The sequence below is a fragment of the Lithobates pipiens genome, unplaced genomic scaffold (assembly GCF_037356315.1).
Source record: "Lithobates pipiens isolate NorthernLeopardFrog02 unplaced genomic scaffold, aLitPip1_a1.2 Scaffold_19, whole genome shotgun sequence".
In the NCBI taxonomy this organism is placed as follows: domain Eukaryota; kingdom Metazoa; phylum Chordata; class Amphibia; order Anura; family Ranidae; genus Lithobates; species Lithobates pipiens.
Window position 1 is genome coordinate 386,867,282 of NW_027507764.1, and position 72,089 is coordinate 386,939,370.

Genomic DNA, 72,089 nt, shown 5'->3' on the forward strand with positions numbered 1-72,089 from the left:
AAGTTTTCCTATGTGTTCTACAACAACGTCTGTGGCAGAGACATTATCTTGTACATTCTACAACAACGTCTGTGGCAGAGACTTGTTCCTGAGTAAACACCTTGTTGGCTACTAGGCCTTGTGAGAGAGGGACTGTCCAACTTGAGTGATCATCCAGTTGCGAATGGCTATTCTCTGGATGCAGTCAAAGTAAGCACGTTCTTCAACATTTTGACTTTGATCCCAATTTAAGAGACTGTTCATTGTCCACGTTTTGCAAATAAATTCCATTCAAGTGGATATGTTGTCGGTCTCTCAAGTTACTTGGCCATTTACCACGGGACATCCCTAGATGTGCAACGAGGAAAACAGAAGGTAACGGTAAGCCCAAATCTAACCAGCAGCTCCTTCCGAGTTAGTGCTACACCACAATATGGGGGGGGTGCTTCAGGGCAGGGCCCCTCTGCCCCCCCCCCATCCCAAAGCACCTTTTCCCCATGTTGATGAGGGTCTGTGGGCAGGGGGCTTATCAGAATCTGGAAGTCCCCTTTAACAAGGGAGCCCCCAGTTCCCGCCCCCTCAATGTGAATGAGTATAGGATACACTGTACCCCTACTTATTCACCAAAAGAAAAAAGGTGTAGTGTAAAAAATGACAGTATGCAGTTTTTGACAATTCCTTTATTTAAAAAAATAAAAACAATGTCCCCCGATGTAAAGCCAACATCAATCACGATGAACTCCGCTGCCCCACAAATAAAAGCCTCCTGCCCGCAGACCCCCGCAACCACTAGCCAGGGTTGTGGGGAAGAGGCCCTTGTCCCCCATCAACAGAGCCCCCTCTGCCCCAAAGTACCCCCCTTAAGTTGAGGGCATGTTGCCTGGTATGGTTCAGGTATGGAGCAGTAAAACCCTGTGGTTGAGACACACTTTTACCCTCTTCAGCTGAAGAGGCAGCGGTCAGGGGTGTGCACATGCCATGATGCTTTGTGGCTATGGTAGAAAGTTCACTCAGTACAGCATTCAGACCCATCCAGCCACAACCTACAATAAACTTTGACAGGCCACAGGCATTGGGCTGGATGCCGCACCTAGCCCTCCTTGGCGCACTAAACGGCCGGGAGGGACGCACTGCAGCTGAACAACTCATGTGCAAGGGGCCTACCCAGTGTTGCCAACATGGAAAATTTACTGACAGAGCACATTTTTTACTGTGACAACCTGAAAAATGGCAGAACTCATATTAAACAATCAATATTTAACCACTTCCCTTCCGGGCTATAGCACAATGAAGGCCAGGCCTTGGTTCAGTTATGTTGACTGGGTGTCATATGACGTCCAGCAGGATAACCGCTGCCGTGCGCCCGTGGGGGCACACATTGCGGCACTGCTACACTGATCTCGATAAAGAGCCTCCGACGGAGGCTCTTTACCACATGATCAGCTGTGATCACAGTGTAAACAGGAAGATCCGTTGATCAGCTTTTCCTCACTCGAGTCTGACAGACATGAGTAGAGGAGAGCCGATCTGTGGCTCTCCTGACAGGGGGGGGCAGTGCTGATTGTTTATCAGTGCAGCGCCCCCTCAGATCCTACCCAGGACCACCAGTATACCGCCCAGGACCACCAGGGTGGCCATCCACACTGGACCACCAGGTTTGCTCCCCTACACCACCAGGGAAATGCAGATCTGTGCCCAGGCAGCTGCTTATCATTGCCCACTCACAATGTCTACCACTGCCAGTGCCACCAGGGATGCCTATCAGTGCCGCATATCAGTGCCCATTAGTGCCACATATCAATGCCCATCAGTACCCAGCAATGCCGCCTATCAGTGCCCAACAAAGCCACCTATCAGTGCCACCCATAAGTACCCCCCATCTTTGTAGCCTTTCAGTGCCCATCAGTGTCACGTATCAGTGCCCACCAGTGCCACCCGTCCATTGCAGCATTCATACAGTATGTATATCATGCTCCCCTGCAATGAGGAGATGATGTGCTACAATCTCTAGCAACTAATCAGTGAGCCGTAATCTGGTCTGTAACCTTTAGCAACCAGTCAGTAAGCAGTAATGATATGCTGTAACTGCTGGCAACCAATCATAATTTCTGCCTGATCTGATACAGTAAACTGATTTTAAGTCTAGCTGCTAGTTATTGTATGTCTCAGAGCAGGTGGAGAGTGAAATTGCATGGGGGGCCCAAGAAACTGTTTGCCCAGGGTATAATCAATATTAAAGATGGCCCTGCCCATCAGTGCTGCATATCAGTGCCGCCCATCAGTGCCACCCATCAGTGCCGTATATCAGTGCCCATCGTTGGTGCCTGTCAGTGCCCGCTCATTGGGGCCACCTCATCGGTGCCGCCTTATCAGTGCCCGTCAGTACCGCCTTATCAGTGCCCATCAGTGAAGGAGAAAACTTACTTATTTACAAAATTTTATAACAGAAACAAAAGCAAGACTTTTTTTTTTTCAAAATTTTTGGTCTTTTTTTATTTGTTTGGCAAAAAATAAACCGCAGAGGTGATAAAATACCACCAAAAGAAAGCTGTATTTGTGGGAACAAAATGATAATAATTCTGTTTGGGTACAGTGTAGCATGACCGAGCAATTGTCATTGAAATAAAGCTGAAAATTGGCTTGGGCAGGAAGGGGGGGGGGAGTGCCTGGTTTTGAATTGGCTAAACAGTATAACCACAATATGGAAACACTGAAAATACCCATAACAAGTAATTTGCCTGTTTTACACCTAAAAAGTCAACACAGCACGACAAATTATCAGCCCCTGATCTTTACAGCGAATTTCTAAAAATCATTGATGAAATGTGTCACAGTGACGTCCCTTCCCTTTGTTTATTGTCAGAGGGACAGGAATTGAGGTGACATTTCCCATGTGAATGTACAATGTACATTCAGTGGCCATTTTATTGCTTGGTAATGTCCAAATTTCCAATCAGGCAATCACATGGCATTAACTCAATTTAGGCATCTAGAAGTGGTGAAGACAAATTGCTAAAGTGCAAATTCAGCATCAGAATGGGGAAGAAAGGAGTTTTAAGTGACTTTGAACGTGGCATGTTTGTTGGTGCCAGACAAGCTGCTCTGAGTATTATAAAAACTGCTGATCTACTAGGATTTTCACACACAGCCACCTCTAGGGTTTACAGAGAAAGGTCTGAAAAAGAGAAAATCCAGTTGTGTGGACAAAAATGCCTTGTTGATGTCAGAAGTCAGAGCAGAATGGGCAGACTGATTCCAGATGATAGAAAGGTAACAGTAACTGAAATAGCCACTCATTACAACCAAGGTATGCAGAATACCATCTCTGAATGCACAACACATCGAACCTTGAAGCAGATGGGCTACAGCAGCAATAGACTACACCAGGTGCCACTCTTGTCCGCTAAGAACAGGAAACTGAGGCTACAATTTGCACAGACTCAACAAAATTGCACAATAGAAGATTGGAAAAAACATTGCCTGGTCTGATGAGTCCCGATTTCAACTGCAACATTCAGTGGGTAGGGTCAGAATTTGGTGTAAACAACATGAAAGCATGGATTCATCCTGCCTTGTATCAATGGTTCAGGCTGGTGGTGGTGTAATGGCGGAGGATATTTTCTTTGGGCTTCTTAGTACCAATTGAGCATCATTTAAACACCACGGCCTACATGAGTATTGTTGCTGACCATGTCCTTCCCTTTTTGACTACAATGCACCCATCTTCCGATGGCTACACCGTGGAAGAAAACATGTCTTTGCAGAGCACACAGCCATATCTCTTGTGCTAATAAGCACCCATTTCAGTCTTAATGATATAATGCTTCTTACCTAAAAACCCACTGATCCAAGTAATCAGACATGACCATCCTTCGTACGACCTCATCTCAGCATGGCTGCCCTTTTTGAGCCGTGCGTCTGCTGTTATTTACACATAAACAGGAAGCCACGCCCTTGAGGGTTTGCCTCCAACAGCTAACCCCCTCCTACACAGTTTGTGACCTCACAGGAAATGAACAACACAGGATGTGAATGACCATATAAGGACATGACCAAATAAAGACATGACACAGAGTAAATTAACTTATACAATAACCAATGAACGATGACTGCAATTCCACTGATAGCAATCCTTATTATGCATTGTTCCAGAGAACAATGCATACCTGGATTATGCTATCCTTCCTTGTAGATGGAAGGCTATTAGCAGGTGCACACTGCGAATCTTGACATGTGCTGATCAGACACAGCAGAGACAATGAGCGTACATCCGCCCATAACCGATCCTTGCAGAGCAAACATTTTCCCCTCAGATGATCGTCTGTGCAATGCACAGGGGCCCTTTCTCTGGCGGACATACCCCCACTCTGCAAACACCTCTCTGCAATCTCAGGAAGTTTTCCACTATCTAACGGATCTCAACCAGCGTCAGTCTGCCCCACGTGCTAACCCTGAGAGACTCTTATGACAATACATTAAAATACATCTTATGAAATTTCCACAACAACTTTCAGCAGGATAATGCACAATGTCACAAAGCTCAAATCATCTTACCACTGCTTTCTTGAACATGACAATGAGGTCACTGTGCTCCAATGGCCTCCACAGTCACCATATGTCAATCCAATAGAGCACCTTTGGGATGTGGTGGAACGGTGAAGTCAGGGATCCAAGTAGAGCAACAGCAAGCAGGATAAGGAGCCTGAAGGGATGTCAGCAATCCAGTCTTTAAACAGAACCGCAGGAGATGGTTTCTTGTGATGTGACCAAGGCGAAGGTAGAGGTGAAGTGAGCTGGACAGCTTTAAGTAGGCAGGTCAGATGAACATGATCAGGAACAGCTGGGTAACTGTGGAGAGAGATGAGAGCTGGCAATACGTCGACAGCTGAGCAGCCAGCCCAGAGAAGGAAGGGCTAAGCCAGCCCTGACAGCTGCGACCCGCCAATCATTCGAGAGATCAGCAGAACTGTGGTCTGCCTGTGTAAACAAGGCCGATTGCCGTTCTTTGAGAAGGGAAGACAGAGATCTTGTATTTCTGCTAAGCAGGAACACGGATCTCTTTTTTCACCCCCCCCGCACACAGAACACACTCCCAGGGAACACAGTTAAACGTTTGATCGCCCCTGATGTTAACCCCTTCCCTTGTCACTGGTCCCTGAAAAGTGTCACTTAGTGTCAGGTTTGTCCGCCGCAATGTCACAGACCCGCTAAAAATTGCTGATCGCCGCAAACCAATCAATATACGCTTATTGGAATTTTTTTTTAACAAAAAAATTTCGCAGATAAGATATTGGCCTAAACTGATAAAAAGATTCGATTTTTTTTTATTTCATTGGATGTGTTTTATAGAAGAAAGTAGAAAGTATTGTTTTTTGTTTGTTTTTTTTCTAAATTGTTTTTTTTATTTTATTTAAAATAAAATACCACCAAAAGAAAGCTCTATTTGTGGGGGAAAAAGGGACATCAATTTTGTTTGGGTACAGCATCGCACGACTGTGCAATTGTTAGTTAAAGCGATACAGAAATGGCTCATTAAGGGGCTGAAGTGGCTAAATACATTTTGGTTGTATTGGGGCTTTACATATAAGAAAGCCTTGCTCTCCATCCAGCACTATGATAGAGGTTTACCTCCTCAACACTGACAACAGCTCAGCATAGCAGCCTGCAATGAGCAGGGGGCGGGGCGAGCAGTCTCTAATGACAAGAGGGCGGACGAGCAGCCTGTACGTCTATAGGGCGGGGCGAGCACCCTGCACGTCTATAGGGATGCGGGGATGCTGCTGTCATATACCTCCAGTGCTGGCAGACAGAAGAGTACAGAGCAGAGCGCTGGAGGAATCGGTAGCAGTGTCTCAGATACATCATGGCTGACAAGGAGCAGAAAGTCCAGTACTACACCCTAGAAGAGATCCAGAAACACAATCATAGTAAGAGCACCTGGATCATCATCCACCACAAAGTGTACGATGTCACCAAGTTCCTGGAGGAGGTGAGCGGCCCTGCCTGGGCTCTGATTGTTCCTAGGGTGGAGGTATCCCTTTAGATCCAGTGACAGGTCACCCAGGTGTCCCCCTGCACTATGTATGTGGGGGGGATCTTGTCTGGATGACCCTGGAGAGAGCTGTGATCACACATGACAGCATGCCTGTGTATTGTTTACACCTGTCATCTCTATGTTTACTGTCTGCCAGGATCTGACAACAATGTCACTGTGCCTGCAGATCTTTTAACAATAACACACAGCTCACAATCTATGCTGCATCGTATCTTTTTTTGTATTTTTTTTTTTTTCTGTAGTAGAGCAGTACAAAGAGCGGTGATTAAAGCCACACACTAATCCGCTGTTACCTGGCTTGGCTTCATCCTAATGACCCAACCACCTTTAGAAACTTGTTTGACAAGTGAGTATTGTAGAAGTAAAATGAGGTGTGTTGCAGAATCAGCTTAGAATTTGTACAGCCCGTCACCGCTTGTAGGCTTCCTAAAGCAACCCCCCCCCCCCCCCCCTTAAAAAACCTGACTAAATGAATGCCATCTCTTTAACCACTTCAGATTTGGCTGCTCAATGACCAGGCCGTTTTTTGCGATTAGGCACTGCATCGCTTTAAATGACAGTTGTGCAGTCATGCGACATTGTACCCAAACAAAATTGACGTGTTCTTTTTTTTTTCCCCCACAGATAGAGCTTTCTATTGGTGGTATTTGATCGCCTCTGCGGATTTTATTTTTTGCGCTATCAACAAAAGAAGAGTGACAATTTTGAAAATAAAACACAATGGGGGTTATTTACGAAAAAGGCAAATCCGCTGTGCACTTGGAAGTAAAGTCACTGTAGATTCGAGGGGGATATGCAAGGAAAATAAAAAAACAGCATTTTAGCTTTCACATGATTGGATGATAAAATCAGCAGAGCTTCCCCTCATTTCAGATCTACCCCTCAGATCTACAGCGACTGCACTTCCAAGTGAACTTGCAGTGCAAAGTGGATTTGCCTTTCGTAAATAACCCCCATATTCTTTTACTTTTAGCTATAATAAATACAGTATAACCTTCTTCTTCTTTTTTTTTTTTTTTTTTTTTTTTAGGCTGAAACCCCCCTGGCTTATACTAAAGTGAGGGTGCCATCTACAGCCGAACCTTTTGATTACTAAAACAGCGGGTGTCAGGAACACTGATACAATGCTGGGAAACTGTATCTGTCTATCACGGACGAGGAGGAGGCGGGGCTTTGTTACAATGGACGGCCCTCGAACAGACTGCATGACACAGCGGGAGACACCCACTGTTTTAGTAATCAGAGGTATGGCTGCAGATGGGCACAGTGAGGCTGCAGATGGGCATTGTTTACCCAGTAGCTGCTGCATTTTCCCACCCTAGGCTTATACTCGAGCCAATACGTTTTCCCATTTTTTTTTTTTTTTTTTTTTTTTTTTTTTTTTTTGTGGTAATATTAGGTGCCTTGGCTTATATTCAGGTCCTCCTATACTTGTGTTCTTCGACATATTTTTGGTAAAAAAAAAAAAAAAAAAAAAAAATTGCGTATATTGATTAGTTTGTGCAAAAGTTATAGCATCTACAAAATAGGGGATAGATTTATGGCATTATTTTTATTTTATTTTTTTACTAGTAATGACAGAGATCTCTGATGGTTTTTTTATTTTATTTTTTTAAATCGGGACTGGGATATTGCGACAGACATATAGTGACACATTTTTGGGACCATTATACAGCGATCAGTGCTATAAAAAATGCACTGATTACTGTATAAATGTTACTGGCAGGGAAGGGGTTAACGCTGGGGGCGATCAAAGGGGTTAAATGTGTTCCCTATGTGTGTTCTAACTGTAGGGGTGGATGGGACTGTCTAGGAGGGGAGAGAAAGATCGGTGTCCAACACACAATCTGTCTCTACTCACCTGGAAAAACCCACAGATCCTGGGTTCTCGCTCTGTCACGAGTGGTCGCGGGAACCAGGCAGTCATCGTGCCCACCGGGCACTTGCATTAACTCTGGGCACATGCTGCGTGCCCTAAGTGGCCAAAAGGCGAGGTGACTTGAGGTAATGTCATTTTGCGCCCCCCCCCCCGGCCGCGCCATTCTGTCGCTGTAAAATTGCAGTGGCTGATCAGCAAAAGGTTAATACAACTAATAAAGTTAGTCGCATTTAAAATGGCCAAACGGTGCATGAAGTAGGTCAGTAAAGCTGACCATACATTAGTAGGACTAAAGCCTCGTACACACGATCAGATTTTCGGATGACTGTTCGTCCTTTTTTATTTTATTTATTTATTTATTTTGCATGCTAGTCTTGTGTCAAAAGTGAAGAGGTTACTCGCCATATGAAAATTTTCATACAGCAGACTTCAACTTCACAAGCAATGTGATGTTTTGTATGTATTCTTTCATTTCGGGCAAGCGTAGTCTTCCTGTTGTTTTTTTATTTATTTTATTATTTTTTGTTTTGTTTTTTCCCCGGACGAAAACTGTACTACTGAAACGAAAACCGGACATTGAGTTCACGTACAGCAAAAATGTTATAGGCTGCACATCCAGCTTTTGTCGGACCAAAATTCAGAATCGGCTATTGAAAAGCACCGTACTAACAATCTGAAAATCGACAATTTTACTTCCGATTTTCGTATCGTGTGTGTGTGTGTGTGTGTGTGTGTGTATACACGGGCTTTTAGGCTATGTGCCAATGCACACATAGGCGTTGACACGTGTTTAGAGGTAGAAAGAAAAGCCATCACTTAAAAATAGCTGACGCACCTAAACATGTCTAATCGCTGGGCACATTTAGGGCTTGAACTTTTGCTACTTTCAGTGGCAATGCGTTTGCCTTTGTATGTGTGTATGAAAAATAACAGGGTCAATGTGCATAACTATTCACCCCCTAAAGTCAATACTTTGTAGAGCCACCTTTTGTGGATATCACAGCTCCAAGTCGCTTTGGCTAAGCCTCTATGAGCTTACCACATCTTACCACTGGGATTTTTGCCCATTCCTCTTTGTAAAACTGCTCCAGCTCCTTCAAGTTGGATGGCTTGCGCTTGTGAACAGCAATCTTTTTTAAGTCTGACCACAGATTTTTTTTTTTATTGTATTGAGGTTTGGGCTTTGACTAGGCCATTCCACCACATTTACATGTTTCCCCTTAAACCACTCAAGTGTTGCTTTAGCAGTGTTTGGGGTCATTGTCCTGCTGGAAGGTGAACCTCCATCCTAGCCTCATATCACACACCGAGTGGTACAGGTTTCGCTCAAGAATGTTCCTGTATTTAGTGCCATCCATCTTTCCCGCAACTCTGACCAGTTTCCCAGTCCCGACTGCTGAAAAACCATCTCCACAGCACGATGCTGCCACCACCATGTTTCACTGTTGGGATGGTGTTCTTTGGGTGATGTGTTGGGTTTGCTCCTGATATAGCGTTTTTTTTGATGGCCAAAAAGTTCAATTTTAGTCTCATCAAACCAGAGCACCTTCCTCCATACATTTTGGGAGTCTCCCACATGCCTTTTCGCAAACTCAAAACTCGCCATTTTGTTTTTTTGCTGAAAGTAAGGGCTTTCTTCTGGCCACTCTGCCATAAAGCCCAACTCTATGGAGCGTATGGCTTATTGTCGTCATATCTACAGATCCTCTGGAACTCTGCAGCTCCTCCAGGGTTACCTTAAGTCTCTGTGCTGCCTCTCTGATTAATGCCCTCCTTGTCTGGTCCGTTAATTTTGGTTTGCGGCCATCTCTTGGTATGTTTGCTGTTGTGCCATGTTCTTTCCATTTGGTTATGATAGATTTGATGATGCTTCTAGGGATCATCAAAGATTTGGATATTGTGTTATAACCTAACCCTGACTTGCACTTCAAAAACATTGTCCCTAAGGCCGCGTACACACGGGCGGACTGTTCGCCCAACTTTGTTCGTCAAACAATCCGACAAACAGTCCGCTCAAAATTTGCATGAACGGACTTGACCACACACGATAAACGAACAGTCCGCTGAAAGCGTGCGCGATGACGTGAACGGCACGTACGACGGGACGAGAAATACGACGTCCAATACACTGCAATGCAACCTTCGCCGTGTAAATCCTTTCTGAGCATGCGCGAAACTTAGTTTGTCGAACAAGCCTACACACGAGCGGACTGTCCGCTGAAACTGTCCGCTGAAGCCCACACACGAGCGGACTGTCCGCTGAAACACTGTTCAGCGGACAAAGTTGGGCGAACAGTCCGCCCGTGTGTACGCGGCCTTACTTGTATGGAGAGTTCCTTGGTCTTCATGGCAGTGTTTGGTTAGTGGTGCCTCTTGCTTAGGTATTGCAGCCTCTGGGGACTTTCAAGAAAAGTGTGTGTGTGTGTGTGTGTGTGTATGTAATGACAGATCATGTGACACTTAGATTGCACACAGGTAGACATTATTTTACTAATTATGTGACTTAAGGCATAAGGGTGATAATAAAGTCCCAATGTAGCAAACACACTTAGCCCCTGTACACACGGTCGGAGATTTCCACAACCAAATCCATTGGATTTTGTCCGTCGGATCTTGTCGAAACTGTTGCATGCACACGGTCAGACAAAGTTGTCGAAAAATCCGTTCTTTCAGAACGTGATGACGTAATTTCGTTACGATGGGACTACATTCAGGCTAGTAGCCAATAGCTTTGATGTAGGAATTTGATCTGAGCATGCGTGGCACTTGGTCCGATCAAAATTCTCTACACATGATCGGAGTATGTCCTATCGGCCCAGTTGGTCGGGAAATATTTCTAACATGTTGGAAAATTAGGTCCAACGGATATTCTGACGGAATCGGTCCGATGCATACCACACACAGTCGGATTATCCGACGACGTGGTCCGATAGGACACATTCCGACGGATTCTCCGACCGTGTGTACAAGGGCTTAGTGTTTTGAATAAAGACATCTTCTATATGGATAATAAGAATTCCTTCCCAAAGGCATGGGGAAAACGCCCTATTGTGCTGTACCAAAGATCTGCTTACCAGATAGAAATGACTTCATTAATTAAAAGGAAATCATATGCGCTTATGCAGGATTGTGCCTGCTCACACACATGTGGAGAATTTGGCAGTTTGCAGGAACACCCCTCCTCCCCGAATGGTCAGACATGGGATATGCAAGAAATAATAAACGCTTCCATAGCGTAACCAAGTTTATTAAAAACAAAGATAAAAAGCCAAATGGCCCCTTACATTAGTTGGTGCCCACCCGGCATTGGAGCTGCTCACGTCTCAACGCGGTTCGTTAAGCGTGTCGGCTCTGAACCACCTCCGTGGTCAGCGTGCGCTCCAGCTAGAGAACCGTGACAAGCAGGGATGCCGGATGGGAGGCAAAAATCACGTGACCAAGGTGACACGCCGACGTACGTTTCGTTATTAACGCCTTCAGCCGACACGCTTAACGAACAGCGTTGAGACGCGAGCAGCCCCAGTGCCGGGTGGGCACCAAGCACCAACTGTAAGGGGCCATTTGGCTTTTTATCTTTGTTTTTAATAAACTTGGTTACGCTATGGAAGCATTTTATTATTTCTTGCATATCCCATGTCTGACCATCCGGGGAGGAGGGTTGTTCCTGCAAACTGCCAAATTCTTCACATGTGAGCAGACACAATCCTGCATAAGCTCATATGATTTCCTTTTAATTAATGAAGTCATTTCTATCTGGTAAGCAGATCTTCGGTACAGCACAATAGGGTGTCGTTTTTTTTCCCGTGCCTTGGTGAAGGAATTCTTATTATCCGTATAGAAGATGTCTTTATTCACAACACGAAGTGTGGTTGCTACATTGGGACTCTATTATCACCCTTATGCCTATGAGTGTGATTTATTTATTTTTTTTATTTATTTTTTTTATTTATTTTTTTTTCTCACTATTTTAGTGGATTTACTAGCACTTTTTTGTGTCTTGTGTGCAAATGTGTTTTTTGTTTTTGTTTTGTTTTTTTACATTATTTTACTTACTTATGTGCACTTTAGCTGCTATCGGCAGAAATGCTTATCATTGTGTACTGATATTAATCGCATGTAGCGCTCCCTCTATCTGTTACCAATTCTTGTTGTTCACATTGTGCAATCAGGGGAGCAGCTTATATTTTTATTTTTTATATATATATATATATATATATATATATATATATATATATATATATATATATATATATACACACAGTGCCTTGCGAAAGTATTCGGCCCCCTTGAACTTTTCAACCTTTTGCCATATTTCAGGCTTCAAACATAAAGATATAACATTTTAATTTTTTGTGAAGAATCACCAACAAGTGGGACACAATTGTGAAGTGGAACGAAATTTATTGGATATTTTAAACTTTTTTAGCAAATAAAAAACTGAAAAGTGGTGCGTGCAAAATTATTCGGCCCCTTTACTTTCAGTGCAGCAAACTCACTCCAGAAGTTCAGCGAGGATCTCTGAATGATCCAATGTTGTCCTAAATGACTGATAGTGATAAATAGAATCCACCTGTGTGTAATCAAGTCTCTGTATAAATGCACCTGCTCTGTGATAGTCTCAGGGTTCTGTTGAAAGCGCAGAGAGCATCATGAAGACCAAAGAACACACCAGACAGGTCCGTAATACTGTTGTGGAGAAGTTTAAATCCGGATTTGGATACAAAAAGATTTCCCAAGCTTTAAACATCCCAAGGAGCACTGTTCAAGCGATCATTTTGAAATGGAAGGAGTATCAGACCACTGCAAATCTACCAAGACCTGGCCGTCCCTCTAAACTTTCAGCTCAGACAAGGAGAAGACTGATCAGAGATGTAGCCAAGAGGCCCATGATCACTCTGGATGAACTGCAGAGAACTACAGCTGAGGTGGGAGAGTCTGTCCATAGGACAACAATCAGTCGTACACTGCACAAATCTGGCCTTTATGGAAGAGTGGCAAGAGAAAAGCCATTTCTCAAAGATATCCATAAAAAGTCTCGTCTAAAGTTTGCCACAAGCCACCTGGGAGACACACCAAATGTGGAAGAAGGTGCTCTGGTCAGATGAAACCAAAATCAAACTTTTTGCCCACAATGCAAAACGATATGTTTGGCGTAAAAGCAACACAGCTCATCACCCTCAACACACCATCCCCACTGTCAAACATGGTGGTGGCAGCATCATGGTTTGGGCCTGCTTTTCTTCAGCAGGGACAGGGAAGATGGTTAAATTGAGGGGAACATGGATTCAGCCAAATACAGGACCATTCTGGATGAAAACCTGTTGGAGTCTGCAAAAGACCTGAAACTGGGACGGAGATTTATCTTCCAACAAGACAATGATCCCAAACATACAGCAAAATCTACAAAGGAATGGTTCACAAATAAACGTATCCAGGTATTAGAATGGCCAAGTCAAAGTCCAGACCTGAATCCAATCGAGAATCTGTGGAAAGAGCTGAAAACTGCTGTTCACAAACGCTCTCCATCCAACCTCACTGAGCTCGAGCTGTTTTGCAAGGAAGAATGGGCAAGAATTTCAGTCTCTCGATGTGCAAAACTGACAGAGACATACCCCAAGCGACTTGCAGCTATAATCGCAGCAAAAGGTGGCTCTACAAAGTATTAACGCAAGGGGGCCGAATAATTTTGCACGCCCCACTTTTTATTTTTTTATTAGTTAAAAAAGTTTCAAAAATCCAATAGATTTTGCTCTACTTCACAATTGTGTCCCACTTGTTGGTGATTCTTCACAAAAAATTAAAATTTTATATCTTTATGTTTGAAGCCTAAAAAGTGGCAAAAGGTTGAAAAGTTCAAGGGGGCCGAATACTTTCGCAAGGCACTGTGTGTGTGTGTGTGTGTGTGTGTGTGCGTGTGTGTGTGTGTATGTGTATGTGTGTATGTGTGTATGTGTGTATGTGTGTATATATATATATATATATATATATATATATATATATATATATATATATATATATATATATATATATATAATTTTTTTTTTTTTATTGTCACATTGTACACAATTATATATTTGGCGCAGAGTTTTTTTTTTTTTTACTTTTCTATCTTCATAGGAAACCATGTTAAATGGTCTGTGGTGTGTTCCTGCAAAACTGAAAACGCACCAAAAAATGCATAGGTGTGAACAAGGCCTTAATACCTCTTTAAATATGTTGCAAGAATTTATAATCCTTTTCCCAGCAGGCCAATGCCTTTTTAGCTGCCTGCTTTTATTAAAGTCTAACTGGAGATTTTGAAGATTATTGCTCCCACATGGACTAGTGACCAGTCAGTCACCTGAGAATGGTGACTTTCCTGTTTGTTACGTTTAGACTTATCTATAGTGACTCATATTCTGAGACTGCTGACTCACTGACTGTATGGTTGCATATTATTGCGTGCGTGTGTATGTAAAGACCATATCACAAATTCTTTATTGTATTGTTCCCATTGAAAACTTTCTAATAAAAAAAATTACATACAAAAATTTGAACTACAGCTTTTTAAGTGGTTATAAAGCTTGGTGTATTGTGTTGTGTTTATTTTACAAAATAAAAACAAACAAAAAAACAAAAAACATGTTTTACTTATTGGCTCTATGCAATGGTATTGCACAGAGTGACCCCAAACCCCCTCTTCTGGAGTCCCCCCCCCCCACTAGCACTCTCAGCTCCTTCTTAAAGCAAGCCGCTAGCTATGGGGGGCAGATATGTGGGCTCAGTCTAGAGCGGGGGTGCCCAACCCTTTGAAGAGCGAGGGCCACTTAAGCAGATTGGTAACCAGTTGTAGGCTACAATGAGTGGAGCGGACATGGACACAGCCCCCTCCTACTCTATGGGGCCTCCGATCCACCCATAGGTAGGCAGGTGTAAATGGACACAAGTCCGTTTTTTACATTTGCCACTCCATAGAGGTTAATCGAGGATCCGATCGATTGTGTGTAAGGGGCTTAAGGCTGCTTTCACACTGATGCGCTCCACTTTACCCACACTGAGGGTGCAGCACAGTGCACCTGCGGCTTTCCTGCGGGTTGGCTGCACTTTGCCATAGACTCCTATTTTATCATGCAGGTGTGGTGGTGCACTTTCTGAAAGCATACCAAACCCGCAGGTAATAACAAAAGTATATGGCTCAGTGCAGGTAACCCACAGATGCAGTGCACCTACAGATTAGTTTGTAAGCAGCCCAGTAACCACTGCAGAACAGATGTGCCTAAATATACACTTCATGCACAAATTGTAAAGTTAACTTTATTACTTAAATGTAATAAGTCTTCCATTCAGGCATCACCGACTGTTGCTGTCCCAGGCAGAGTGCATTTGGTATCACTTTGCCTGTGACAGGAGCTAGCGCTATACAGGATGCAATGGCTTGTGTAGCTCTGCTCCACAGCCACTTGCTTCCTCTACTGCCATATTCATTCACAACATTGATGCTTTGGGATAGAGGGTCAGCAACCAACGAGTTGGGGTTGCCTACCCACCATCCCAGAGCAGGAGGTCATGGGCCACATCAGAGGGCTCCGTGAGCCACATGCTGGGCACCCCTGGTCTAGAGCTAGGCTGTGTGCATCCATAGACAGACACACACACTGCCCCCTGCTCTCTGCTCACAGGAATTGATGGACAGCAGCAGGAGCCATTGGTCCCCACTGCTGCCTCTGTCCTGTGACTGCAGGGAGAGAGGAGAGTCACACAGGCAGGCACAGCATGGGATTGAGTGAGGACTCTGGGTTAGTGTTGGGGGGGGGGGGGGGCCTCTATTTAAAATAAATAAAATAAATAATAATTATGGGTTTAGAACCACTGTAAATGTACATGATGATTCCAGTATATTGCTATATAATCCTGCAGTTGCCTACAATTCAAGATAATCCATTTACATTTGTTAGCCACTAAAAGATATAAATCTGTCATTTTATGCTGTATCTACTGCACTAATTGCTCATCTCGGTAAAGTCTAAAATAATTCCTTGGATCAGTTAACAGCAGAATAGGCTTTACCATTATTTTGGTGCCATGAGCAGGGGACCCAGTTTGCTCTGAATTGGCATCATGACTTGCCATGGTGTAGGTAGGCCAGCCTCTTCTACCATAACAACCAATGACACTCTATGGCCACAATGCTTCTTTTGTTGCCATGGTTCGGGTGGGCTGGTCTCCAACATTATAGCAACTCATGATGCTTAGCCAGGGCAGCCGGTATTCACCGCCCACCTTCTGCCTCACTAAAAGGTGGGGCTCTGATGGGGACTGTGTGTTTTGGGGGAAATCTGTGAATGGGGGGCCTCTGATGTGATTGGAGGACTCAAGGATGGGGGAGGGGGGGTCTCTGATATGGGGGAACTCTGATGTGTGGGCTTCTGATGTTAATTTCATCAAGTGGTTGTGTGCATTGTCCTAGGCTCAGGTTTCTGGTTAAGTTTATATTTTAGACTGGGCTGTCACAACATTTTGCATACTTTAAGGGAACTGTACCCCAATACCTAGAACAGGGTTCAGAAACCCTGTTCTAGGTATTGTGGTTATGAGAGATTGCTGCTTGAACATGTAACAAGGAGGGAAAGCCTATCTTCAAGCTTCACTCAAGAACCTAAACCCTTGTACATACCTGAGCAGAGTGATCTTTTAGGTGCTTTTGCGTGCATATATGAATGTCTTAGGCCCCTTTCACACATGCGGATGGTATGTCCGTATTTCATCCATCCGTTTGCGGATGAAATACGGGCCATACATTCATCCCTATGGGATAGCGGGTGTCTGCGGATGAGCATCCGCAGACACCCGCTATTGTCCGCCTCCGCAAATGTCCGATTCTGCAGACGGAGGAAAATCCTATTTTTCTGTCCGTCTGCAGAGCTGATCGGATGAACACGGACACACGGTCCGTGCTCGTCCGATCCCCATAGAGGAGAGCAGAGAGCTGACAGGGCGGTCCCTGCACAGTGTGCGGAGACCGCCCTGTCTGCAGCCGGCTCAGCGGGGACAACGGAGCGATCCCCGCTGAGCGAGCGGATCATCACTCCGCCCCGTGTGAAAGAGGCCTTAGAAGCCTATTTCAAGCGTTTTTAGATGTGTATTCCAGCTTCAGATGCTTTTGTTTTAGATAGTAAAAAGCGTTAGGAGGAGGAGACCAATTCTTAGAGACTCCAAAAATGTCTGTCTGAAATGCACACATGCTTGTTTCAGGCATTCCTATTGAAGTCTATGGGGCCAAAAAACGCCCAAGTCTGCCAAAGGTAACTCTTAGACCCCTTTCACACTGGGGCGTTTTTCAGGCACTTTAGCGTTAAAAAAAGCGCCTGTAAAGTGCTTGAAAGAAGCCAAATCTGCAGTCCCAATGTGAAAGCCCCAGTGCTTTAAGAGCCCTTTCATAATGTCAGCACCCGAAAAACGCTCGTAAAGCGCCGCTTAAACTAGCAGCGTTTTTCGAGCATTATTGGGGCGCTTTTAAGCCCTGCTAGTGGCCAAATAAAGGGTTAAAAGCGCCCACAAAACGCTGCTGCCAATAGCGTTTTACAGGCACTTCCCATTGATTTCAATGGGAAGGGGCGCTTTAGGAGCGTTGTATTCACCGCTCAAAAAGCGCTGCAAAGAAGCTGCTTGGAGGACTTTTTTTGACGCCCTGCCAGCGCAGCGCCTCAGTGTGAAAGCACTCGGGCTTTTACATTGGGATTGCAGTTGCAGCTTCTTTCAGGCGTTTTTTTTTTTTTTAACGCTTAAGCGCCTGAAAAACGCCTCAGTGTGAAAAGAATCTCGGTGTGCAAGCACTCTGGCTTTTAGACCCCTTTCACACCACACCGCTGATAGCGTCGGCGGAAAAACGCCGCTATTTTTAGCAGCGTTTTACCCCCGGATTTGCGGCGCATTTCGCTTTTACCCCCGCTAGCGGCCGCGAAAGGGTTAAAACCGCTGGCAATATGCCGCAATAGCGGTGTTTTGCCGGCGGCATTACAGCGCTGCCCCATTGATTTCAATGGGGAGAGGTAAACTCACCGCTCCAAAGAAGCTGCTGGCAGGACTTTTTTCTGACGTCCTGCCAGCGCACCGCTGTAGTGTGAAAGCCCTCAGGGCTTTCACACTAAATACAATGGTGCAGCTTCTTTAGGGCGGATTGCAGGCGCTATTTCTAACGCTATAGCGCCTGCAAAACACCCTGGTGTGAAAGGGGTCTTACATTGGGATTGCAGTTGAGGCTTCTTTCAGGCGCTTTTTTTAACGCTAAAGCGCATGGAAAAACGCCCGTGTGTGAAAGGGGTCTTATAGCTTTTGGAGCTTCAGGCATCTGAGAGCTCATCTGTGAACAGCCACCACTGAAATGCATGGGATTTAGAATGGTGAGCATTTTGGAGCTTCCAACTTTGAGCTTCAAAATGTTCATGTGTGAATGGTGCCTGAGTGTTTTTTAGATTGACACACAAATCTCCACAATGCAAGCCAAATCTCATGCTAAAGTCCCTCTCCTCTTTCATCCAGAGGATGCAGTGCCCTCGGCTTTTCCATTTTGCACCAGACCTTCCTTCTTTTTTTTTTTTTTTTTTTTTTATGTGAATGGGGGGCTAAAACCATTTTAGCTCTGAGGTATCAATCTCAATTTGAAGGAGTCAACAGATTCAGTATTGGGCCAGCACAACAATGTTTTTGATGAAATTTGTGGGAATTGGTATGCATGTAAGGAAAATTTCAGGGGTGACGCTCTCCGATTTTTTTTGTTTTTGCTATTTTGTGTTTCACGCTATTGACAGTAATAATAAATAGGCTATAGATTTCCCTGAACTGTAGTGTTTTAAAGCGGAGGTCCACCCTAAAGTGGACCTTCCACTCATTGGAATCCTCCCCCCCCCCCCCCCCTCCGGCACCACAATTGGCATCTTTCAGGGGGAAGGGGGGTGCAGGTACCTGTACAGCACAGGTATCTGCACCCACTTCCGGCGTAGATTCTGTAGAAGGTACGCCCCTTTCCGCAGAATCTACGCCCCTTTCCGAAAGTCCCCCGCTGCCTGCTGGGAAACACGGATCCCAGAGACAGCGGGGACCATCCTCATTGCGCAGCGCGACTCGCGCATGCGCAGTAGGGAACCGGGAAATGAAGCCGAAAGGCTCCACTCCCTGATTCCCATACCCAAGATGGCGGCAGCAGCACCCGAGAGACGATCGAGAGATAGGCTTCGGGTGCCGACATCGCGGGTGCGCTGGGCAGGTAAGCGTCACTATTTTAAAAGTCAGCAGCTGCAGTATTTGTAGCTGCTGGCTTTAAAAAAAAAAACGGTGGGACTCCCGCTTTAATGTATCATATAATAGCTGCGTGGCCGAGATCTTGTGTTCTTTGGATTTGATTTTTTTTTTTTTGGTTTGGAAGCAGTTACTTGTATTGCAACATTGTTTGTTTTAGAGATCCAAACTCTTTACAGAACTACAAAGATTAAACTCTAATGTGGCCATGACTTGCATCAGTCCATGATCTGTAAACAGAGTATTCTGCACAAAGGTGAACTTGATATGCTAATCACGGTTTGTCATAGGTGAGACAAGTTCTTGGTGACAGGATTAAAGCAAGTTCTACTATTGCCTATTATGACTTTTGTGCACAAAGCAGTGAGCAGATTACTAAAAAAACATATATATACATTGATATTTGTTAAAGGCAAATTTTTAAAAAGATGCCAAATGAGTGGGTTTCCAATGCCTTCCACCAGTCTGTAGCCTCTGCCAACGGGCCTTAGTCAGGATGTAGCCATGCTTATATTGTATGTGATCGTAAAACCACTAATAAGGGTGCTAAAAAGATGATATCCACCAATATACTATCTACTACTAGCCTCATTAAAGCCCTATATACGGTGCCTTGAAAAAGTATTCATAACCCTTGAAATTTTTCACATTTTGTCACGTTACTACCAAAAATGTAAATTTATTTTTTATTGGGATTTTATGTGATGGAGCAGCACAAAGTGGCACATAATTGTGAAGTGGAAGGAAAATGATAAATGATTTTCAAAAATGTTTACAAATATGTGAAAAGTGCGGCGTACATTTGTATTCAGCCCTTCAGAGTCAATACTTTGTAGAACCACCTTTTGCTGCAATTACAGCTGCAAGTCTTTTGGGTATGTACCAGCTTTGCACATATAGAGTGACATTTTTGCCCATTCTTTGCAAAATAGCTCAAGCTCTGTCAGATTGGATGGAGAGCGTCTGAACAGCATTTTTCAAGTCTTGCCACAGATTCTCAATTGGCTTTAAGTCTGGACTTTGACTGGGCCATTCTAACGCATGAATAGACTTTGATCTAAAACCATTCCATTGTAGCTCTGGCTGTATGTTTAGGGTTATTGTCCTACTGTAGGTGAACCTCTGCCCTGGTCTCAAGTCTTTTGCAGACTGTTTTATTCTAAAATGTTGCCCTGTATTTGGCTCCAACTATCATCCCATCAACTCTGACCAGCTTCCCTGTCCTTGCTGAAGAAAAGAATCCCCACAACATGATGCTGCCACCACAATGTTTCACAGTGGGGACAGTGTGTTCTGGGTGATGTTAGTTGTCTGCCATACACATAGCATTTTGCTTTTAGGCCAAAAAGTTTCATTTTGGTCTCCTCACCGGAGCATCTTCTTCCACATGTTTGCTTTGTCCCCCACATGGCTTCTTGCAAAGTGCAAATGGGACTTCTTATGGCTTTCTTTCAACAGTGGTTTTCATCTTGCAACTCTTCCATAAAGGGCAGATTTGTGGAGAGCACAACTAATAGTTGTCGTGTGGACAGATTCTCCCACCTGAGCTGTGGATCTCTTCAGCTCCTCCAGAGTTGCTATGGGCCTCTTGGCTGCTTCTCTGATGCTTTGCTTGCCTGGCCTGTCAGTTTAGGTGGACGGTCATGTCTTGGTATCTTTCCATTTTTAGATGATGAATTGAACCATGCTCTGTGAGATGTTCAAAGCTTGGGATTAGCTTTCTATAACCTAACCCTGCTTTAAAATTCTCCACAACTTTATCCCTGACCTGTCTGGTGTATTTCTTGGCCATTACGATGTTTGTTCACTAAGGTTCTCTAACAAACCTCTGAGAGCTTCACAGAACAGCTGTATTTATACCGAGATTACATTTACACACAGGTGGGCTCTACTAATTAGGTGACTTCTGAAGGCATGGCTCCGCTAGATTTTAGTTGGGGTTATCATAGTAAAGGGGGCTGAGAACAAATACACACCACACTTTTCAGATTTATTTGTAAACTTTTGAAAACCATTTATCATTTTCCTTCCACATTACAATTATGTGGCACTTTTGTGTTGGTCTATCACATAAAATTCCAATAATACCTCTACGTTTTTTTTTTTTTTTTTGGTTGAAAAATTTCAAGGCATATGAATACTTTTTTCAAGGCACAGTACAACCTTCCTTCTAAAAAGGTTGGGACACTAATGGACCCCCATACCATCAGAGATGCAGGCTTTTGAAATGTGTGCTAATAACAAGTCATAAGGTCCCTCTCCTCTTTCGTCCAGAGGATAAGGTGCCCATGGCTTTTCCATTTTGCAACAGACCATTTTTATTTATTTTTTTAAATGAGCTTTAGCCCAGCAAAGACAGCAGTGTTACTGGATGTTGAGGTATGGCTTCTTTTTTGCATGATGGCGCTTTACTTTGCATTTCTGGGTGGTACAGCGAACTGTGTTCACAAACGGTGATTTTTGGAAGTATTCCTGAGCCCTGAACCCTGAGAGTCATGCCTGTTTTTAATGCAGTGCTGCCTGAGGGGCCAAAAATCATGAGCATCCAATATTGTGTTTTAGCCTTATCCCTTGCGCACAGAGATTTCTGCATATTTTTAGAAACTTTTGATTAGATGTACTGTAGATATATTTAAAGCCTTTTTTAAATTTTACGTTTAACATTATTCTGAGGTTGACAACTTTTTAGATGCAGTTTTTCAGATCGGTGAACCTCTGCCCATCTTTACTACTTATGCCGCATACACACGTAGCAGAATATCCGGCGGACTTAGTCTGGCGGACTTTCCAAACGGGCTACCTGCCCACACATGGTACTTTTGCGGCGGACTAATACCAAGTCCGCCGGACTATCCGCCGTACTTTTGAAATGAACGGACTCGCCCACACGTGGAGGAAAGTCCGCTCATTTTAAACGCATCTCCAGGTAGCCGGGGCCAGCGAAGGAGGCGTCGCTGGCCCCGTCACCTAGTATGGACTTAAAGGGGAATCCCTACACCGAAAAATCGGCATGGGGGTCCCCCCCTAGGTCCATATCAGACCCTTATCCGAGCACGCTACCCGACTGGCCAGGAAAGGGGGTGGGGACGAGTGAGCACCCCCCTCCTGAGCCATACCAGGCCGCATGCCCTCAACATGAGGGGTGCCTTGGGGAGGGGGGGGCGTGCGCCCCCCCCCCCCCCCCACCCCAAAGCGCCTTGTCCCCATCTTGATGAGGACAAGGGCCTCTTCTGGCCGTTGGTTGTCAGGGTCTGTGGGCGGGGGGCTTATCGGAATCCGTGAGCCCCCTTTAATATGGGGGGCCCCCGGATCCCGGCCCCCCACCCTATGTGAATGGGGTACAATGTACCCCTACCCATTCACCTGTGGAAAAAAAGTAAAAAAAAAAAAAACGCAACACACAAGGGTTAAAATAGTTTATTGCACAGCTCCGGGGGTCTTCTCGCCGGAGTCCTCAGCTATCTTCTGCTCTTTTGCTAGTTCTTTCACTAGCGGAGGAGCCCGACTTTCTTCTTCGCCGCCCTCTTCTTCGGACTTCCGAGAAAAGTCCGTTCATTTCAAAAGTACGGCGGACTGGCACACACACGGCCGTAGTGTCCGGCGGACAGATTGGAGTGCAAAAATACTTTCTTAGTCCGCCGGACTTTTGGGTAAAAAAAAAAAAAAAAGACTTTTCCACCGGATTGTTTGATCGTCTGTATGAGGCATTAGACACTCTAGGGTTGATTTACCAAAACTGGAGAGTGCAAAATCTGGTTCAGCTGTGCATGTTAACCAATCGGCTTCTAACTTCCGCTGCTTCAATTTAAGCTTGGATAAAAAAGAAAACTGAAAGCTGATTTGTTTCTATGCAGAGATTGCACCAGATTTTGTAAATCAACCCATCTGACTCCCTAAGATTCCCCCTTTATTTATTTTTTATTTTTTTATACCCAGTCATGTTACTGACCTGTTGACAATTAAAGCAGAGTTCCACCCCTTTTTAAAACTCGGCAGCCACGAAAAGTGTAGCTTTTAATAATCACACTCACCTGACCCACGGTCCAGCAATGCGGGCGCACAAAGCCTCGCTCCTTTTCCCTTCCTCACTGCGGCATTCGTGGCGCTTTAATTCTAACTGTGGGTGCCCGGCTGTGGCTTCACAGCCAGGTGTGCACTGCTCATGCGTGACCCGTGTTGCGAATGGCTGGGCAATCTTCTGGGACCTGCGACGTGTCCTAGAAGATTGGAGGGAGGGGGGAGTGGGGAACTTCCTTCTGGCGCCAGGGTAGGAAGTGGGAGCTGGGTGCCTGTAAAAACTGGTCACCAGCACTTAACGTGGAAGTTCCATTTTTAGGTGGAACTTCGCTTTAACCTAATTAGTTGTAAAGTGTTCTTCCAGCTCTTCCTTGTTAGTACCGCATACTTTCTAAGCTTTTTGTTGTCCTGTCCAAGCTTTTTTTTGAGATGTGTTGCTGCCAACTTTCAAAATTGGGGCTATTCCTTTTCTTAAAATGGCATATTTTTTCAGTTGTTAAACATTTGATGTTTTCAATTGTGAATAAAACATGGGTTTATAAGATTTGGAAATCATTGCCTTCTGGTTTTTTTTACATAGATTTTACAGGGTCCCAACTTTTTGGAATTGGGGGGGGGGGGGGGGGGGGGTTGTCTGTTTCTTGAGCAATAAAAACCAACATTAGAACCATACATTAATCACTTTACACTTCATTTTGTCATTATATATTCCGGCACACAACCATTGGTTACATCTAAAAGTATACATCAGTATGTTAATCAGCATTACATTTCACTTTCATGCATCTCTCGCATCCCCGTCCCTGCCCTGACTAGCATTCAGATATCTGCCCAGGCGTGTCCCCAGATACCTTTTTACAGCTATAAACCTCTCGGGAGTCATCTGTACCAGTTCCTTAGGGCTTATTCCTGGTTTATCAAGCCATGCATCCCATAGTCTCAAACTTTCCCAGGATTTCATGTGTGTGTGTGTGTGTGTGTGTGTTTTTTATTTTTATTTTTTTTATTTATTTATTTTTTGTGAAATTTTACTGGGGTATAATCCACTCTTGACAAAATATATAGTTGGGATACCTATTGTGATACATTTAGCGAGCAGGTGTTAACTGCCTGAAGGGCCTCCTCCCACACTTCCCCTATAATGGGGCCCAAGTCTGCTTCCCACTGTGTCGCTGCCTTTATGGGATGCCCTTCCATAAATACTGATAAAAACATAAGGTCACATTGAGATCGTATTCCCTTTGTGTCATTTTGCAGTATGTGGTAGTAGAAGTCAGCGTGCTTCAGTTGTAGGTAGTAAAACAGCATGGTGGAGGGTAATGCATATTAAAATTTTAGGTCGGCGAAGGAGAGTAGTTTGTAATCCTATTTACTACTATTTCATTTTTTTTTTTTTCCCCTCAAGAGCACCCCTGATATCCAGAACCCCCCATTAAACGAAAAAAACCCTTTCTGATCTTAACAGCTCCCTGTTGACCAGAAAGGGTGATGGGGAAATACCACTTCCCAGTAGGGAGCCAAGGAGAGTAGGGTGGGGTGGACCACATTATAGACATTATAGACCTGTTTGTTTTTCATAGAATGCCCCAAGTACACAATATGAGAAAATCATTCATTGGCCGGCACCTGCTGATAGGCTTGGGCTGTGACTAATCGCAGCACAGCCGGTGAGTACCCCCCTCTACTGCCGTACTCGTGTGTGAGGCAGTTCGCAAATGGTTAAAAGATAAGTGCACCTTAAAACAAAGCATGCTTGTCCCCTTTGCCTTTACCCTAACCTAACCCACCCTGTCCCACCACAGGCGTATACTTGTCTCAATCCAATGGTTGTATCTTTCAGTGTTTGTTTTAGTGATGCACCGAAAATTTCGGCCGCCGAAACATATCGGCCGAAAATGCCCTTTTCGGCAATTTGCCGAAAGAGAAAAACGGCCGATAATGGAGCCAAAATGGGGCGTGGCCTGGGTGGGGGATGGGGCTCCGCCCCCGCCCCTGGTGACGCCCATCATGGGGGGTGTATAGCGCAGGAGAGCCGCCTCCGCCGCCTGTTTGATAACAGCGCCGGGAACATCACAGCTTTCATTTCAATTGCTGTGTGTTCCCGGCCGTGCGCCGTCACACGCAGCCCCTCCCTCTTGTCCGGGCACTTAGATAGACAGATCATCCGCAGGATTGGACGGATGATCTGTCTATCAAAGTGCCCGGACAAGGGGGAGGGGCTGCGTGTGACGGCGCACGGCCGGGAACACACAGCAATTGAAATGAAAGCTGTGATGTTCCCGGCGCTGTTATCAAACAGGCGGCGGAGGCGGCTCTCTTCCCTGCACACAGTGCACAGGCTGGCTGCAAAATGGCACACTGGCTGCAATGGGACACACAGTCTGCAATGGGGCACACTGGCTGCAATTGGCTGCAATGGGGCACACTGGCTGCAATGGGGCACACTGGCTGCAATGGGGGATGCCTCCTGTACCACGTCCTCTGTCTCTGACCATCTCCTGTACCGTGTCCCCAGTCTGACCATCTCCTGTACCGTGTCCCCAGTCTGACCATCTCCTGTACCGTGTCCCCAGTCTGACCATCTCCTGTACCGTGTCCCCAGTCTGACCATCTCCTGTACCGTGTCCCCAGTCTGACCATCTCCTGTACCGTGTCCCCAGTCTGACCATCTCCTGTACCGTGTCCCCAGTCTGACCATCTCCTGTACCGTGTCCCCAGTCTGACCATCTCCTGTACCGTGTCCCCAGTCTGACCATCTCCTGTACCGTGTCCCCAGTCTGACCATCTCCTGTACCGTGTCCCCAGTCTGACCATCTCCTGTACCGTGTCCCCAGTCTGACCATCTCCTGTACCGTGTCCCCAGTCTGACCACCTCCTGTACCGTGTCCCCAGTCTCTGACCACCTCCTGTACCGTGTCCCCAGTCTCTGACCACCTCCTGTACCGTGTCCCCAGTCTCTGACCACCTCCTGTACCGTGTCCCCAGTCTCTGACCACCTCCTGTACCGTGTCCCCAGTCTCTGACCACCTCCTGTACCGTGTCCCCAGTCTCTGACCACCTCCTGTACCGTGTCCCCAGTCTCTGACCACCTCCTGTACCGTGTCCCCAGTCTCTGACCACCTCCTGTACCGTGTCCCCAGTCTCTGACCACCTCCTGTACCGTGTCCCCAGTCTCTGACCACCTCCTGTACCGTGTCCCCAGTCTCTGACCACCTCCTGTACCGTGTCCCCAGTCTCTGACCACCTCCTGTACCGTGTCCCCAGTCTCTGACCACCTCCTGTACCGTGTCCCCAGTCTCTGACCACCTCCTGTACCGTGTCCCCAGTCTCTGACCACCTCCTGTACCGTGTCCCCAGTCTCTGACCACCTCCTGTACCGTGTCCCCAGTCTCTGACCACCTCCTGTACCGTGTCCCCAGTCTCTGACCACCTCCTGTACCGTGTCCCCAGTCTCTGACCACCTCCTGTATAAAAATATTTTTTAAAAACAGTCATTTTCGGTGCTGTTTTGGTATCGGTTTTCGGCCTAGTGTATTTTTCATTTTCGGGAACGGTTTCGGCACCAAAAAACCCATTCGGTGCATCCCTAGTTTGTTTACTTCCTGGCCATGCCTGCACGTTACTTCCCCATAGACTTTTATAGGACCATGTCTCATTATCTCCGGACAAAAACCCCTAAAGAAGTCCATGGATCTGTAATGCGACAGCGAGACGTGTGGCACTTTATGTAAACAAATATTGGAGGCTGTGGCAGATCCATTTGTACAGGGTGGATTAGATTGAATTTATCCTTTTTTTTTTTTTTTTTTATGCTACAAAATCTCTCATATAATTTTAATCTAATCAAACGAGCAATCAACTAAAACTGACGCTACAGAGGAGACCTTGTCTTCTGTTTGGAACAAAAGAAAATTCAGTAGAGTACAAGGTTATACCAATATTTATCTATGCTAGATTGTATCGTGGTCCTTGTACAACACAGCCTTATATGCCTCATGCGTATATAAAGTCCAAGTGTGTGTGTTTTTTGGGGGGGGGGTTGTTTTGTTTTTTGTCACAGTAGGGATGGTGTGTGTGTGTGTGTGTGTGTGTGTGTGTGTATTTTTTTTTTTTTGGGGGGGGGGTACTTTCAATTATCTGGGTGCCTCAGCTTTCTCTGAGGAGAAATGCCAATATAAAATAACTAAAATAATTTCTCATCTGAACTTATTCACAGTATGTATGTCAGAATGAAAGTTGTTTATTTCATCACGCATGTGATGTGTTGGGTTTGCGCCAGACATAATGTTTTCTTTGTCCAAAAAAGTTCAATTTTAGTCTCCTCAGACCAAAGCACCTTCCTCCATACACTTTGGGAGTCTCCCACATGCCTTTTCGCAAGCTCAAAACATGCCATTTCATTTTTTGCTGTAAGTAATGACTTTCTTCAGGCCACTCTGCCATAAAGCCGAACTGTATGGAGCGTACAGCTTATTGTCGTCCTATGTACAGATACTCCAGTCTCTGCTGTGGAACTCTGCAGCCCCTCCTTAGTCCTCTGTGCTGCCTGTCTGATTAATGCCTTCCTTGCCTGGTCCGTGAGTTTTGGTGTGCAGCCGTCTCTTGGCAGGTTTGCTGTTGTGCCATGTTCTTTCCATTTGGCTATAATAGATTTGATGGTGCTACTAGGGATCATCAAAGATTGCATTTTTTATTTATTTTTTAACCTACAAATCATTACACCCATGATCAGCAGATCATGGGTGTAATGCCACATTCCTGCAGACTGTCTGTGTAGCTGTCTGTTCGTACTTCCAATACGGGCAGGCAGTTACATTGTGACAAGAAGACTCAATGAACCTACCTAGAGTGCTCAGCAGTGCCCTGGTAGTTCATTGAGAACTACAAACCAACAGCCACAAAGGCTGTTGGTACTTGTAGTTTTCATATTCACAGAACACTCTGAACAAATGGTATGGGCAGAGCCCTGCAGCATTTTCTTTAGATTGTGACAGCAAGCAAGGGGAGAAGATTTCCCCCCCTCCTCCTTGTCAACCTGGGATCCGGGGGATGTGGGGGCTGGTGCATCTGTAAAATGTTACAACCTGAATATGGGTGTAACATGTGAAAAAAGATTTTGTTCAGGAGAGGAGCATTAAAAATAACCAAAATGCTTGATGTGTCTAAACATGCAGGAACGCTAGGCTATTTAAACTTGAGCATTTTTCAATTCAATGGCCAGAATAAATGAATATTCTGTCCTATGAAATAAAGCCCTAAGCGATTGACGACTCTAAACGCTTTTATAAAAACGCAGCTTGGGAGCGTTTTTGCAGCTGCTGATCTCCCTGCCAGGCGAAAAGCATTTAGCAGAGCCCAGGTGTGCATGAGGCCTTTGTGGGCTCAAATAGACTCTCTTATATTTGACTTTTTTTGTGACGAGACAAATTGAGTAAAAAAAATAAAAAATACATTGTTAGAAAGTTGTTGAAGTGAGAAGGAAAATTTTTCTCCAAAGTCCATTTACTCTAGAACCAAATGTTAAAAGCCAACAAAGTCTTCAAGTCATTGAATGAGATGAATGGTCTACTAGTGTATGGATGAATGTTGTATTAGTTTATGGCCAGCTTAAAGGAGAAGTCAAGCCTGAGTTTGTTTGGCTGGGTTTCTCCTATGGGTCACAGGAGTGCAATACGTTTTGCACTCCTGTGACCCGTTTTCAGCAGAGCGGTCTGAAGTCCGTTCTCTGCTGACGTCACACATGTGGGAGGAAACTGGAGTACCCTGAGGACAACTATGGCCTGTTGCCTGTGTTTCCAAGATTCTAACACACAAATCAGCCAGATGTGATAATAATCTGATGTCGATGGGTACATTTGATCCTGTAATCTGTTACCGCGTTCTTTTGGTTTATTTCCATTATGATGCCGTTGAAGGTTCATCGGAACCGCAAACAATTGTTTGATTTATTATTAAATCATTTTATAAAAAACATGAATGCTGCAAAAGATCAGCAAATGCAACAAGATCTAAAGGAAATGCCCTTCAAACATATACCATTTCACTTTTTTATCACCTCCGGTTAGTTGCACGTTTTGTCATGTTCAAACATTTGGCATGTTAAAGTGATATAATGGTATATGGCCTCCAGATACTGTAATATGAAGAACATGATTGGGCTTAATTAACATGGGAATAAACGAAGTGATCATGTACAAAAGACAAATACATTGTGTGAGATTGTGGTGATTTAAACTCTAGTAGTTGCATTTGCAATGAGTTGCGCCAGTCCAAAAACTGTATTTTAGTGTGTGGCAGCCCACTTCTATTCAATAAACCAGAAGTTCTTCTGTGTATCAGTTGCCAACGCAGGGGATCCTTCCAAACAAAAATACCGAGCCACTTGGCTCACTGCTGCTTGTCTTACCAGTCTCTTTTGACTGTTTTTCAGCTCTCCTGGAACACTTGGCTCGCAAGGCTTTTAGGTTCCATTTACACATGGGCGTTTGGAATCGCGGGCAGAATTGCCATGATTATGCCGGTGACTTAAATTTGTAGGAGGCATTTGCGATGCCATTACTTCTTAATGGCACCCCAATCCCAGTGCGAATTTGCCACGTGAAGCTTGTCACTCAAAAAAGGGCAGGGGCTTCTTTTGGATGACAGTGTTGCAATTTGCCAAGATTGCAGCGTGATTTATCAGGGGGCAAAATTGCACTTAAGAAGTAATGGCATCACAAGTGTGTCCCCGGTTCAATCAACCTAGGTGTGAATGTCACCTTAGTTGCAGTGCCCTGCTGCATGGCCCATGTCTGGCCTGTGGATTGAGGTTCTCCTGACACCCCCGATAGGCACCGACCTGACTCCAGGAATGAGACCTTCTGGCTGGACCTTCTGACCCTTCAATGAGACCCTCTCTCGCTTGGCTTCTGACTGGGACTATCTGACCCCAAGTGAGACCTTCTGTCTCGCACACGGGGAGCTGTCACCAAACTGGGAGCGCTGAGCAATTCTTAGACATTAGTCTAGTCTATAATAACCCTGCACACCTGTTTATTCAGCTAGGTTGCAGGCATCTAGCAAAACCTGGACACCATATTGACTGTTCTGATCCAGCTCTGAACCTCACAGTAACACTAATGCCACCTACACACGACCGTACTTTTTGACAGCAAAGGTCCGATGGAACGAGTCCGTCGGACAATTCGATCGTGTGTGGGCTCCATCGGACCTTTGCTTGCCAAAAATCTGGCGGACTTTAGAAATAGAGCATGTTTTAAATTTTTCCACCGGAACTCCGGACAAAAACTGACGCGAGGGCAGCTATTGGCTACGAACTTCCTTATTCTAGTCTAGTCATACGTCATCACGTTCGAATCCGCCGGACTTTGGTGTGATTGTGTGTGGCCAAGTCTGTTCATTCGGAATGTCCGTCAGAACTCTGCCGAAAGTCCGTCGGACCTAGTCCCTCGAAGTCCGGTCATGTGTACGCGGCATTAGGCTGCATTCACACCTGAGCGTAGCGCTTCAGGCAGAAAATCATGCGAATTTACCGCGATTTTGTGGCGGTTTTTTTACCTAAAAATATGCTATAAGAAAACACTTTAGAGGTGGGTGTGTGTGTGTATGTATGTATGTATGTGTGTGTGTGTGTATATATATATATATATATATATATATATATATATATATATATATATATATAATATCTCTATCCACTTTGTACTACAAGTGCACTTGGAATTGCAGTCGCTCTAAATATGTGGGGAAGTTCTACTGATTTTATCATCCAGTCATGTGCAAGCGAAAATTGCACTGCACATTGTGGTGTGTGTTTTTTTTTTATTTTTTTTTTTATTTTTTTTTATTTTTTTATTCCTTGCATGTCCCCCTCAGATCTACTACAGCGACTGCGCTTGTAGTGCAAAGTGGATTTGCATGTAGTAAATAACCCCCACTGTGGTTATCTCTACAGTTCAAGGGTGATTTAATGCCATGTGACCATCTCTGGTTTAGATGTTGCCTAATCTCTTCTCTGTGTGTTTGTGGGTTGTTTTTTTTTTTTTCTTTTGATGGTTCAAGTTTTGCTGAGTCACGTAGCTTGGCCTTGGAGTATAAATCATTCATACTCCTTTTTTATTTGCCCATGTAAAGTATTGCTGACTACTAATCCTTAACTCTATAAAGGAAGAATTGAGAAATTAAGATTGAGGTTTTTTTTTTAGTTTTTCCCTTGGCTTCAAGTTGAAAAAGTGATGATACAGTAGCTATATATGCGTGTAAAATTTTATTTGACATTTAAAATGAGAATAAAATAAGTTTGATTATACACCTGGCCCTCAGTATCATAGCTATGATGGTTCTGTAACAATGGCAGTGTGGTCATCAGTTCAGCACTGAAATTAAGCAAAGAACATGCATGCATAGTTTAACAAAGAGGTTCAGTGCTACTACCCATACAACCCCATATCAGCAGAGCTTACAGGTGCTCGATCCACAGTGCTTTGTCATAGCCATAATTCATTATGACTAAGGCCTTGTAGGCTGAAACGCGTCAACTAATTTTTATTGCGTTTGTACACTGGCTTTTCTAATAAATATGAATATTAAGGGCAACAACTGGTTGTGCAGATCATCTTAATGGATGTTCTTTTGCTTCTATCATTTTAGGAAACTGTGTATAATAGTGGTGTTTACTTCCACACATGCCAGAACATGCACGTCCCTACGTCCTGCCCACCCATGCATGGCAGTATGTCTCATATACTGAGTGCAGCTTTGTGCATAATGCAAGAAGACCCATGCATGCACGGTAGAGAAACAGACTTTCTGGTTCTTCAGCTGCACATTGCACATAGATTTGTCAAAGACAACAGCAGTAATTATGCATGGTAAAGCAGTGGTATGTGAAGTTGCTGCTGCACATGCATGGGTCATCATTGCCATATTTGCTATGATCACAAGTTCACATGGTCAGTTGGGAAAACCAGGAAACAGACCAGTGGAGGTTGTGGTAGTGGCTCCCGTTTTGCCGTGGCAGTTGCTGCCACATCGCCTAGCTGCCACTGCTGCTGAAGGACAACTGCTACCTTACAGGTTGTACCCAGCTAATATTGAGATGTACCGGACCAGTGGGCTGGGGTCAGGGTAGCTGTACACCACACTACCCGTCCATGCCACTCTGCCAGCATCCCCCCCACGCGCAACGCTATGTATAATGCCCACCCCTCTATTCTCACCATTTTGCAAGATGAACTGGGGACGTGCAGTGAGAGTGGAAACACAAAAGATAGCTACTCTAAGTAGGATTTGAGTAATGCACAAAAACTTTGGCCACACAGTAAGAGCTAATAATTTTTAGAGCCAATGCCCTCTAAAAAAAAAAAGTTTATAACTGACATTTTTAGGCCCATTTTCAGACGGCACTCCAGTTAGGTACACCTGTCAACTTTTTTCAGGCGGACCTGATCAGAAGGGGCATTCATCTCTATGGACATGAGGATTTAAACTGACTGACTTGTGTCCATTTACACCCGTCTACATCTGGGTTCAATCAGGCCAGCTAAAGGTGGGGGGGGGGGGTGTTGAAGGGGACTCCGCCCTCTTCCTTTTTAGGCAGAGTGGATCGGAGATGGCCAAGTGTAAACGGATAGTAGAGTCCATTTACTCCCAGTTGGCCATTGAGCAGCGTGGGCTCTGCCTGTGTGTGCTCTGCAGATACCGAGCCGACACGGAAAGTGTCATCCATCTGCTCTGCGCCGATCAGCAACGGATCTGCTCACAGATCACCTGCTGATCGCAACAGAATCCGCCCCTTGTGAAAGGGGCCCTAATACTTGCCCAACTGTGTATCCTCAACATGACAGGTTCAGAAGAAGCCATGTCATAGAGACAAAAACATTAATACAGATGAGCTAGCCTCTGAGTATCTGTATTCAGAAGGTTATACTTGGCTGTATGGTGACAAACAGCTTTTTTTTTTTATTATTTTAGACCGTCCCCCAAGGGGGGCAGGGTTCAGTGCCAAGTCACTGCATATTACCCTTAAAATGGCCTTTATCTCAAAAATGGAGCAGGTGACTCGTGCTCAAACAGTATCTGAAAATGTGCATGTATGTGTTTTAATCCTTCCTGAACATTAGCAGTACACTTCCTGGTGAGTATGCCTAGGGACACCTGTGCCTATAGAATTAAAGCTGTATCTCTGCAGTATGAGATCTAAGGCACTGCTGCCTTTCAATGCAGGTCGTTTTGGGGTAATGTTTGGTGATGTCCCTACTGTGCTTCTCACGCTTCACCTTGATGTCGGCTCTAACTTGAGGGAGCAAAACCCTGTCTCTACCAAGATGGCCATCTTCACACAGAGACATAGTGCAGAACAAGGCATTGTAAGTCAATTATGGCGGTTTTTAAAGGCTAATTGGCTCTGAAACCAAAAGGTCCTGTGTTCTCATGAGCCTGATTTTAGTAGCTGAAGTATTTTGAGTCATTCTGCAGTTGCTGGTTTGAGGTGTGAACGTGTGCTACAAAGAGGGGATTTATCTTGGTGGTTGCTTGTGCACTTTCCATTGAAGTCTTGGGATTTCCTAAAATTGGATAGGTAGTTGCTCCACAAATTTATCTGATCGCCAGTATGGGGTCACTGGGGAGAACGAGAGGGTAAAGAGAAAATTGGCCTATGCCTATAGGGGTTGTATTTTAAACACAAAATGAATGTATATATCTTTTTTTACTGTGTATATCCACTGCTGAGACCATGTTGGGGTAACATACCCTTTAATATTCTGGCCAATAGAAGGCACATGCAAAAACGCAGAAAGAAAAAAGGACCAAAGGTGGACGCGGACTTGTTAGCCACTGGTAGACCCAAAATGATATAAAGAGCATTCAATAAAGTAAAAATACAAATTTTATTTAACATGTACAGCTCATTAAAGCCAAATGTAAAATGCATAACAAAATGGTACAGTATGGTTCCATCCTGGTAAAACAGACAATTCCATAGCTCAACTCGCCAACCAAATTAACCTGTCTAACCATCTGTTAAAAGCAGGGGTTTAGTTAGCACGTTTCCAAACGCATGTGTAAGCTGCAAGGCCTTGTCACGGCACCCTGCATTGCTTGCCGTCCATCCTGGACAGACACTGGCAAAAAACTGTAGGTGTGCCCATGGACTCCGATTGATAATGAGGCAGTCTCATATATCGGGGCTCCACATGGATAGAGGGTACAGAGGCATCGCTACGCTTTTCGCATAGGCTCCCCTGAGGAAGCAATATTAGTACTAGGTTGCAGAAGAAATAAAAAACAGGAAATGCCCAACCAAATCTCACAGAAGGGAACAGAGAAGCAGGGTGCAGATGGCTTTGAGGTAGGAATGCTTCAGATATTTCAGATGTTTCAGCAAAAAAAGAAGGGACTAGCCATAAAATGAGAAACCCATCAACCATGTATGGAATATACTCAAGGAGTGTATCCAAGACCTAGACAGATGTTATGGATTGTATATAAGAGATTATATTGAGATCCCGTCTGAACCAAGTCTCCAAGGACTGGTACATCCACCAGCTTGTGATGTTCACTCCTTTGAACATGTGCTGATCCTGGCTGCAAACTGACCGCCCATGTGGAAAGTTAAATGGGACATCCATCAACATGCAAAATGCAGCGGTTTCCTCCAATTGAGCAAATGTTCCCAGGGAGGAAAAAAAATTTCCTGTCTGCATGAGGCCAAAAACTGCTCTAGCAAAATGCCACCATTGGCTTTTCTGAGAAACTTATGATCCACCAGAATTGACTGAACCCCATTCATCCAAAACTGAAATCTGCTTTATTGGGAGTTGGTGATATTCAAACCACAGCAGTAAAATGTTTACATTTATAACTGTATTGGCACAGGGTCTCATATTTTTGTGTTGTCAGATTTTTGAATTGGGTATTAAAGAGGAAGTATACCCTGATGGCTTTTACTTCCTCTTTGTTTACCTGCAAAGGTAAAGCATAATGGACTACTATGCATCGCAGCTGTGATTGTCCGGAGCCGCAATGACGTCACTCCCGTGCAGGAGCTGCCACTAACTGCATGAACGCCGCTAGCAGTGGCATACTCAGTGCACCTGCGCGCCACTGTCTACGGCACATGTGCCTGTCTTTTTCAAATATCTCCTAAACCGTGTAGGTTTAGATGTTTCTTGCACCTACAGGTAAGCCTTAATCTAAGCTTACCTGTAGGTAAAAGTGGTCTGTAAGGGTTTACAACCACTTTAAAAACATAGCTGAAAAAAACCGGTAAGGCTACAAATTCCTGCATTTCCCTGCAGGCTGCATTCCCATGCTGAACTATACAGTATCTCATCATCAAAAGTGAGTACGCCCCTCACATTTTCATAAATCTTTTATTATATCTTTTCATGTGACTACACTATAAAGTAGTCAGTGTACAGCTTGTATAACAGTGTAAATTTGCTGTCCCCTCAAAATAACTCAACACACAGCCATTTAATGTCTAAACCGCTGGCAACAAAAGTGAGTACATCCCTAAGTGAAAATGTCCAAATTGGGTCCAACGTGTCAATATTTTGTGTGGCCACCATTTATTTTCCAGCATTGCCTTAACCTCTTGGGCATGGAGTTCACCAGAGCTACACAGGTTGCCACTGGAGTCCTCTTCCACGAGGGCATCATGGAGCTGGCAGATGTTTGAGACCTTGCGCTCCTCCACCTTCCATTTCCGGATGCTCAATAGGGTTTAGGTCTGGAGACATGCTTGGCCAGTCCATTACCCTTTACCCTCAGCTTCTTTAGCAAGGCAGTGGTTGTCTTGGAGGTGTGTTTTGGGGTCATTTTGTTGGCATACTGCCATATGGCCCCATCACCGAAAAAGGGAAAGGAACATGCTCTGCTTAAGTATGTCACAGTAAATGGCATTCATGGTTCCCTCAATGAACTGTAGCTCCTCAGTGCCGACAGCACTAATACAGCCCCAGACCACGACACTCCCACCACCATGCTTGACTGTAGGTATTGCCGCGTACACACGATCGAATTGTATGACGTACTTAGTCCGTCATACAATCCGGCGGACAATCCGGCGGACTTTCTACCGAACGGACTTGGCCACACACGGATACACAAACAGTCCGACGAAAGCTTGCGCGATGACGTACAGCACGTACGACGGGACTAGAAATAGGAAGTCCATGACACAGCAAAGCACCCTTTGGGCTCCTTCTGCTGACTTTGCGTTAGTGGAAGTTTGGTTAGAGACGATTCGCGCTTTTCAGACTTCAGCTTAATTCGTCCGTTATTTTTAATTTTTTTTATTTATTCTCGAATTGGAATATTAATCATAAGATGAGGATGAATAAAGACATTTGTGATAACTCTGTGTGAATATAAGCAGCAAAGCAACTTCACTTTTCTCGCATTATGAAGAAGAAAAGAACGGGCTATATTAAAAGATCACAAAATTAGCAGCATGACGAATATGCTAGCTTCAATACGAACACTAGTTTTACAAGACAGAACGCTTCCGCCCTGTAAATCCTTTCTGGGCATGCGCCATTCTTAGTCCGTCGGACTAGCATACTGACGAACGTATTGTCCGCTGAAACCAAAGTATGACGGGAAGATTGGTGTGCAAACCGGCCTTCTTAGTACTCCGGACTTCACGCTGAAAAAGTCAGCTGAAGCCCACACACGATCAGATTGTCCGTTGAAATGCGTTTTAAGTAAGTACGTCATACAATTCGATCGTGTGTACGCGGCATAAGACGCACTTGTCTTTGTACGCCTCACCTGGTTGCCGCCACACACGCTTGAAACCATCTGAACCAAATACGTCTATCTTGGTCTCATCAGACTACAGGACATGGGTATACAGTAATCCACGTCCTTGGTCTGCTTGTCTTCAGCAAACAGTTTTCAGGCTTTTTTGTGCATCCTCTGTAGAAGAGGCTTCTTTCTAGGACGACAACTATGCAGACCGATTTGATGCAGAGTGCAGCGTATGGTCTGGGCACTGATAGGATGATCCACGCCCACCCCTTCAGCACTCATTTGTCTATTTCCCAAAGACAACCTCTGACTAGGACGCTGAGCATGTGCACTCAATTTCTTTGGTCGACCATGGCGAGTCCTGTTAAACCGCTGTATGGTCTTGGCCATCGTGCTGCAGCTCAGTTTCAGGGTCTTGGCGATCTTCTTATAGCCTAGGCCATCTTTATGTAGAGCAAAAATTTCTTTTTCAGATCCTCAGAGTTCTTTGCCATGAGGTGCCATGTTGAACTTCTAGTGACCAGTATGAGAGAGAGAGAGAGAGATGCTCCCCATTCACACCTAAGACCTTGTAACACTGAGTCGCATGACACCGGGGAGGGAAAATTGGCTAATTGGGCACATTTTCACTTAGGGGTGTGCGGTTTAAACATTAATGGCTGTGTGTTGAGTTATTTTGAGGAGACGCAAATTTACACTGTTATACAAGCTGTACACTCACTACTTTACATTGTAGCAAAGTTTCATTTCTTCAGTGTTGTCACATGAAAAGATATAATAAAATATTTACAAAATTGTGAGAGGTGTACTCCTTTTTGTGAGATGCTGTATGTATTGGTCAAGCTGCAAGGGTGTGTGTGTTTGTTTTGTGTGGGTTTTTTTTTCTTTTTTTCCCCCTCCTAAATGATGGGACTCTTTGTTCAATGGCCTGTGGGAGTGTTTTAAACTAGCCTGTGTATATGAAATACACCATAGATTTTATTACAGGATTATATATGTCCTTTGTTTCCCTTAGCACAGACTATTTTTATTCCCGCGTACGTGTCCTTTAGAGTACAATGTGCGGATTTACAAAGTGGCGTTCTAGATTTCACATTTATTTCAAGTATGTACGGTTGAAGTAGTTGATTAGCACTGCATGTAATAGGCAGGTCAACCAAGTTTATGAATTGTGCCAAAGACCAATGTGCAAAGAGCAGCAACCAGTTCTTTCTTTCCTGCTCTTGCAAGTGGATGCCTAGTTTGAGTGTTATTGCTTGTTTCTCTAACCTGTTAAGGGGAAGAAAAGATTTCTGTCTATTAGCCATACAAGAGCAAAGATCATGGCTATAGCAGTAGTTCTGAGCAAAACATATTTCCTCATTATGAAGATGTAGAACTCTTCCTCTTCTTCTTCCTCTTCCTCTTCCTCTTCCTCTTCCTCCTCCTCCTTTTTTTTTTTTTTTTTTTTTTTTTACTAGTTTGCTCTCAATTTGTAACCAATGATTGACTGCTTTCTTTTACTTGACTTTAGCATCCAGGTGGAGAGGAGGTGCTACGAGAACAAGCTGGAGGGGATGCAACAGAGACCTTTGAAGACATTGGTCATTCCACAGATGCCAGGAATATGTCAAAAGACTTTGTTATAGGAGAACTTCATCCAGTGAGTTATTAATTGCGGCACTTTTAAAAATGTTTAGATTTCATATTCAAATGTAATAATTCAAAGGCTAGAGTACAAAATATAATCTATACCAGTCAATGGTCCTATTGTTCTAACAGTTGGTTGAGTAGAACCTCCTTTAGGTGTGTGTGTATACATACATACATACATACATACATTTAATTATCATCCAGAAGAGAGGCAGAACGGCGGTCCACCTATGTAAACAAGGCAGATTGCTGTTCTGACAGGAGGGTAAGAGTATGGATCCTGTGTGTCTGCAAAGCAGGGATTGGATCCATGTCTTCCCCCTAGTAAAAGCACCCCCACAGTTTGGTAAAACACATTTTGAGTACACAATAAATTCAAGATGAATCGCCGTGCGAGTAATGGTAATGAAGCAGCTGACATAAATTGTACGCAGAGCTACGAACATAGCATTAAAAATAAAAGTCCACAGTGTTTGAAATTAAATCCTTATTCAGGGAAAGAAAACTGGAATCTCCCACTGTGTAGACAGAGACACAAATTAAGTAAGCACGGACTTATCCTCCACCGAACATCAACACACCAGGCCTCTTACCAAAAATAATAGACCACTTAATTACAGGTGGTCAGACAAGCATGATAAATGGGGTACAGGGTACTCGCATTTTGGCAAATAAAAACGGGCATGTTCAAAAAGCAATAGTCTAAAAGTAGCATTTGTTTCCAACCACAAAGATGGCCGTGGTCGACGCGTTGCAGCGGTGTGACGTCAGAGCTCCACCCTACGCAGCATTTTGTCCAAACGGATGTCATCAGGGGCGTGGTTAAAGCTCGTCATTACTACTTTATATAGGAGAAAGGGCGGAAATAGAAATGCCTAATCCCCCTGTGTTCCAAGCCTCTGTCCCATCCGCTGAACCACATACAAACCGGATGTTTACATCCAGGTCTCAGTATACATGACTAAAATCGCCTACTGTGGCCATGTTTAGGGAGACAATGGAAAAACACTATGCAGTGTATCTATCTGCTCTCAGAGAGGGAAGGGAAGAAACCAGGATAGATCGGAAACAAAGATTAAAAAATAAATAAAAATCTAAAAGTGGAAATAAAAGTAACGTAAAGATATTGACAGACTTGCAGCTTACTCACAAACTGCCTATATACAGTAATGGACATAATGCTGCCATCTTGTGGTTGAAAATGGGTAATACAGGAAATCCAAATCTATAAGAACATACAGAAAATGCAATATAAAAAAATGGACAGTCTGGGGATTCAACTGTTGTTGTTAAAGACATTCACATCCTATTCTATGTTTAAACCAAATGGTCTATAAGACTTTAAACAGAAAATCCACCAGATTTCTATCTTTGAGATTTCTCTCCTAATATGCCTGCCACTCCAATGAGGATCAAACTTGCCTATGGCCATAAAAGATGTAAAGTTAACCCTTTGCTCGCCCCTGATGTTAACCCCTTCCCAGCCAGTGTCATTAGTACAGTGACTGCATATTTTTAGCACTGATCCACAAAAAGTATTAGAATGTCCGCTGCAATATCACATTCCCACTTTGTCACTGATTGATTGTGACCATTACTAGTAATAAAAAAATACACACACACACACACATACGTGTGTGTGTGTGTGTGTGTGTGTGTGTGTATATATGTATATACACATACACATATACGTATACATACATGCATACGATTTCCATCCCATAGTTTGTAGACGCTATAACTAGAGGTCGACCGATATGGGTTTTTCTCTGGCCGATGCCGATATTTAGAAATCATGGCGGCCGATATATGATGGCGATTTTTTTTTTTTTTTTTTTTTTTTTTTTTATTCCTTTTTTTTTTTTTTATGGGCCGATTATGTTAGGCCGATTTTTTTTTTTTTTTTTAATTTATTTTTTATTTATTTTTTATCCCCCCTTCATCTCATAAAATAGACACCTTTCCCACTGGGGCGATTTTATTAGCGCCTGTAAAGTGCCTGCAAAACGGCTCCCCTGCAGTCTGTGTGAAAGACAGAGTGCTTTCACACTGAGGCGATGCACTGGCAGGATGTTAGAAAAAAAAAAAAGTCCTGCAAGCAGCACGTTTTGGAGTGGTGTACACCGCTTCTCCACCACTCCTGCCCATTGATATTAATGGGCACCACTGCCCAAGCGCATGCAATGCAATTTGGCAGCGGTGCTTCACGGGCGCATTTAACCTCTTCGGCCGCTAGCTAGGATTATATGCGCCCCACTAGCACCCGAATCGCACCGCTAAAATTATGGTAAAGCGCTGCTAAAACTAGCAACATTTTACCATCAACGCCTGCCCGCATCAGTGTGCAAGCAGCCTATAAAATAAAAACAAGTACTCAAAACTTTTGGACGAAAAACTGTGTGTTTTTTTTTATTTATTTATTTATTTTTTTTAAATCATTTTTAGTGTAATTCCCCCCCCCCCCCCCCCCCCCAAAAATGCATTTGAAAGACCTCTGCGCAAATGCCGTGTGACATAAAATGTTACAACAACCGCTATTTTATTCCCTAGGATCTCTGCTAAAAAAATATATATACTTTTTGGAGGGGGTCTAAGTGATTTTCTGGCAGAAAATACAGGACTTTTACTTGTAAGCAACAAGTGTCAGAAAAGATTTAGGGTCCTTTCACACGGGGCGGATCAGTTCTGATCCGCCCCGTGGATATGCGTTTGCTCAGCGGGGATCACTCCGTCGATCCCCGCTGAGCAGGGAAATTACAGGTCCGTCTCTGCACACTGCGCAGGGACAGACCTGTCACAGCGCCGCTCTCCCCTATGGGAGATCGGATGACGACGGACCGCAGTGCCCGTCGTCACCCGATCCGATCCGCAGACGGATGGAAAAATAGCTTTTTCCTCCGTTACACTTTTTCGGATCGGAGCGGGTCGGATGTCAGCGGACATGTCACAGCTGACATCCGACGCTCCATAGAGCTCTATGGAACATCCGTCCAGGTCCGCCTGAAAAACTGACAGGCGGGCCTGAACGGAACGTCGGTGTGAAAGGGGCCTTAGTCTTTAAATGGTTAAACTGAGAACTCCTACACACTGAGATGATTTCATTCATTCAAGTGTAAACATTGTATCTTTCTGTTCTTTTCTTGGCAGGCTGCCCAGAGAGGAGGAAAGACGTTTCTATGACGACTCAGGCAACTTACACTGACTTCTATTACAGAAGTCATTTCCAAGTCCCGCTGTTCTAAATCGGCCTTTTTATCAGCTCAATCGGCCGATGCCGATTAATTAAAAAACTGCAAATATCGGCCGATATATCGGTTGACCTCTAGCTATAACTTTTGTGCAAATCAATTAATATACGCTTATTTGTTTGTTTTTGTTTTTTTACCAAAAATGCCCTAAATGTATGAAGAATTTTTTTTTTCTAGCAAAGTAAAAAAAATAGTGGGAATTTAGTTTATATTTTTTTTAAAAATTTGTCTATTTTTTGCGTTTTTATAAACAAAATAAATAAATAACTGCAGAGATGATCAAATGTCACCAAAAGAAAGCTCTATTTGTGGGGGGAACTTAAAATTGATTTGGGCATCGCATGACTGTGCAATCGTCATTTAAAGAACTTCTTCTTCTTCTTCTTCTGAAGGTCAAGTGGTTAAGCTGCCTTTTCCTGCCAGTAGTAAAAGACGTTTACAAGGAAAATTCAAATGCCCATTGTGCATGAGCCCTTGGGGACCCAACAGTGGTTTTAACACTTCTTTACTTTGTCCAGTCAATAATTAAAATTGTATTTTTATTTTTTGTCCTTATTATGGAAATGATTACAGAAATTTCCTAATTATTAACCCCTTCCCACTGACGGTATGCATATATGCAGCCTCCCCGGACCGAGCTTTTTTTCTATGGGGCTGCATATACCCGTACCTCTCGTTGTGCTGGGAGCACGCCACACAACACACTCCCAGAACAGAGACCGGTGCCTCAGAGCCCATCCCTGTGTTTACTTCCTTCTCTAAATTGAGATGAGGATGTAAATTTTAAAAAAGTGTTAGAGTAAACTAGATCTAGGTTAGGGTCAGGGTCAGTATATTTTTGGTAGGAACATATGTTTTTTAATTGATATCAGTGTCAGTGTGTTTTAGGTAAAATGGGGGGGGGGGGAAAGAAAATGTGCACCATAGCTTCTGGACCCTACTACGGGTACAAACAACAAATAACATGCACATATGTGGTATCGCTGCAATTGTCATGAGCAGGAGAATTTTATTTTGTGGCATTCTTTGGTGGTAGATTATGGTAATAGCAAGAAATATACACCAAAATGTAACCACTTCAGCCCCGGAAAGATTTACCCACTTCATGACCAGGCCATTTATTGCGATACGACACTGTTACTGTAGCTGATAATTGCGACGCTGTACGCAAACAAAATTGATGTTTCCCACAAATAGAGGATTCTTTTGGTAGTGTTTGATCGCCTCCTGCAGTTTATATTTTTTTCTATATGAAAAAAAAAGAGCGACAATTTTGAAAAAAAAAAAACATTTTTTACTTTCTGCTATAATGCATATCCAAAAAAAAAATATATTAAAAAATGTATTCATCAGTTTAGGCCAATATGTATTCTGGTAAATATTTTTGGTTAAAAAAATCGCAATAAGCGTATATTGATTGGTTTGCGCAAAGGTTATAGCACCTACAAAATAGATGAAAGATTTAGGGACTTTTATTTTTTGTCCTTATTATTTTTTGATTTAGGGACTTTTTATTTTATTTTTTAATTGTTTTTGCTAGTAATGGCAGCGATCTGCTATCTTAAAATGGTTGTAAACCCTTACAACCAACTTTGACCTATAGGTAAGCCTAGATTAAGGCTTACCTGTAGGTCCAAGAAATATCTCCTAAACCTATACGGTTTAGGAGATATTTACCCGAAGACAGCCACCGCCGCAAGACCCGGAAGTCGCTCCGGGATACATGGCAGCGGCGAAGAGGAAGACGGAAGACCGCTTCTGGGGGCTTCATTCTCAGGTAAGTTATTCATAATGAGCTAGTATGCTATGCATCCAAGCTCATTATGCCTTTGCCATACAGGGTGCGTTTTAAAAAAAAAAATGTTTTTTTGCCTTTTACTTCCTCTTTAACGGGACTGCGACATTGCGGTGGACAAATCTGACCCTAAATTACACTTTTTGGTGACCAGTGACACCAATACAGTGATCAATGCTATAAAAATGTGTTGATCCCTGTATAAATGGCACTGGCAGAGAAGGGGTTAACACTAGTGGTGATCAGAGGGTTAGGTGTTCCCTAGGGAGGCGCTTTCTAACTATCAGAGGGGTGGACTGACTGGGCGTAGAGAAAGATTGCTTTTCCTGATCACTGCGAACAGCGTATCTCTCTCTCTCCTCCCCTGAATGGGGACCCACCTTGTTTACATAGGCAGATCCCTGTTCTGCTTCTCTTCACCATGATTGCGGGTGGCCGGCAAGCTCCTGCTGCATGCGGCAGGCACGAGCGCCCGCAAAAGCTAGTGCACAAACTGATGTACCACTATGGTGATCCACGCAGCCGAGCCACCTTGCCACAGTAGAACTGCAGCAGCTGGTCGGCAACTGGTAAAAGATATATATATATATATATATATATATATATATATATATATATATATATATATATATATATATATATATATATATATATATATATATATATATATATATATATATATATAATTTATTTATTTTTTTTAACTATTCTGGGTCCGTTTTTATTTTATTTTATTTTTTTTTTCCTTTTTGATAATAAAAATATCAGCAGATCTCCGTTCTCATTTCCCACCAAGAGCCCAGTTTGTCTTGGAAAAAGAAAAACTATATATGATACACCAAGTAGTTGTGGTGATATGTACTGATTTACTAACACATGTCAAAGTTGCAAAATTGTATTCAGGCATTAACGTTTTTTACCCTCAGTCACTAAGGGGTTAATATAATATTATCATGGTCATCATCTTCTTCTTCTTATATAGGGGGGGATATGCAATTAGCGGACCTCCAGCTGTTGCAGAACTACAAGTTCCATGAGGCATAGCAAGACTGACAGCCACAAGCATGACGCCAAGAAGCAGAGGCATGATGGGATGGAAGTTTTGCAACAGCTGGGGGTCTGCTAATTGCATATTCCTGTTTTATAGCCTTAGGCCCCTTGCACACTGCAACTTGAAAAAGCTCTATACAGCCTTTTCCCCTTTGCCTTTTCCCATATGCATTTACATATTGTACAGAACCAGAGCACGAAAATAAGTTTTCATGCATCTGTGTGTGGAATTGTGCAAACGCTTATATGATAAATTTCATGTAAATACATGCAAATGCATGCAACAAAAAAAGTCTGGGGGGGGAATTCTCAAATGGGAGTATCATGTGCAAGAGGCCTTTTAAATAGATGTCTGACCTTCACTCTTCTTGGTTTTAAACCTGAGCATGCACAGACAAGACGAGGAATAAAGACACTAGTCCATCGTTTGTGTGTGGTATTTTTTTTTTTTTTTTTTATATGTCAATAATAAATCCCATATCCCTTTACGTTGCGATTGTTAATATGCCCATCTAATCAAAACTCCCTGCTAATACCACTGCTTGTGGAAGGGAGTTCCACATCCTTACCGCTCTGACAGTAAAGAACCCTCTATGCAGTATAAGGTTAAACTGCTTCTCTTCCAGTTTCATTAAGTGGCCGCGTGTCTTCATCTTTTCAAACTCACTCCCACTGAGATATTTGTATATCGCTATCATAGCTCCTCTCAAGCATCTCTTCTCCAGAGACGTTTAATGCTTGTAGGTACAATGTAAATGTGTAAAGGGTGCTCAAAGCTTCCAGATTAAGCAGAGAATGTCTATGTAAAAACAAGAGTCCAATGATGATGGTGGTGATAATAATAATAATGATGATGATGGCTCTTCAACACTTAGGGCTGCAACTTACAGATAGAATCAGTCTCTAAAAAAACGCAAGCAAAAGAAAAGGCGCCTGTAAGTGTAGAAGTTAAAAACCGTTTAATATCCCCAGCGGGATTAAAAAACGCTTACAAAATCAGGAGATACAGAAGGCATATCATAATAAAATTGCAGGTAATCCAACATCAGGAGGGTCCACAGTGTGTTTAAAAGCTCCCAGGACTGTTCGTATATTGTAACAGACTCCAATTCAAGTCAATTCATCAGTGGAGTATCCAGAACCCTGGGGACACCGGCGAAAATGACACAATCCAAGTCCAAAGGGAGTCCCAGAAGCGATGTCGGCAATATGGGACAGCAGCCAGCATGGACCGCAAACCGGATGTGGTCATAAGAAAGGGACGCGTTTCGAACCTGCTGGGGATATTAAACTGTATTTAACTTCTACACTTAGAGGCGCCTTTTTCTTTTGCTTGTGTTTTAATGCTTGTAGTCATTCCTCATAACTGAGGTCCTCTGGTCACTTTTATTAGCTTTGTTGCCCTTTTCTGGACTCTCTCCAGTTCCAGCACATCCCTTCTGAGGGCTAGTGACCAGAACTGGAGAGTATACTAAAGATGCGGCTGAACCAGTGTTGTAAAGTGGCAGAATTATCGTTTTATCGCTTGTGTAAATTCCCTTTTTTATGCAGGCTAATATTCTGATGGCTTTGTTTTCTGCAGCTTGGTATTGCATGCCATTGCTGAGCCTTTTATCTACTAGGACCCCTAGATCTTTTTCCATCCTGGATTTCCCCAGTGGTTCTCCCCCAAGTGAGTAACTTGCATTTTCTATTGTTTGCACCCAAATGCATTACTTCAGTGGCGGAACTACCAGGGTCGCAGCAGTCGTACTCTCTACTGGGCCTTGGAGTTCCACCATTGTGGGAGGGGGGGGGGCAAAAGCCAGGGATATGGCTCCACTGTTGCTGGCTGCCGTTGTGAACAGTGATGGTCTATTACACTCTGTCACACTGCTCAGACCGCGCACTGACAGTCTGCCCCCCTACCTCACACACGCAAGAGAGGAAAGGGAGAGAAAGCAGGATCTGCCCCCCCCCCCCCCCCGTGTATCCCCCGCGGCCCTGCCCACATTCCAATCCCCAGCAGCTCTGTGTCTCGCAAAGTCCACCAGCCTGCAGCTAGATAGTGGAGTAAAGGACTGCTTGTACCATGGATGCTGCAACCCTCCACAGGAGATCCACAGCTCTCCAGGACAGCCTTCTTTCTCTCAGTGATTGAAAACAAAGCGGCAAACTGTCATTGAGGGGACTGAATAGTGTTGTCACCTCCAAAGCCCCTTTACCAACACAGCAGCCTGCGTGGGTTTTCCTGGTGTAGTGCACTACAAGCCCCAGCATGCTCTGCCAGCCTATGTGTATTTATAGCACAGGCTAGTAAACCTTGCTTGCTAACCAGGGGTGGAACTCCAGGGCCCAAGCCTCCATCTATGGTGAGTGAAGTGTCTCTCCCTTCCTCTTATCTCACCAGCCTCTGAGCACACTAATGTAAGGCAGAGCTCTGTGGACTGTAATGTAAAGGGGGACTCAGATGTAAGTGGGCACCTTGGTGAGCAGAGACTCCCTTACATCAGGATTCCCAGCACCCATTACATCAAAGCCCTTTCACATGGACGGACTCTGCCAAGCGGATCAGCCTGCTCAGTGGAGGATCTCTCTGCTGAACAGGCAGATAACAGGTCCATATCCACTCCACTTGTGCAGACACACACAGCCCGCTATTCACTATGGGCTGGTCTGACTGTCATCCAATCCGCTAGACGGATGGTGAATGGATCCCCATCGTCTGTTTTTCATTGGATCGAATGCAGGCAGGTGTAAATGGGCAAATGTCTGTTTACATCCACCTTCCCATACAGAACAATGGGTGGTCCAATGGATTCACACGTGTAAAAGGGCCCTTACAGTGCAAGTGGCAATTCTGCAGACTCTGAAGTAACAGGGGCTCTGGGAACCCTGCTTAAAGAGGAATGCTGGGAACGATGATGTAAGCGGGAGCTCAATTTGTCAGGGTCTCCCTTGTATCAGTCTGCAGTGTTCCCCCTTACATCAGAGTTCTCGCTGTTCTTCCTTTTAATTAGAGTCCCCAAAGTTCTCCCTTTTATATCCGTGTCTGCACAGTCTGCACTTAGGTGTATAATCGTCTACCATCCTTGCGATACAATTGCCAGGATTTCATTACATCATTTGTTTGGACACTTTCAGGGCCTGATCACTGATCTTTATATTTTATTTTCATTCACATAGCATGGCAATTTCTTTCTCTTTGTTAAAAAAAAAAAAAGTGTTTTCTTGTGGGATTGCTGCTTTCCTGACCACTTATTATTTCCACCTGCACGATTAATGCATCTTTTATACTACAAAAAATAATTTGCTGTGCGTTGCTAAAGTCTTGGGTTTGACTTGAAGAAAACGTGGCAACCCTACCCAAGATGTCATTGAGGGGTCCTGCTGCAGGACCATATTCAAGGGCCCTGCAATGGAATAAAGACGCCAGGGTCTTTGCAAAGGGCCCCAGGACCAGAGGTCAGGGTGGCCCCTTCATGGTTCCTTGCACCGGAGCCCTGAAGGTTCTAGTAACGCCTCTGCATTACTTTACATTTTTCAACATTAAACCTCATTTGCCATGTAGTAGCCCACCCCATTATTTTATTGAGGTCCTCCTGTAAGTTTCCTATATCCTGCTGTGAAGTTATTGCTGATGATACAAAGCTAAGCAGGGCAAACCTTGAGATTGAGATATTTATGCCAAACTCGATATCATTTATGAAAAACATTAAACAGAATAGGTCCCAAGACTGATCTTGGGTGACCTTACTTCCCACACCAGACCATTCCGAGTGCTCACTATGTATCCCCACCCTTTGGACTCACCCCTGTAACCAGTTTTCTATCCAGGTACATACTCTATGTATGGCCATGTCGACAGACCTCAATTTGTAAAGAAACCTTTTATGGGGAACTGTATCAAATGCTTTTGCAAAATCCAGATATACCACATCCACAGGCCTCCCCTTATCTAGATTGCAGCTTGCTTCCTCATAGAATGTGAACAGATTGGTCTGGCAAGAACGATCATTCATAAAACCATGCTGATTACTACTAATGATACTGTTTTCATCAGCAAATTCTTGGATATAGTCCCTTATCGTCCCCTTCAATATAAGTTACAAGCTTTTGATGTTGGACTGATTGGCCTGTAGTTCTCAGGTATAGATCTCTGCCAGGTCTTTGGGGTACCACATTCATGCGCAGACACCTCACATTAAAATTGCGCAATTCTTAGTCCCACCACCTCCTGGGATTTGTGGTGTGGATATCCTAGGACGCAGCACGAGGGTGTACTACACCATCTTCGTCAAATCAATGAATCGGAAAGTGAAGGGGAAGAGGCGGTGCTGAGGTCCCCTCCAATAATTAATTTACAAACTATTGATGTTAGACTGATTGGCCTGTAGTTCCCATGTATATATACCTTTTGACAGGTATTTGGGATACCCCATGCATGCGCAGACACCTCACAAAAAAATTGTGCAATTCATGGCCTATTCTACATATTACTACTCTGTTAAGATTGGATGTTTTCAATGTTTTAAAAATGTTGTTTTTAATGTACCTTTTGGCGAGTAAGAAGGGTATACCTCCTTTATGTGGAAATGTACGTATGAGATTAATGCTTTTTCCCTACTGTATTTGAATGTAAAATCCAATAAAAACGATTTGAATTAAAAATTGCGCAATTCTTTGTCCCACCACCTCCTGAGATGTGTGGTGTGGATATCCTGGGAGGCAGCAGCCAGGTGATCTTCACAATCTTCGTCTAATCAAGGAATGGGAAAGTGAGGGGAAAGAGGCTGTGCTGGGGAATAAAAAGATATTTTCACTATGGGGGGAAAAAAGTCTGCAAATGTGAAAGGGAGTGAGGAGGTAACACATTTCCTGTCCTAATGTGCCAACGCTCATTCACTATACTATATCAATGGAGGAGCAGCATTGTAGCCCTAGGCTGCTCTCCTGATTTAGACTAGGGAACACACACACACACTCTCATATCTCTATAACGAAGAATGTGTCCTGTAGCCCAGATAGGAGAACTGGGCAGGGTTGACGACACTGCCAGGGGGATCCCAGTGCATCAGGAGCACAGTGCAAAAAAATTCAGTTGTATATATTTAACAGATCAAAAGCAAATAAACTAAGTTTTTTTTATTGTTAGGAAGTTTAACACAAAGACGAGACAAAACTGCAAAACCTTTTAATCCTTCTTCTTTTTTTTTTTTTTCCCTAGGATGACCGATCCAAAATTCAAAAGCCTACAGTAAGTTGTCCACTGTACCTGGAAGCTATGAACACTTAAACAAGGACATAAGATGGCCATTCGGGACACTAAGACCTTCATCTCTGTATTTTCTATATAAAATAGTTGGACTTTGAGGAGACAAAATAGTTGAGCTTTAGAAACATTTATTTGTACTTTTACACTTTGTTTTGTTTTTTATTTTCTTGTTTTAGAAGAAACTTGCCTTGAAAGAAATACAGGGGCTGTTATTGCCATTTTTCTGGAATTTCCAGTTTCTTGGCTGCAATGTTTACTGAGTCATTGACCTGTAACAAGTGTACACATCAAAGAATACTGCAACTACCTTCTCCAGGTCAATCACTAACAAAATCCAAAGATCAACATGACCGATCAGTAGCATTTCTAGATTAAGGTTGGCGGTTGACAGTGGTGAACTGAGCTTTTCTTTTAAGCACAGGTTTTCTTTAGCTCATGTAGACAAATGTATATATTTAAACTATTAGTGTAAGTAGATATTTCCTGTGTTTGGGGTGTTTTTTATTTTTTTATTTTTTTTACTTCTTCTTTCTTTTTTTTTGCATGGTTGTTGTTTTTGTTTTTTGTTTTATATATGAATACTCAGAATTTATGGAGAAGCAATGTGCAAGCCAGAAATTTGTAAAAACAAAAATGGTATTTGTGGTAATGATATGCATTTATTTTTCTCCTAGGAAACCTATATTACTACTACTGAATCAGAATCCAGGTACGGTATTTATATTGTTTTGTCTTTTTTATATTGTTTTTGTGTTTTACCCCAGATGTCCGCAATCTGTAGATTCTCAGGTGCTGTTGTTCTCTGTGCCATGAACACATTGGATTGATCTACATTGCAGCTGGAAATGAGGCATGCTCCCCTTAATAATGCCCACTTAAAGTGAATGTAAACCCTCACGTATATCCAGTGAAGTTAGTAGCCTCAGATAATACACAGATGAAACAAATCCTCCTACAAACGTTTTATTTGTTGATCTGTAGTATTCTCTTCTCCCCTTCAAAGTGCAGATTGTGTTAAAAATCCCCCCCCCCCCAACACAAATGTATGCCCTTGTACACACGGTCGAAAATTCCGACCACAAAATCCGTCAATTTTGTTGGAAACTGGTGTTGCATACACACGGTCAGACAAAGTTGTCGGAAAATCCGATCGTTCAGAACGTGATGACGTTCGTACGTTACGACGGGACTACGTTCAGGCTAGTAGCCAATAGCTTTGGTCTCGTAATTTGATCTGAGCATGCGTGGCACTTTGTCCGATCGGAAGTCTCTGTCCGATCGGATCATGTTGTCTGAAAATTTTATATCCAGCTCCCAAACTTTGTTGTTCGGACATTCCGACGGAAAAAGTCCAATGGAGCCCACACACGGTCGGATTATCCGACAACGCAGTCCGATCGGACCATTTACGACCGTGTGGACCAGGGCTTAGTCTTGTGTCGGCCAACTTGTCAGAAGTGACCCGTGGTGATAACAGAGGAACGAAGCACCAGAGAGAAACAAAACTTTTTGGAGAGCGATAAGTAAATACTATAGATATATGTGCCTTGCTCAGATTTTCACTGCTGAGGTTTACGACCACTTTAGGATCAGACCTTTTTCTGACACTTGTTGTTTACAAGTAAAAATCAATTTTTTGCTAGAAAACTACTTGGAACCCCCCAAAAATTATTATATATTAGCAGAGACTCTAGAGAATAAAATGGCGGTCGTTGCAATTCTTTTATGTCGCATGTTCTTGCACAACGGTTTTTCAATTTTTATTTTTTTAGGAAACGTAACACTAATGAATAAAACATGTACAACATGATGGGTGATGTTACTCTGAGTAAATTGAAATCTAACAACATGTCATGCTTTAAAATTTCTAGCACTTGTTCAATGGTGCCAAACTACGGTACCTCAAAATCTTTATAGGCGACACTTTAAAAATGTCTGCAGGTTACCGCTTTAGAGTTACAGAGGTCTAGTGCTAGAATTCATTCTCTCGCTCAACAAAGAGCGACAATTTTGAAAGCTATAATACATAGCAAACAACTAATTTTTTCATCAGTTTAGGCCGATATCTAGTCTACATATTTTTAGTTAAAAAAATAAATAAATAAGATTAAAAAAAAAAAGCAATAGTCGTATATTGATTGGTTTGCACAAAAGTTATAGCGTCTACACTATAGGGCAGTGATGGTGAACCTTGGCACCCCAGATTTTTTGGAGCTAGCATCATGGGAAATGAAGTTCCAAAACATCTAGGGTAACAAGGTTCACCATCACTGCTATAGGGGATAGATTTATGGCTTTTTTTTTTTTTTTTGTTACTAGTAATGGCAATCTGATTTTTAGCTGGACTGCGACATTGTGGCGGACCGATCGGACACTTTTGACACCATCTTGTGACCATTCACATTTATACAGAGATCAGTGCTATAAATCAAAAGGGTTAAATATGTTCCCTAGGTGTGTTCTAACTGTAATGGGATCGGCTGCCAGGGATGTGACGAAGATCACTGTTCACTGGGAAAAGTAGATCCTTGTCATGTCACCTGTCAGAACAGGGAATCTCCTTGTTTTAGAAAGGCAGTTCCCCATTCTGCCTCTGTAATCGGCAATCGCGGGTCGCCGGCAGACATCGAGTCCGCCCAACCCATGGGCATGATCCCTCAGCGAGCGCGTGCAGCCATACAGCTATGGTGATTTGCACAGGAGAGCTTACCTGCCTCTGTAGAACGATGACGGCTGGTCAGCAAGCGGTTAATTTAGTGTGAACTGCCTGCGGGAGAGTAGCGATGCGGTAACCGGTGCTGGGATCGTGCTGGTTCCCACATCGCACTAGTGTGAACCCAGGGTATTAAAGGTGGGCTCTGTAGGGGAGATTTACTAAAAATGGAGAGTGCAAAATCTGGTGCAGCTGTGCATGATGGCCAATTGGCTTCTAACGTCAGCTTGTTCAATTAAGCTTTGACAAAAAAACTGGAAGCTGATTGTTTTCTATGCAGAGCTACACAAGATTTTGCATTCTCCAGTTGTAGTGAATAACCCCCTTTAAGTCCCAGTATGTTAGAATTTGGGAAAATGTGGGGTCAAGAACTATTGGATTTCTTTTCTTTCCATAGTGAAAGGATGGGATAGATGGGCTCAGTGCTTTACTCCACTTTCATCTGTATTAACAGAATTCTCAAGTATGTTCAACTAAAGTCCACAAGTTTAATAATGAAGGTCTTTTTGTATTGTACAGTATCCAATGTAGGATGTCTAAAGGCAGTTTTAAAGTTTTAAGGTTGTGAGATCTTAGCTCCTGACTATCAAAACCAGCAAGTTTAGCATGTTTTTGTGTTTTTTTGCTTTTAACAGCTGATAACTCTTCCTTCTTGCCCCCTTTTTTTTTTTTTTCTTTCAGTTGGTGGAGTAACTGGATCATTCCCGGCATATCAGCTGCTATTGTTGCCTTAATGTATCGTTTTTACATGGCAGAAGAATAAGATATTCAACAAGAATTGTGGAAGAAATGCTTTTTCCGACCTGAAAAATAAGATCATCATTTTACGATGGCAAAATCCGATGTAGTGTATGAACTGTGCCAACCAAGTCCATCTCCTGCTGTTTCTCATTGAATCCTTTACATTAAAGTTAATCTGCAGCCTTTTTTTAAACTTGGTTAAAAAAAAATAGAAAGACTTTTCTGAAGCAGGCACCACAAGATACGGGCTATTAGCTTTAGAAGTCAGAAGTACGTTCTCTTTGCCTGCCTCTGATTTTTAGCTGTACTTTTTTTTGTTACTGGGGCCTGGAGTTTTCCTGATTTCATAGACAAGCTCCAGCAACTGGCGGTCCCATTGGACAGTGAAATGGTAGTACAGATTGCCAAAGTCATGGATAGTCAGGCCCCAGTAACAAGGCAAAACTACATTAGAGTGGTAGAGAAGAGGAGCTTCTGAACACTAAAAAGCAAGCATCTCGTGATGTCTGCACCTATGCAGGACTTTACCTTTTTAAAATTGCATTAAAGGGAGTACAGATAATAAATGACAGTTAAGACATCCGAGCCTTTAATAACTTTTATATGTACTTGTAGGTGTCCTGACAACAAACTACAAAGTGTGACATGTTTTCACTTATGAGTTTTTGTTTTGCTCTTTCTCAGCTGTCCATTTTCTATACCTTTCCTTAAAAGAAATTGCCATTGCTGACCTTTCTGAAAATGCTAGTTCCCCAATGTCCTGCTAAGACAGTTGCTTCAGAACTAACTTAGAACAGTCAGACACTCTTCTTCTTTACTCAGACTGCCATGATCTGCATACACTTCCCAGGTCAGTGACCTTTAATTTATTGAAGCCAGAGGCAGCCAGGCAACTAGCATTATCAGATCAGAGCTAGCATTAGTGGAATCCATATTTGAATCCCATACACACTGTTATCCTTTATTGTATAATAATCAAATTGGCTGACCTCTCCCGAGTGTGAAGCCCATGTGCTTGAGGGTAGATTTGAGAAATGCTGCTGTCAGATCTATCCATATCTGCAGTGTGCCCTGCTCATTTATCCTGTATATTGAGGGCTTTGGCTTTTAAAGGAAAGGTAATAGTAGATGATGTACAAAAACACGTAACCGTCTAAAAAAAAAAAAAAAAAAAGTAAACTGAGTTTATTGAGAATACGCCGCAAATAGAAATATATTCAGAAAAAGGACATCACATTAAGCATAGGTAAAGACCAGTATTGGGCAACATAATAAATGACATGCACAATGTGATTTCAAGAATAAACCTACATTCGGCTGATGGGCCCAAATTAACAGGTTTGTTTACTCATTGGTCATTGGATTTGTATGGATGATTTCTGAATGGATGCTGGGGTTAATGCACAGTTTTACATTCATCTTTACCCAAAGGTTCGGTTCACATTGCCCCGACTTGGGATCTGACTTGTGAGACCCCCCAAGTCACGCGACATGTGAAATCCCACGTTGGTCAATAAGAACTGTCTTAATTGGCACTACTGAAGTCGCTCTGACTTTAGAAAAGGTTGCTGGACAACTTCTATCTGACTTGTGCTCATAGACTTTAATGGAAATCGCCTCCAAGTCAGATCCTCATCTATATTTATGTGATTTGGATTCGACCTTGCAGGAAGATTACCCAGGCATTCCCTGAAAGTTGCTTCAAAGTCGCATTAAGTAGTACTCAAGTTACCTGGCAAAGTCGCACCGCAAGTAGCGTGACTTTCAGGTCACCGCAGTGTGAACCGAGCCTAAAGGGAGGATGAAAGATATGGTAGCTGTTACTGCTTACTGAATTTTTAAAGGTGCAGGCTCCATGACTGTTCCTGATTCTGGCATTAATGCCTAGTGAGTCAGGAACCTGGAACAAACATTTTAGCCAGAAGGTTGGAAAAGATTGAACTTGCACCCTGCGTTCTTGTTCTAGGTGAGGGGCTAAATGGGTAGTGATGCCAGATCAGCAGGACAACCTGTTTAAAAATAAGTCAGCAGTAGCAGCTCTTATTCTTCCGTCCTTGCAAATTTTGGATTTGTGTTCTGAAATAGAAGTTGACTGTTATCGACCATTCGTATTAATGGTATGACCATTTCAGTAAACCTTTACAACATTCCCCTATGAAAACGACTGTTTTTTTTTTTTTTTGTTTTTTTTTTATTTAGCAGATTGATAGGTGATCATAGACACCACATCCTTTTCAGAAACCCATATCAAGTTTTTGAATCACTGGGACTTTTCAGGTACCAGAAGTGGACTAAAAGCTTATGTAAAACTCCTATTTTGTTAGTGTTATATCATATAAAAATTATACTTGTCTAAAAAAAAAAAAAAAAAAAAAAAGTAAAAAGTATCATATGGCATTAACACGTAATGGCACAAAAGCTAAAAATATTGTTGAAGTAGAAGTCAGAGGTGGGCTAGACGGAGATAAATGCAAGCTGAGGTTTTTATCCTTTTATTGTATTTATGCTGTATGCTATGGATGTTTATAAATCTCATAAATCCATTTTCTTAATAGGAGTTTAGTCTGCCACTTGAAAAGTCCCAGTGATTAAAAAAATAAAACATTGATTTATGTCTTGTACATGAACTAGAGACTGAAGGCCTTATAGCAACACTTTCACTAGAACATTGCTTACGAAAATTTATTTTAGTAAGTGTTTGGGCACCATTTTTGTGTCAAGTATCATGCTTGGGAAAGTTTGTACACACACACACACACGCACACACACACACACTTCAAAGCTGAACTCCATGTATAGCAAGCATGTAGAGTATCAATCTAATTAGAGGCCTGAAAATAGGAATGAAAACCACATTGTGTGCCTATACATATTTGACATGATTCTTGCATCTTAAAGCCTCAGGCTTTTTTATTTTATTTTATTTTTTTAAATAACAAATATGTCTATACTTAACTGCTCTGTGCAGTGGTTTTGCACAGTGAAGCCTGGATCCTCCTCTTCTCGGGTGCCTCTTTGCTGCTCCTGGCTCCTCCCCTCCTGACGAGTGCCCCCACAGCAAGCAGCTTTCTGTGGGGGCACCTAAACAGAGTTGCAGCTCCGCGTGTTCATTCAGACACGGAGCGGCTGTGTGGCCCCAACCCTTCTCTCTCCTGCTTGGCTACCTGACTTTGACGGTATTGGGAACCAATGCCGCTGCTGTTGTCTCAGCCAATCAGTAGAGAGATTCCCGAACTGCCGAGTGACTTGTGGACATCGCTGGATAGAAATGGGATAAGTATTAAGGGGTGCTAGGGCGGCTGCTGCACACAGAAGGCTTTTTATCCTAGTGCATTGAGATAACAAAAACCTTCTGCCTTTTACAACTCCTTTTAGTATTAAACATATTCATTACATCTACAACCGATTACACCAGTTGGTATTCAAGGTAACTTTTGTTGAAGTTTTTGTGATCCTCAATAAAAAGTAATGTTTTTTATATAGTTCTCCTTGATCACTAAGTTTTTTGTTTTTTCTATGCACAGGCATATTGAAGTACATTGTTGGTATGGATTTCATGCCTATCCAGCTAGGAAGTATACTCGGGTGTCATGTAAATTTAAAGCCTGTAAGTCGGAAACCAAAAAATTTTACTTAAAAGAAATACCTCACAAATCTTGGTAAGAACACTAGTTCTTACTACTTACATAGTAAAGTACACTTGTATGTTTCCATTGTTCTTGGGCTATCCGCTATTCCTGTATAACGAATACCTATGTTGACAAGCTGCGGGCTTGTCAGTTGGCGAATGCAGCTTTCTTTAGACATCCTTTGAAATACTTGGAAGACCTTCAGAATTCAATACAAGGTTCCATTAGCCTCCCTCTAATGTGCATTTGGCCTGCTGCAAGATGCATTTACATTTCCATAGATTTGTATAGGAAGAAAAGCTGCTTTGACGCAAACAAATGCCCTGCAGTGCCTTTCATAGTACCACATTGACACCAAGAGTCCCGTTCTGTATCCTTCTACCTAATAGTACCGATCCAATAGAAATGGTGCCCAGATGTAGCGGTTTTGGTGCATCTGACATAGAGTGCAGTGATTGGTGTTCTCTTATTGGCCCTTTTCACCACGCAAAAACCTCAGGTCGTTTTGAATTGACTTTTCAATGGTTATATGTGAACAAAGCATTACCAATTTGGCCCCCTTTATAAATAAGATTGTTGAAGAAATGCAGTTTCCTGCTATATTAATTTTCAATAAAGCTGTCATTTTGAATACACCTGTAAAAAAAATAAAAATAAAATAAAACTATTAAAAGCTCTTTCACATGCAAAACCTGTATTTTAATGGCCTTGTCTTTCTAGTTTACTGAATTTGAGTCTTGGTCCAAATTAAAGTCTGTCAAAAAACAATCATTTTCAGTTGTAGGTGGGTCTGCCTGACCACTGTGAAGTTTTAGCTGTTCTCACTTATTCTGTTGCATTCTTTAAAATCTAAAATCAAGTACAAATCGAACAGGGAGAATTGGACTCCTCATAACTGCTGTAATTTGTTTTGTTGAAAACCGCTAAAAGCCATACGTAAATAAATCTAAAAACCTAAAATCTGATTGTATGTTGTAGGTTATTAGACAAGGATACTTAAAAAAAATAAATAGGGAAAGTATTGTTTTCATGGCGTTTCTTTCTATTAAATATAATTTTGTAATGTAGCAGCATTTTTTTTTATTTTAATCCTTTATTTTTTTTATATACATAATTTCTTTTTGACCAAAATGATATACCTTAAATAGTAAAAAATGTGATTTAGCCTGTTTTACATTAAACATGCATATGCATTGGATACCAATGACATGTCATTTTTTTGGAATGCATTGGTTTGTGTCTTTTGCGAATTGTGTTAAACGTTTTATACCTATGGATACTTGAGAAGCAGGCTTTTAAACTGGTCTAATAAATGAAATGTTTAACCTTCTGAAACCTTTTCTTTTCAGTAGTTTGTTTTGATTGTGTGTGTGTGTAATATGACTAATGTATAATTTGCTGAAAATCATTTTAATTTTTTTTTTTTTTTTTTAATATAGACCAGAACCAATAAAATTTTTTAGTTTCTGTGGAAAATATTACTTTTAAAGTGAAATTCCACTAACTGGATAAAAATGCTACCTGTACTGCCTAACCTGTGTTTGTTTAAAAAGAAAAAAAAGAAAAGAAAAAAAAAAGATCTGTATACTTATTCTTTTTGGTACACTCTGGACCAGTCACATGATCCTCTGTGTCAGCGAGTGGCAGCTGCAGGGGAGACGAGGTAGCACAACACTGGTTGGAAATACTGAGAGATCTGGCGTCACTCAAGCTTTCATATCCCAGCGGTTGCTGATACTCCCTCTTCTCCCCTGTAGCTGCAGCTCATTGACACAGAGGTACCAGAGCTGTATGATTACATGACTGGACAAGAGCAAACTTAAAAATATGTAAGTATACCAACAGCAGGCAGGGTAGATAGGAGGGAGAGGAGAGAACATTTTTTAATTCAATAATTTTATTTGAAGATTTTCATCATAACAATTAAGATGAACATTCCATGACACAAACAGGCAATATCCACCTTTCCATATATATAGCCAATCTAATCAAACATAGACCTAGACTATAACATCTCAGAGCATACCAGTAATACAATCTGGCATTATGTTGATAAATCAATTTTATTGCCGTGCACCCCTGTCATCTAGTCTATTCCTCTAAGTGGAGTATGTATTATGGAACTAGCCGTGCGAAATACTTTCCGCCAAAAAGAGCGGATGCGTGGGCAAGACCACCATACATGAAACATGACCCCTTCTAGACCACAACCTCTGAAACACACTGGCGAAGAGCCCGGGAAAATTCCTGGATGCCAGCCTCGATTAGCGAAACATTAAGGATACCTTTTGTGAGCTCTCATCGAGGCTTTAAACCATTGTGTAGAATCCCAAGTGCAGTCCAAATCAGCTTCCCATGCCCAGGCATAAGGGGGCTTGTTATCTGTCTTCATAAGAGCTGTGTAGATCAATGAGATGGTCCGTAGCCTGTGCACACCACTGTTCATATTGCGTTATAGAAGGGGGAAGTGGCTTAGAGGTCCAAATGGAGTTTAAATAGTGTGAAATTTGCGTAAATCTGTATAGCTCCGAATCGGGCATGTCTAGTTTCTTCCTGCAGTGTGCTAAAGAAAGGGGGCCGGTAGGGGAAAAGAAGTGTCCAATTCTATATAACCCCTTGTCCGTCCACCATTTAAAGGCTTCTATATTTTCCCCCGGGGGGGAAATCCTCATTATGAAAAATATGTGATAGCGGTCTCAGTGGGGAGGTCAGCGAGTCCCGTTTAAAAAGGGTGTAGCTTAGTGCCATGGAGTGTGAAAGGGTGGGAGCCATAATCGCTGGTCTACATTTGGGGTCGCAACCCATCAGGAAATCTATTGTGTGGTGGGGAATAGACTGCCGTTCCATCAATAACCAGTCCGGTTTCACAAATCCAGAGAGCCATTGAGATCTGGGCCAATTGCGCCGCTTGATAATAACCCCATAAGTTGGGTAGGCCTAACCCCCCCTTGAGATTTCAAACGATAAAGTGTGTCCGAGGAGCATCTATAACCTTTTTTTCCCCCCCAAACAAACCTTACAATATCCGATTGCATTTTGCTCAGGAACGTTTTGGGGGCCGGAATTGGGAGTGATCTAAACAAATATAATAACCGCGGTAGGAGTGTCATTTTCACCGCATTAATCCTACCCAGCCAGGAAATGCCGCATCCAGACCAGCGAACCATATCCGTTCTACATTTGTTCACCATGTTGGGATAGTTAGCATGGAATAGTGTGTGCATGTCCGAAGTGAGTTTGATTCCCAAGTATGGAAGCTGAGAGTGCGCCCACGAGAAGGTAAAATTATTCCAAAGTTGTGAGAGCGTGTTCGTGGGGATCGTAACATTCAGAGCTAAAGATTTATCCATATTGACCCGAAGTCCCGAGATCCTACTAAAGTCCAATAGAGTCCAGTTAATTATGGGCATGGAGGTCAAGGGTGAAGTGACAAAAAGGAGGAGGTCGTCCGCATAAAGAGCGCATTTGTGTTCGCATGACCCGCACATGACCCCCCTAATGTCAGGATTGGAACGTAAGGCAATGGCTAAAGTCTCTATGGCAAAGAGAAGCGGTGATAGGGGGCATCCCTGCCTGGTCCCCCTACCAATGCTGAAGGAGTTAGAATATCTGCCCATCAGACGCACCTGAGCCGTAGGATTAGAATAGAGTGACGATATAAGATTAAGAAAATTCTGCCCGCATCCCCATCTCCCCAGGATATCAGTTGGGTATGTCTAATCAATGGAATCAAAGGCCTTATGCAGGTCGATTGACAATAGGAACCCCTGTTGCGGGGGACCCCCGTCCCATTGTGCCTTTAGGAGTGATATAATATCAACCGCACGCCCAATCTGGTCTGGTCCTTGTCTCCCAGGGATGAAACCCACCTGATCTTTGTGTATATACCGTGAGATAAAGCTCGAAAGTCTGTTCGCCAATATTTTCGTCATTATCTTAATGGCGTTGTTGATAAGCGATATGGGGCGGAAATTGCCCACCTCACTGCCATCTTTTCCGGGTTTCGGAATAACTGAAATATATGCCGAGTTCATATCCGAGTGCATGGTGGCTCCATCCCTGAGAGAGTTGAACATTTTCACCAAATAGGGGGTAAGACGAGGACCAAACCTCTTATAGTACCCATTGGAGAATCCGTCCGGGCCCGGTGCAGAGCCCAAAGTAAGAGATTTAATAGTGGCAAGGACTTCTGCGTGAGTGAACGGGTCCTCCAAAAGATCCCTGTGTTCCTGGGACAGAGTGGGTAATGAGAGACCGTTCAAGTGTGTTTACGAGCATTCTTGGGGGGAATAGGCCCTTGTTTATACAAGTCTGAATAAAACCTCAGAAAATTTTCCATTACTTTAGTAGGGTTCTGAGAAAGGTCCCCCGAATGAACCCTAATTTTGGGAAAAGACTGCGAGCGTGGCTTGGGGGTCAGTTTTACCGCTAGTCATGAACCAACCCTGTCTTTCTGGGCATAGAATTTGGCCCCTGTCCAAGTAAGATGTTGAGCAGCCGCTGTAGTTAAAGACATGTTCAGTCGGGCCCTGGCCGTATCTAGTTTGGCACGCAAATCTGCTGTGGGGTGCAGTTTATGTGCTTTAGCTAGTGAACGGAACTCCTCCGTGAGTTTAAGAGTGTCGGCCTGATGTTGTGCTTTGAGAGTAGAGGACAACTTTATCAGTTTACCTCTCATTACAGTTTTATGTGCAGCCCATAGAGTAACCGGTGATACTTCCCCCGTATCATTCAGCTCAAAGTATTCTCGTATGGAAGCCTCTAAAACTGCGCCATGTGCAGGATCACTCAATATGGATTCCCTCAGGCGCCAACATGGGCAACTCCCAGATCCCATAGGTCTCCTAGTCACTATAGCCGCCATGGAGTGATCTGATAAGGACGAGTCCAAAATCCTTGCATGAACAATCAAAGGGATCGTCTGAGATTTCGTAAAAATTTGATCTATTCTGGCGTAGGTGTGGTGTGGTGCCGAAAAGTGTGTGTAATCCTTTGCACGTGGGTTCATTTCTCGCCAAGTATCAATCGGACCTTCGGTGTGGATCATGTGGGCAATGTTAACTCTCTGTTTCGACGGACGCTTGGGTTTGGACCTACCAGTCGCCGATTTATCAAGAGAGAAATCAAATGCTACATTCGAGTCTCCTCCTATAAACACCGTGCCCTGAAGGCGGTTCTGCAGCTTCCCCAGCATAGATGCAAAGAAGGAGCTTTGGCCCTTGTTGGGCGCATAATAGGCTACAAAAGTGTAGCATTCCCCATCTATATGTCCTGATACCAATTAGGGCTGCAACTAACGATTATTTTCATAATCGATTAGTTGGTCGATTATTGTTTCGATTAATCGGTTAATAACCTTTTAAAAAAAAAGTGGGTCAAATTGATGTTCATTTTCAACAACAGTGACAGGAAAATTTGGAAATAATAGAAAACTTCTTAGTCAAAGGAATTTTCAGACAATGTATGTGGTTTTCGTTCAGAAATGACATTCAGTTTAAAAACAGAATGTTAAAAACAAGTGAAAATTTCAAACAAAATTCTTTCATTCAGCGAATGTACAAAGATTTTTCGTCTGAATATTCTCATCTGAAAATTAATCTGTGTGGCCAGCATAAGGCTCGGTACACACCTATGCAGTTCGCTTTTTTTTTTTAACCAAAGTGAAGTTTATTGAGCATAAAAGAAAAAAGATGACATAACAATACTCAAACAAAAATTAGGCGCAACAGGCGCCTCACACCATGAAAAGGGATATACTCCATGTCCGAAGTGACAGGTAAAGAAACACAGCGTAAACAAAAATCATGAATACTGGTAATACATGTATACACACAGTAAAGCACCCATACAGAATAGGTAGAGAGGATTGTTGCCACCCTCCAGTATACATCATCTACCCAGTGCAGCTAAGGGGAGTATCCAGCCACACATCCCATATTTTATGGAACTTGGCAGGGCACCCTCGGTTGGAATAAATGAGTCTTTTGTAGGGTATAGTCTGATTAACAGCTCTCTTCCACTGTTGGAACGTCGGGGGATCTGGTCTGAGCCACAGTCGGGCTATCTGCATCCTAGCCGCGAAGAGAGTCTCTTGTAAAAGTATCCTAAGGTATTTACTTTCGTCCTGAAGGGGGAGAAGACCGAGAATACACTGACGTGGGCAAAGTGTGAGGGGGGACCCCATATGGTCGTGCAGGAATTGGATTATTTGAGCCCAATACCTCTGAATGGGGGGACAAGTCCAGATGAGGTGATAAAACGTACTGGCTGGGTCACCGCAGCGGGGGCATGTAGGATCAAGTCCGGGTTTGTACTTAGCCAACCTTCCCGGGGTGACATAGGAGCGATGGAGTATATACAGGTGAGTCAGCCTATCCGACAGTCTGGGGGAGACCTCCGTCGACGCCGACAGCATCTCACCCCAGTGCTCGTCTTCTATCGGTCCAATGTCAGCCTCCCATCTAGGTTTAAGACTATAAGCATGGGCCGTAGCCCGAGGAGTGAGGAGGTGTGCATAAATGGTGGAGGTGAGTTTATACGAATCGCTGCCAAGAGCCAGGCTCGCCAGGGGGGTACGCGCCAGAATCGGAGGCGCAGTACCAAACTGAGCTTGCAGTGCATGACGGACCTGCAGGTAGCGGAAAAACAGATGGTTCGGGAGGCCAAACTCATCCTTAAGAGCCTGAAAAGTCTTAACACCGTGACTCGCATAAAATTGAGACAGGTATATGACCCCCTTACATATCCATATTTTGTAGTCCGGTATACCCAGCAACTCCGGGATGTCGAGGTTGTCCCAGAGAGGTGTATGTGCATGCAAGGAGGGGGCCCCAGATCTGGACTGCACCACCCGCCACAATCGGCAGTGGTGCGCAATCATAGTGTGCTTATAAGACAGGTAGGGGACAGCTCTATGCCTGCAAAAGAGTATTTGGAAGGGATGCGCAATGACATCTGTAATCAAGGCACACACCAGGAGGGAGTACCGTAGTTTGTCATACGTGTTCAAATAATAAAAGTGGGAAAGCTGGGAGGCCAAGTAGTACATCTCCAGGTCGGGGAGGGCAGCGCCGCCAAGACGAACCGGGCACTTGAGGGTCTGCCAGGCCAACTTATGCCTGGAAGAGCCCCAAACAAAGGAGTTGAGAATCGATTCCATATCACGGAACAGTCGCGACGGTATATGAAGTGGGGCATGCCAAAAAATGTAGAGGAGTTTGGGGAGTAGAATCATTTTAACAAAACCCAGGCGGCCCATGACCCCCAAGGGGAGCCTGGACCACACCTGGGTCTTCCGTTTCAAAAGGGGGTAAAGGGGCTCAAGGTTGAGGTCGACGTAGTCCGCGGGGGAGCGAGAGCAGTGTACACCAAGGTATTTAATGCGGTCCGTACACTCGAGGGGCAATAAGGTCTGCGCCCTAGTGGGGGCGGTGATATCGATGGGGAGAATTTGGGACTTGGACCAATTTATGCGGAGGCCCGAAAAAGCACCAAAACGGCGAACCACCTCCAAAACCGCCGCCAGGGAGGGGCCAGCGTCCTCCAAATATAGCAACATATCATCCGCATAGAGGCTGATAACCTCCGATAGCTGACCCACGCGGAGGCCACGGATACCCGGGTGCGCTCTAATGGCAATCGCCAGGGGCTCCACCGCCAATGCATACAACATTGGCGAAATGGGGCAGCCCTGTCGCGTGCCCCTCGCCAGGGAAAAGGGGCTGGAGATCTGGCCATTGACAAGAACTCGGGCAGTGGGGGCCTGGTAAAGAAGCTGTATCCAACGCACAAATTTAGGGCCAAAGCCAAAACTGTGCAAGCATTCCCACAAATACCCCCACTCCACCGAGTCGAATGCCTTGGCAGCGTCCAAACTAACAACAACCCTGGAACCAATATTGTCATGAGAGGCCTGTAGGTTCATAAACAGTCGTCTTAGGTTAAAGGCAGTATTTTTCCTGGGCATGAAGCCCGTCTGATCCGTGTGTATGAGATGGAGTATTACCTTGTTGAGTCTGAGGGCAAGAATTTTGGCCAAAATTTTAACATCCAGCTGCAGAAGCGAGATGGGTCTGTATGATTCAGGGGAGAGGGGGTCCTTACCCGGCTTAGGAATAAGGACAAGCAGCGCTTCGTTCATGGAGCGAGGGAGTACGCCGGTATCGAATATGTGGGTGTATAGCAGATGGAGCTTGGGGATCAGGGCCTCCTGAAACTGGGTGTAAAACTCCCGAGGAAGGCCATCTGAGCCTGGGGCCTTAGAAGGTGGCAAGCAAGCTATCGCTTCTGCTATACACTCCTCTGTGATGGGAGCCTCCAAAATCTCCACCTGGGAGTCCGTGAGAACCGGGAAGTCAACTGTCTGCAGCAGGGCACGCAAGTCGTCCAAGGAGCCGTCGGCTTCAGAGGTATATAATTCGGCATAAAAGCGCCGAAACTCCTGAGCCACCTCCTGTGGATCCGACAGCGTGACTCCCGCCGCAGACAAGAGCTGTACCACAACCGGAGGGCTGTGGTCCAGATGTGCCATGTAAGCCAGCAGTTTCCCAGCCCTCTCTCCATATTCATAAACCCTTTGCTTGCTGAAAAAGACCTTCCTCTCCGCCCCAGCCAGGTGCAGCTGATCGGTGAGTCTAGACTGTAGTCTCAGTTTAGAGGAGTTGGAGGGAGTGGGATGCGCAAGAAATGCGCTCTCCAGCTCCCCCAGCAACTCCTCAGCCTGTTGCAGCGCCAGTCCCGAGGATTTCTTAAACTGATTGACACGAGTAGACATAAACATGCGGGCATGCAATTTAAAAGCCTCCCAAACCAGCCCAAACGGTGCAGAGTCCATATTAGTCCGAAAATAATGAATCCACTCCCTCTGAACAGCCTCCAGATCAGGGAGGACCGTCAGCCAGAACGGATTCAACCTCCACAGGCGGGACACCGAAACGGAGGGTAGACGAAACCGGGCCCAGCAAGGTGAGTGATCAGACAAGACCCTAGTCCCAATCCCAGCATCCAAAAGGCATGGAAGCAGGGTAGGGGAACACAGGATCAGGTCTATCCTGGACATTGCATCATGCGCTGGCGTGAAGCAGGAGTACTCCCTACGGGTGGGATAACTATACCTCCACACGTCTGTCAAGGCAAACTCGGCAAGAAAATTGCCGAATCTAGTCCGACCCGAGGGAGAAGAGGGACCAGGGGAACGGGTAAGTCTATCCAGGACAGGGGACACTACAGAATTAAAATCGCCCAGCCATAAAGTCGGCAGAGAGGGATGCTGCAGCATAAAATCAATTCCCTGCTGGAGGGCCTCAAACTGAAAAGGTGGGGGAATGTAGAAGGCTAACAACAAAAATTCAAGACCCCCGATCGTGACATGCAGAAATAGAAAGCGACCCCTTCTATCGGATTGTAAATCATGTAGGCGGAATTGGACAGATTTGGCCACCAGGACAGCAACACCACTAGAATTGTTAGTATAGGGAGCATGATACATCCATCCCACCCACGGTTTTTTAAGGGATAACTGCAGCTGGCCCGTGACATGCGTCTCAGTCAGAACCATTACATCAGCCCGTAACTGTTTAAGGTGGGATAGCACCGCAACCCTCTTAGATCTCTCCCGCAGGCCACGCACATTCCACGTGACTACCTTAAGGGTCGCCATAGCAAATGGAAGGTACAGTGCAGGATAATGAAACAAGTGGTAACCAGAATGCCCCAGCCACCCACCTGTGGGAGCCCCCGCGAGGGGCGGCATACAGGGTGAATACACCACCGCCACCCATCACAGGGGCTACCCCCAGAATACAAACACATACCAGAGGTAGCACAGGCAATACATGAGATACATGAACAGGTAGCAGAGTATCTGCCAGACATGGATTGGTAAATTCAGACAGAAAAAAAACATGGTGTGTTAGCAACAAACAAGAACTGAAAAGAACAAAGAATAACAGAACGGTGCCTACACTGGACCGGCGGGGCAAACCAAATGCACAGTAACCCGCAAAACATAGGGGAACCGAGGCCGGCCAGGGAAACATTTCTTGAAATGACAGTGGGGAGTGCGCCCGGCCACCATGGGTAGCAGGAGAGGCGTCCAGGAGCGTAGAGCATATGTGACCGGGCACACTCGCAGCCGGGAATGGGGGCGAACAGAAGTCAACTGTGCAGTGCGGCCGGGTAGGAGGGTTCGGCATGGAAGGGTCTTCGCCAAACACGGTGTCCATATTCCCGGCTGCAATAATGTTTGTGGGACGAGGGGACCCAGGGAAAGCAAAGTCAGGGCGACATGCAGCACGTGCAGGGGCATGCAGAGTACAAATAGAGGCACGCAGGCTCTGTAAAGTAGCAGGGGAGAAGGGGGGCCCAGCATGCCAGGGGAGGGTGACAAGGGATCAAAAGTACTCACGGCTAGTGGCATGGTTGACGGTTAACTGTTGCAGAGAAGGAACAATTGCAGGGCCACGTAGATGTCACACAGAGACCAACAGAGTCAGGCAGGGGCATCGTCCGGGCGCTGCTCCAGCCAGGAAAGAGCAGCTGAGGGATCTTCAAAAAAGTGAGCCTTGCCATCGCGCACCACGCGGAGCCGAGCGGGGAACATCATGTCATACACTAGATGACGGATGCGGAGTTGGCGCTTGACTTCCGTGAACTGGGCCCTCTTCTTCTGAATCTCTGCGGAGAAGTCCGGGAACACCGCGATGCGTTTGTCATCATAGGGGATGTTACCCTTCTCCCTGGTGAGGCGCAGGACCGCGTCCCGATCGCGGTAATTGAGCATCTTTGCGATGAATGTGCGCGGTGGGGCACCTGGAGGCAGAGGTCTTGAGGCTAGGCGGTGGGCACGCTCAACAGTGAAGGTGGACGAGAAGGCCTCGCGGCCAAAGTTGGCAATTAGCAGGCGTTCAAGGAATGCGGGGGGGTCAGAGCCCTCCGCCTTCTCAGGCAACCCCACAAAGCGAAGGTTACAGCGTCGCATCCTGTTCTCGAGTTCGTCCTGCTTGCACAGGACAGCGGTGAGCTGGTGCTGCAGTCGTTCGGTGGAGATCTGAAGGGGAGGGATGTCATCCTCCAGCTGGCCCAGCCTGCGCTCCGTTTCACCGACCCTCTCCCTCAATTTGTGCATATCCTGACGGATGAGGGAGATGTCAACCTTCACCTCCTCAATCCTGGAGGTGAGGGAGGTTCGGCAAAGGGTTACGGCCTCAAGAATGCGCGCCGTGTCACCTGAGGGAGGATTCTCGGCGGCCGGGCCCGGAGCGGCGCCATCTTCCTCCACGAGGTCCGGAGCATCCGCGCGGAACTTTCCCAGCTTAGCAAGGGCTCCCTGAGATTTCTTTGGCGGCGACATGAGCGCGGGTGGTTCTCCCAAGGGAGGCAGAGTAGTGTAGCGGGTAAAGGAGTCTCTCGGGTCCGCAAGGATGGTAGAAAGGATGATAGGCAGCCGGAGCTCACAGAAAGAGCGTCCTACACCATGCAGCAGCAGGCCACGCCCCCATGCAGTTCGCTTTTGATATGTTTCCGTAGTGCTTTTTGCTGTACGTTTTGATTTTTGTGCACGTGATTTTACTGCAATTTGCATTTTTGCCTTTTTTTTTGGGCAGATTAAAAAACACAGATTGCTGCAAAAACGCATTACATGCTTTTCTGCAGCTTCTCCATTGAAGTATATTGAACCAAAGAAGCACCATTTTGCGTTAAAAGTCTCTGACCCTTTCAGATGTGAACGTGTCCCATAGGAAACCATGTAAATGAACTGTAATGCATTTCTGCAAAAAGCACCAACACATAGATGTAAACCAGGTCTAAGACGTTTACTAAAATAATGGGGTTAAAAAAACTAAAATTAGCCCTTTATAGTAGAAAAAAAGCAGATAATCACTACTGTAAAGGGGTTCATTTTTTTTTACTGTAGAACAGTGAGTAATATTTACAGTAGTGATTATTTGCTCTTTTTGTACTATAAAGGGTTCATTTTAGTTTTTTTTTTTTTAACCCCATTATGTTACTGGCCGATTAATCGATTATGAAAATAGTAATCGATTAATTTCATAATCGATTAGTTGTCGATTAATTGATTAGTTGTTTCAGCCCTAATACCAATATACATCGACCCTGAGGGTCCGTAAAAATCTCGGGTTGAGACAAGTTAATATGTTTGGAGAAACACACTGCCACCCCTCTAGTTTTGTTCTCTGCGGACGCTAAGAAAAACTGAGGATAGTGCTGATGTAAATATGTGGGTTTGAAAGTAGAAGGGAAGTGCGTTTCTTGTAGTAAAAGAATGTCCGCGTGCAAGGAGCGGCAATGCTCTAGAAGTTTCCTACGTTTGAGTGGGGAGTTAAGGCCTTGAGTGTTGTGTGAGACAATTTTAAGTGTGGGCACTTTAGCGGGTGTGTCAGACATGAACCAGAGGTGGGTGATCTACACAATTGATCAGAAACTTACCACTCCTACGAAGAGGGCCTCGCTGTCGACGATTCAAGAGCCACCAATAAGTCTCACAAAAGTCTGGGAGTGCAGGCTGGATGCCAAGGCTGGAGTCTAGATTTCTGCAATATAGATGTGGAGAAAGAAGAAGGAAAGAGATGAACATCAGGAGGGATGAAGAGTCATAGAGAGAAAGGACAGCAGCATGAGAAGAAACATGTCGCATTACCATTATGTGGCCAAACAAGTACATACAGGGGTTCCCAGACCCCTCCCACCCCCCAGAGCGGTCTGAACCCCTCCAACCAACCCTCATCCATGAAGAATCGGGGCAACATTAGAGAAGGGTACCCCGTAAGTGGTCCAGAAGCGCCGCAAGAGCCTCTGAACCAGGGGGAGCGCACTGAATCCACCACTGCCCCGCCACCTTTGACTATATAAACTACTGGGCCAACAAGGGCCCATATCCAACTGCTAACTGAGTGCCCATAACTAACTGGAACAACAGGGGAACTATAATCTAGTCCTGTAGCAAAGGGGACAACCCCAGTAGCCCGCTCCAGTCCCACCACTCCCGCCCCCCCCCCCCCCGAAATAGGGAGGACCTAACCCCCTACGAACCACTACCTAAAACCCATACAAAATATTTAAAAAAATAAAATAAACAGGTCCCCTGGAGCATCCCTATCACCTGCTGGCAATAGTCCCAACATTATTACAGAAAAGACAGTCACGTGTCTGGCCTCCCTGCTGTGGATTTATTCCGCGGGGCTGACTGATTAAGCCATGTCAAACCAGGCCTGACACCTTAATCCAATTTCAAATGAAGCAAACCAGGACCAAGGGGGAAGAAAAAAAAAAAAATTGTTCCAAATAGAAAAGGAAAGATCATAAAAATAGTTAAAAAAACAACCCTCTTCAGAGAGAACAATGGGCCAAACTTGACTGGCACACTGCGACCAGACTGCAGCTGAACAAAAGAAACGAAATGAGGGCCCAACTATACAGATCAGGATGTTGGGATTCCTCCCTCTCGCTTCCCTCTATAAGGAAGAGGGGGAAAGGGGAGCCCCTAGAGTCCCCTGTATCCCGGAACCTGAGGCACAATCAGGGGATCTAAAAAAGAGAAAGTCTGTCCCCATAAGGGAGAACAAAAGCAGTCTCATGGTGGTAGATTTTCTTTGGAGCGTTTGGAGCTTTGTGTCATCCAGATCTGTTGCAGCGGGCTCGCTGGGGATGGTCTCTTGGCCGACGCAGGGGTACCCCTGTTAGAGTGTTCCGCTGTGGGTTCCAGCTGTATCAGACCAATTTGAGTTAAAAGTTTTTCGCCTTCCAGGAACGAGGATAAACCAAAACTTTTGTTCTTGTACGAAAAACATGACCTCTTCCTTCACTGAGTAATAATGGGGCTTGACAATAATGTCCCTGGGTAAACCATCAGAGCGGGGAGCCTGGAGTGCCCTATGGGCTCTATCCAATTCCAAATGACGATCCGGAATGTCCGGGATTAAATTCTTTATAAGAGATCTCACCACCTTATGGACCTCCTTTTCAGATTCTGGGATCCCCCGTACCCCTGAAATTATATCTTCTCGACCTATTTTCGAGGTCATCGATTTTTGCAAACACAGTCTCTAGTTGGTCCTGAACCTCCTCTAATTTAGCAGAATTCTGATTTATCCGGGTTACTGCCTGGTCAGTTTTCCATTCCATAGTGTCCAACCTCAGGCCTAATTGCTGTAGAGAAGTAGTGATCTGTGTAGCTTGTATTGCTAGGCTTTTGGACAGCATGTGTGAGAAAGCAGTCATCATGGAAGGAAAGTCTGTGGGGGGAGGGATATCTTCTTGTGCCTCACTGACTGCAAACAGCAGCTCTGTATGGGGATCCCTCATAGGGGTAGAGGGATATCCCGTGCTCAATCCGCCCAGCAGAGACTCAGTGGAAGAGGGAGAGTTAACTGCCTCGTGTAGCCGCCGCCATCTTGGCATAGCTGACTGGGTCGTTTTCAGCCTGCATACGGCCGGATTGATCTCTCCTGGCATTCGGGGACGCCATCCGCTGGATCCCGGTGTGTTCCCCCGCCCGAATCTGCCGGTATGCGGTGTGTTAGGGCGCTCAATGTGCTCCGGTGGTCACTGCAGGGCTGTGGTGGAGCGGAGCTCTAGAAGCCGGCGGCCATCTTGGGAGACTCCGCGCATGCGCTTTTAGAAGAGAACATTTTTAAACAGTGTTAGACTATTTCCAGGAAGCTTTTTGTGTGTGTGTGTGTAAATATACAGTATATCACAAAAGTTAGTGCACCCTCACATTTTTTTTGTAAATATTTTAATATGTTTTTATGTGACAAGACTGAACAAATGACACTTTGCTACAATGTAAGGTAGTGGGCGTACAGCTTGTATAACAGTGTCAGTTTGCTGCCTCAAAATAACTCAACACACAGCCATGAATGTCTAAACCAATGGCAAAAGTGAGCACACCCCTAATTGGAAATGTCCCAATTGACCCCAATTAGCCATTTTCACTCCCTGCTGTACTGTGACTCATTAGTGTTAGGGTAGAAGAAGATTGCCAAGACCCTAAACCTGAGCTGCAACACTGTTAAACCGCTGACCATACATCAGTTTAACAGGACAGG

General features: G+C 44.1%; 1 protein-coding gene across 1 annotated transcript; it reads left to right on the forward strand.

Annotated features, from left to right (window-relative positions):
- Nucleotides 1-5,757: 5,757 nt before the first annotated feature.
- On the forward strand, nucleotides 5,758-58,356 carry CYB5A (cytochrome b5 type A). The gene is made up of 5 exons (XM_077492367.1): nucleotides 5,758-5,968; nucleotides 38,473-38,601; nucleotides 49,891-49,920; nucleotides 50,613-50,647; nucleotides 53,333-58,356. Exons 1-5 carry the CDS (start codon nucleotides 5,843-5,845, stop codon nucleotides 53,412-53,414), a joined length of 402 nt encoding a protein of 133 aa, XP_077348493.1. The 5' UTR covers nucleotides 5,758-5,842; the 3' UTR covers nucleotides 53,415-58,356.
- The last annotated feature ends 13,733 nt before the right edge of the window (nucleotides 58,357-72,089 follow it).

Excerpts from the sequence above, each read along its gene's own strand:
- CYB5A (XM_077492367.1), top strand. The coding sequence starts at position 5,843 with ATGGCTGACAAGGAGCAGAAAGTCCAGTACTACACCCTAGAAGAGATC. Across the intron at positions 5,969-38,472 it reads TCACCAAGTTCCTGGAGGAG|CATCCAGGTGGAGAGGAGGT; the intron begins GTGAGCGGCCCT and ends ACTTGACTTTAG. Across the intron at positions 50,648-53,332 it reads ACTACTGAATCAGAATCCAG|TTGGTGGAGTAACTGGATCA; the intron begins GTACGGTATTTA and ends TTTTTCTTTCAG.